This window comes from Nicotiana tomentosiformis, chromosome 2 (genome assembly GCF_000390325.3).
Source record: "Nicotiana tomentosiformis chromosome 2, ASM39032v3, whole genome shotgun sequence".
NCBI classification, from domain to species: domain Eukaryota; kingdom Viridiplantae; phylum Streptophyta; class Magnoliopsida; order Solanales; family Solanaceae; genus Nicotiana; species Nicotiana tomentosiformis.
The window spans coordinates 6,659,565-6,731,653 of record NC_090813.1 but is presented as its reverse complement, the minus strand read 5'-3'; the positions used below and the strand labels follow the sequence as shown (position 1 = coordinate 6,731,653).

The 72,089-nt window shown below is 38.5% G+C and overlaps 2 protein-coding genes across 2 annotated transcripts; both read right to left on the bottom strand.

The window, feature by feature from the left end:
- Positions 1 to 46,614: 46,614 nt before the first annotated feature.
- Positions 46,615 to 48,973, bottom strand: LOC104095135 (small ribosomal subunit protein eS28). Its single transcript, XM_009601186.3, has 2 exons — positions 48,835 to 48,973; positions 46,615 to 47,179 (listed from the first exon to the last, which is right to left on the bottom strand). Exon 2 carries the CDS (start codon positions 47,176 to 47,178, stop codon positions 46,981 to 46,983), a length of 198 nt encoding a protein of 65 aa, XP_009599481.1. The 5' UTR covers position 47,179; positions 48,835 to 48,973; the 3' UTR covers positions 46,615 to 46,980.
- Positions 48,974 to 50,156: 1,183 nt separating this feature from the next.
- On the bottom strand, positions 50,157 to 53,524 carry LOC104095134 (IQ domain-containing protein IQM6-like). The gene is made up of 9 exons (XM_070194928.1): positions 53,506 to 53,524; positions 52,867 to 53,413; positions 52,665 to 52,779; positions 52,504 to 52,569; positions 52,333 to 52,421; positions 52,155 to 52,242; positions 51,567 to 51,806; positions 51,365 to 51,466; positions 50,157 to 51,115 (listed from the first exon to the last, which is right to left on the bottom strand). Exons 2-9 carry the CDS (start codon positions 53,343 to 53,345, stop codon positions 50,357 to 50,359), a joined length of 1,938 nt encoding a protein of 645 aa, XP_070051029.1. The 5' UTR covers positions 53,346 to 53,413; positions 53,506 to 53,524; the 3' UTR covers positions 50,157 to 50,356.
- Positions 53,525 to 72,089: the final 18,565 nt, after the last annotated feature.

Below are 72,089 nucleotides of genomic sequence, written 5' to 3'. Positions count from 1 at the left end.
CCGTGATGGGAACTTCACGGACCGCGGTTGCTAAGGTTCAGAGAGTGCATAAGTCAAGCAAAAATGAGAAGGGCGGTCCGCGTCAAAGTTACGCGGCCGCGGAAGTCTCTCACGCGGATGCGGTGGAAAATACCCGGTCCGCGAAACAAGGTTCAACCTAGGTCCAGATATAAAAAAACGCGTACCGAGATCATAATTACGCGGCCACGAAAGCAAGTGTGCGACCGCGGTTAGAATTACGCGGCCACGAAACTTCCGAAGGGGTATTTTTGTCCGAAAATTTTAGCTTAGTATAAATAGATCTTTTTGTCAATTTTAGGAATGTGATGTTTTTGCTGAGTACGTGAGACGGCTAGGTTTTCCCTTTTGGGTAATGTTGTACAAGATTTACCTTATAACATTAGATTTTCATCTTTTAATTTAGTATTATGGATTATATCTTCTCTTTATCTTTGATTTCTGCTATTATTATGAGTAGCTAGACCCATAGCTAGGGATGTGACCCAACCCTAGTATGGGTATTCAATGGGTCTTGAATTTTAGGGCTTGATTGTTTATGGGTTAGTGATATTTAGCCTAGTTCAAGCTAGAATCGTAGAATTAGTGGTTGCAAACACTGATTCATGCCTTTGTGACTTAGGCTCTTCTTGAGAAAGAGGGACTAAGTCTAGGAAAAGTAGGCTAACAAGGAATTGGGGTGAACCCAAGAAATTAATAGCCCCAATAAAAGGGTTAAACCTAGAGATAGTAATGCCCGATTTGAGCTAATATCACTTGTATTGCATGAATACCTATTTGGACTTGAGAAAGCCAAATTGGGCAAAATCACTCAAATTACCGAGAGGTATAGAGTGAGTACTTGGATGTGATATATATTACGACCTCAATCAAATCAAACTCACCCTAAATTCTTGATACCCATTAGATATCCACCTAGGCGGAAGTCACTACCCTAGTTCTTTTAAACGCTTGAAAGCTATCATCAAAAATATTGTACTTAGCTTTAATCTTAGCGTACAATAGAAATAGAAATAGAAGTAGAATCAACACCATAATGTTTGGAAGTGCAATTAGGAACAACACACACATCTAGATTTAGATAAATACCTAATTCCAAATTAATTAACTCCCTGTGGAAATCGATCCCGACCTTGTTGGGTAAAACTGCATCGACCATCCTTGCTAATCAATAATGGTGTAGGTTTGGCACCGATCAATTTTTGGCGCCGTTGCCGGGAAGTTAGATGGTTTTAGCTATCTATCTTACTATTTGTATGTTTTGTTTTTCTGGCAAAGAAAATGGCTAATAACTCTTTTTCATTCACCGTATAGTTGACTTGGGCGTCGTTCATTGTTTTGCTTGCATAATAAACCGGATGAAATATCTTGTTGATCCTTTGCCCCAAAACCGCTCCTACCGCAACGTCGCTAGCATCACACATGAGCTCAAATGGTAAGCTCCAATTGGGTGCGGTAATGATGGGAGTGGTAGTCAATATATACTTGAGAAGCTCAAAATCTTTCATGAAATCATCATTGAACACAAACTTTGCATCTTTTTCCAACAACTTGCACAAGGGGTTCAAAACTTTTGAGAAATCCTTGATGAACCTTCGGTAAAACCCCGCGTGACCAAGAAAGCTCCTCACTCCCTTGACGGAAGTAGGAGGACGAAGTTTTGGAATCACTTCAATTTTTTCTTTGTCCGATTCCATACCGTTCTTTGAGATCTTATGACCAAGGATAATGCCCTCTTCGACCATAAAGTGGCACTTTTCCCAATTAAGCACTAAGTTGGTCTCTTCACATTGGGCCAACACTTTGTCAATATTATCCAAGCATTCTTCAAATGAATCCCCTACAACACTGAAATCATCCATGAAAACTTCGAGGAAGTCCTCCACCATATCCGTAAATATTGCCATCATACACCGCTGAAAGGTAGCCGGTGCATTACACAAACCAAACGGCATTCGTGAGATTGCAAATGTGCCATATGGATAGGTAAATGTGGTTTTCTCTTGGTCTGCAGGTGCAATGAGAATCTGGTTGTACCCGGAGTACCCATCCAAAAAGCAATAATAAGCACGCCTGGCAAGTCTATCCAACATTTGGTCAAGAAATGACAATGGAAAATGGTCTTTGCGGGTCACTTTGTTCCGCTTTCTATAATCCATGCACACCCTCCAACCGGTAACAGTTCTGGTGGGGATCAACTCATTTTTCTCATTTGTGATCACAGTCATATCCCCCTTCTTCGGGACATATTGTACCGTCGAAGTCCATGAACTATCCGAAATAGGGTACACAACCCCTGTATCTAGCTATTTGATTATCTCTTTCTTGATGACGTCTTGCATGGCCTCATTCAACCTCCATTGATGTTCCACAGATAGTTTGGCATCTTCCTCGAGTATGATTTTGTGCATGCAAAAGACGGGTCTTATACCCCGAATGTCAGCCAAAGTCCATCATATTGCCTTCTTCCTTCTTTGAAGCACCGCAAGGGTGGAATCTACCTGCACGTTAGTTAAGCACGAAGAACGAATAATAGGTAATGTGGAACAAGGGCCTAAGAACTCATACCTGAGGTGTGAAGGTAAGGGCTTCAACTCCAATGTTGGTGGCTCCTCGATTGAGGGCTTTGTTGGCGGAGTCTTCCGGTTCTCAAGGTCCAAGGAAGTTTACGGGGTCCATATGTGTAGGATCCCATTCCTTGCAAAGCATTTGCACATTCTATCAAGCTTGCCTTCTCATCATCCTCATGATTCAACAACACAGCTTCCAGAGGGTCTTCCATATTTATCAGAGCACTCGTGTCATCAATAATCACCTTCGTCACAAGATCCACAAAAGAGCATACTTCATTGCTATTAGGCTGCCCCATTGACTTGCACACGTGAAACACAACTTTTTCATCGCCCACCTGGAAGGTGAGCTCCCCAGCTTCCACATCAACCAATGCATTCCCTGTTGCTAGGAAAGGTCTCCGTACCTCACAGGTTCCAAAGTGATTGTGCACACCGATCACGCGGCACTTCGTTACTTGATGACCAAAAAGGACTCTAAGGATAGGTTGATGAGATGGGTTCTTCTTCTACAAGAGTTTGACCTTGAAATCATAGACCGAAAAGGGAGTGAGAATGAAGTGGCGGACCACTTGTCCCACTTGGAAGATGAGGGGAGGCCCCATGATGGCCTCGAGATTAATGATTCATTTTCGAATGAACAACTCCTCTCCGTGTCTTTGAATGGGATGCCTTGGTTCGCCAATGTGGCTAACTTTCTTATGACCGGAATTATCCCGAGTGAGCTCTCTTCTAACCAAAGGAGGAAGCTCAAACGGGACAACTTGGATTATTATTGGGATGAGCCATATCTTTTCAAGATTTGCAATGATAGTGTTATCCGGAGATGTGTTCCGAAAGAGGAGCAATTGAGTATTCTTGAAGCTTGCCATTCCTCGCCCTACGGTGGGCATCATGGTGGGGCGAGAACTGCTACAGAGGTCCTAAGTTGTGGATTCTATTGGCCTACCTTGTACAAAGACACTAGCGAGCTTGTTAGGCGTTGTGATGAGTGCCAAAAAGCTGGTGGAATTTCCAAGAAGAATGAAATGCCCCTCACCACTATTCTTGAGATTGATATTTTCGACGTGTGGGGCATCGACTTTATGGGGCCATTTGTGAGTTCATGTGGGAACACTTATATTCTGGTTGCTATTGATTATGTTTTCAAATGAGTTGAAGCTGTGGCTTTTCCCAACAATGAGGCACGGAGTGTGGTGGCTTTCTTAAAGAAAATTATCTTCATAAGGTTCGTCATCCCAAAGGCTATCATTAGTGATGGGGGATCTCATTTTTGCAACAAAGCCTTCGACACTTTACTTTCTAAGTATGGTGTCAATCATAAGGTGTCAACCCCTTATCACCCATAAGCTAGTGGACAAGTTGAGGTCTGCAACAGGGAGATCAAGAGCATATTATCCAAGACTGTCAATGCAAACCGGACTGATTGGTCAAGGAAACTTGACGATGCTTTATAAGCCTATCGTACAGCTTACAAAACTCCAATTGGTATGTCTCCGTACCAGTTGGTATATGGGAAAGCATGCCATCTTCCGGTTGAATTAGAGCACAAGGTCATGTGGGTGCTGAAGAAGTTGAACCTTGAATGGGATGTAGCTGCCAATCTCCGGGTAGAGCAACTAAATGAACTTGATGAGTTTCGATTCCATTCTTATTCCAGCTTGTCCTTATATAAGGACAAGATGAAGTACTTACATGACAAATATATCCGAAACAGAAAATTTAAGGAGGGTGACTTTGTTCTTCTATTCAACTCTCGATTACGGATGTTTTCGGGAAAGCTCAAGTCAAAGTGGAGTGGCCCTTTTGAAGTGGTGCATGTAACTCTGTTTGGTGCTCTCGATTTGAAAAACAAAAATGGTGAAATCTTTAGAGTCTATGAGCACCGAGTGAAGCATTACGTTGGCAAGATTGATGATAGCCACGTGGTGGCCTTGATCCATTTCAAATGATGATGGTAATATGCGTCGTGTCGCGACGTTAAATCAGGCGCATCTTGGGAGGCAACCCATGTGTTTTTCTTTCTTTTGATTTTCTTCTTAGATTAGGCATTGTTTTGGACTAACTGGTTGTGAAGTGTGAAGGAACTGGTTGTGCAGTACAGGATTTTGATGGGGAAAAATTTGTCTAAATGTTGGAAGTTTGCGGACCGCGCCCAAAATTTTGCGGTCCGCGTAAGCATTTCACGGCAGCATATTTTTGTCCGCGGATGCATACTTGAAAAGAGCAAAATGCCAACTCTCTGAAGTTGGACTGTCAAAAAAATATCCTTCAAAGATCGCGGCCGCGTTCCAAATTTTGCGGACCGCCATGTGCTTGAAGCTGGTCTACATAAGGTAACATAACGCGAACCGCGATAGAATTTCGCGGCCGCACTCAGGTAAGGCGGTGGGTTCCACAACTGATTAGTATAAATAAAGGTTCCTTAAACATTTTACACTTTTCGAACCCTAACGTTTCACCGCACAAAAAAGCATTGTTCATCTCATCCTGCTCTCAATTTTTATCTCATTCACATTAAAAGTTCATTTCCTACTACAATTTTAAAACTGGTATGTTCAATTCTATGATGTGATTTTATCTTTTTCTTTTCTCTTTGTTTTAATTTTTCTTTTTAGTTAGGGTTAGATGCATGCCATGATCTCAAATTAATGCTTAATTGATACTTAAATACATGTGGGTAGTGTTTATATGCCTAATGGGGGTTGGGTTTAGTAACTTTGCATGGTTAATTGAACTAATTTTTTTTCACACTTAGTGAAAACCCTAGTTATTAGTGTTCTTATTACCGATCTTATTTGAATTTCGCGGCCGCGGTCCATTTTACGCGGTCCTCGATAGGGTAGGCGGCCGCATTTATTTTTTCGCGGTCCACGCTACTCCAGCTTTTTGTTACTGAGTGATTGCTAAGAGTTCATGGCTGCGGTCACTTTTACGCGGTCTGCAGTTGGTCCTTCGCGGCTGCATTCAAGTTTTCGCAGTCCACGCTTGTGAACTTCAAAGAGTCTGTTAATTGCTTTTGCGGCCGCGTTCATTTCTTTCGCGGTCCGAGATTGGTCATTCGCGGCTGCTTCTAATTTTTTGTGGTCCACGTTTGTCCAATATCAGAGAGTCAGTAGTCTGAACCTGACCTCTTCGTGGCTGCGTTCACCTTTTTGCGGTCTGCGATGGGCATTCCGCGGCCGCGTCCATTTTATCGCGGTCCGCGATGCCTTATTTTGAGAAGCACCGTTGTTCATTTCATTTGTACTGCTTTAAGGCATGATTGAACCCCAATTCTAATTATCTTTTGTTAATTGTGTGTTGCAGAAAATGGTGCGATCTCGTGGAGGAGCAGACAAATCAAAAGGGAGGGCAGAATCCTCCCAAGGCCGGGGCAAAGGAAATCAAGCTTTACCCTTAGCACCTCAAATAATCATAAGCAAAAAGCAAATCCTCACTAGACCTCCTGCCGAATCATCAGACACAAATGAATATCTCCCATCCTGGGAGATTTCTGAGGGGGACTCTACACAACCTCAACAAGAAGCCCAATCACACCCTATCACCTAATCAATGAAGCTACCTCCTCTTCTGGGTCATCTGATGGCTCAAAGGGAGGTAGTGAGGCATCAGAGCTATCTCATCCACCTGCTGCAACTCCGGCCTCAACAACCGCTCCTATCAATATAGATGAGGATGACGATGTCCCGGATGACGGGAGAGGGGGTGATACCAATGTGGGTGGTCTTGATAGATCAAGGAAGCCTGAGGTGTGGGCGGATAGATTCGTGAGCGAGAAAGCATACCTCAAATTCCGGGAATGGTGGCCCCAAAGGTCGCTCACCCTTGAGCGACAGTTTATAGAAAGAGATCTCCTTCCTCACAATCCAAATGTCAAGAGACAGTTTGAGGAGAGAAAAGGGTGAAAGTACTTCACCAGCAAGGTTCCGAATGCAAATGAGTACTTTGTCAAGGAGTTCTATGCAAATGCTGCCCACATTAAAAAGGGCACCACTGTGACAAAGGTACGGAACTTGAAGATACGGTTTGATGGCTACACCTTGAACAAATATGCCGGTTTTGAGGATGTGGAAGCTGTACATTATTTGGAGAAGATGGCCCTAGATGAAGTAGCCCGGCCTTGGCTAGCAAAAGTAATAGCCATCCCAGGGACAACATCGGCCCGTCTCGCAGCTGGAGTCACAATCGCTAGAAACACCCTCAGCTTTGAATCCAAAGGGTGGTGAACATTTGTATGAAGCCGGCTTGATCCTAGCCATCATGATCCTAGCCATCATGATAGTGTCATCCCACTCTCTCAGGCGATCCTAATAGATTTTATTATGGCGGGGTATCCAATCAATGTGGGGAATCTCATGTCCTACCACATCTCCAAAGCAATCGGAAAAGAAGAAAGGTCCTACCCCTACCCCAACTTCATCACTATGTATCTCGAGGACCAACGGGTAGAGGGGAGGCATTATGACACGAAGGTGAAGCTGAAGAAACCTTTCTCCTGGTATAGCCTCTAAGGAGCGGATAACCCTAAAGCAAAGGGTAAAGCCACTATCTCCACTGGCCAGTCTGAAGAGCCAAGGGTAGTGGCCACCAGGTCAGAGCCTTCCACAGCAGAAGGACCTTCAGCTGCCATGCCTCCTCCTTCATCCAGGCCATCCATCATTGTGCCACTATCTGTTCCCTCATCTTCTACTTACCCCCAGACTGCACTGTGGGTTTCTCAGACCTTATCCAGCATCAACAACCGGATGCAAGCAGCTACATCAAAGCTGTCTGTCTTATCCAGTCCAGTAGGAGCACAGTCAGCCCCAACACAGCTTCAGGTACCTCCATCAGTGGAGGATTCATTGAAGGAGCTTCTCGACAACCAGAAGAAGCTCCTGGACAACCAAAAGAAGATCCTGGAGACTTTTGATACTCATGGCAAGGTGATCAAGGATCTGGGCAAGCAGGTAAAGAAGATGAGAAAGACTCAGGCCTCAAAGGAGTCAGTGGAAAAGCTTAAGAGGGAGGTAGAGAAGTTCACTTCTGCTGGAGATATCCCACTTGACTTGCTTATGGAGGAGACTGCCCCAGCAGCACAGGCAGTAGAGCATGAGGCAGACAAAGCTCCAGTTAGATGATTTGTGGTCCCCCAGTCAGAGGATTTGGAGATTCAGAGGACCCGGAGGGAGCTGATGATCCTATGCAGTCCGAGGACCCCACTCATCTGCCCGACCCCATGTAGACAGAGACCACATTTGGAGTTTTCTTTACTCTCAAACCCTTCCCTGATCTTATTTTGGTGTTAACATTGAGGACAATGCTATCTTTTATTTTGGAGGGGGGTGGTCCATTTTGATTTGGTTATGATTTGATGATATTAGTATGTAATAACTATGATACTATTTTTCTTTACATTTATTTATCGTTATTTTCACTTTCGTTATTTTTCACTTTTGGTATGTATATAACTTTACATTCGATGTATATATTCATTTCCATTTTGTATATATTTTTTTCACTCCATTATTGTACATATTCATTTTACTTTTCACAGTTTACTTCATAACTTCTTTCGTATTTTTCCTTAATAGCTTAGCTTCTTATTTCCTTTAGTAGCTTATTTTTGAGTTGCTAGCTTCTTTTTACATTCTGCGTGATCAATAAGCCTTTAGTTTTCTTAATTCCATGATTCTTTCCAAAGGTGGATGTTATGTGAACCTGGTAGCTCTTCCTAACGATGGATGGCGTGACGACTTTCTTAAGGGATTGAGTCCGTTCTCTTTTTGCTTAATATATAGTAGTAATGAATAAAAGTGTCTCAAGCAGGCTTCACTTGATACTAACACATTTACCTTCGACCTCATGGTTAGAGACAAGTTGATTGACAAAGAATAGCTCAAGTTGTGACCTTTAGACTCTTGAGTTGACTAAAACAATCATCGAGTGGTTTCTTTGAGCCGTTTGTGATCTTCAATATTAGCTAGGGTTGTTGTGGGCCCTCGACTCTGTTCTCTTTAACAATCCAGAAGCTTGAGAGGTGAGGTATTGAATTGCAAGTCCAAGTCCCGTGCCAATAAGTCTAGAACTTGCCCTGAATGTTTGTCTAGGCGAAATTCTAAGTGTAGCTCGACTTGAGAAGTGATTGTAGGCTCTCCTTGGTCTAATTTGAACTTTTGAAAGCTTCTGTAGCCTACCACTATAATATCCCTAGTCAACCCCTTTGAGCCTAAGCCATTTTCATTCAATAGCCATATTACAAGCCTTTATCCGTTTTATAATGACCCTCTCTTGGTACCCCAAATCTTTCCTTAGCATTCATGATGGACAATTAGCAAAAGCATAAGTTTGGGGGAGAGACGAGTAAATTAAAAGTGATAAAAGGTTCAAAGAAAAGGAAGAAAAGCCAAAAAGAAATATGTGAAAAAGAAAGAGAAGGTTGAAAGGATTCAAGGAATGATGAGAAAAGGAGAAAAATGATTGTCATGAGCAAGAAATAGTGACAATTTGTCTCTCTAATTCCCCTAAGGAAGAAGAAAAATTGACTCAAAGAGTCAAGAAAGTATGAACCGAAATGAGAAAATGCAGTGCTTAAGGAAAGATGAAACCATCATAGTTCGTTATGTCCTACCTTGATCCAAAAGCCTTCATTACATCCTTGCAAAAGCCCTATATGATTTCAAGTTGAGTGAGCTTACTTTAGTGGTGATTTACATAAGGGGCAAGCTTATGGTACTTAGAGCCGGACTTGTGAAATTTTTTTGAGAGTGATGAGCGCACTTCTTCACAATCCTTGTTTTGAGTGTTACATTCTAAAAAGTGAGATTTGCTCATGGAGAGTAGAGGAGGAGGAGTTTGGGATCCACAATGACCTACGTGAGAGAGCGAGCTCCTTGATGAATTGAGTCAACTCTTGATGCTCTAGTGTCACATTAGAACTATGGAACTCAAAAGGTCTTAACATGACGTTGTTGATAATTCATTTGTGTTGAGGGTAATTGTTAGTCCCAATTGATGCTTGATGAAGTCACCTTAGGCTAGCTGAAATATCCTTTTCTTTTTCTTGTGGAGGTGGGAATTACCTTATTTGCTTGAGGACAAGCAAAAGCTTAAGTTTGAGGGAGTTGATAAGTAGGGATTTTAGCCTATTAATTGCTCTCTTTTACTTGTGTTTTGGGCCAAAAATGCGTGAAGGTATTTCGAAAACTAACTTAATATGCTTGCTTGCAGGGATTGTTCAAAATGAGCCAAATGAGCCATAATCAACTCATAAAGGAGTCAAAACTTGAACAAAAACCAAGATTGGGCCAAGAGGTGTGGAACGCGGACCGCGACAAAAAAAGTGCGGCTGTGAAAGTATCAACGTGGACACGGCCATTATTTCGAGGATCGCGATATGAAGAATCAGAGAGATGTTTTTTTTTGGGCACAAACATGAACGCGGACCACGACAAGAAGATGCGGCCGCAAAAGTACTAGCACAGCCGCGATGGGAATTTCACGGACCGCGGTTGCTAAGGTTCAGAGAGTGCATAATTTAAGCAAAAATGAGAAGGGCGGTTTGCGTCAAAGTTATGCGACCACGAAAGTCTCTCACACATACGCGGTGGAAATTACACGGTCTGCGAAGCAAGGTTCAACCCAGGTCTAGATGTGAAGAAACGCAGACCGCGATCAGAATTACGCGGCCGCGAAAGCAAGTGTGCGGCCGCTGTCAGAATTACGCGACCGCGAAACTTCCGCATGGGTATTTTTGTCCGGAAATTTCAGCTTAGTATAAATAGATCTTTTTGTCAATTTTAGGAATGTGATGTTTTTGCTGAGTACGTAAGATGGCTAGGTTTTCCTTTTTGGGCAATTTTGTACAAGATTTAACTTATAACATTAGATTTTTATCTTTTAATTTAGTATTATGGATTATATCTTCTCTTTATCTTTAATTTCTGCTATTATTATGAGTAGCTAGACCCATAGCTAGGGTTGTGACCCAACCCTGGTATGGGTATTTAATGGGTCTTAAATTTTAGGGCTTAATTGTTTATGAGTTAGTGATATTTAGCCTAGTTCAAGCTAGAATTGTAGAATTAGTGATTGCAAATACTGATTCATGCCTTTGTGACTTAGACTCTTTTTGAGAAAGAGGGACTAAGTCTAGGAAAACTAGGCTAACAAGAAATTGGGGGGAACTCAAGAAATTGATAGCCTCAATAAAAAGGTTAAACCTAGAGATAGAAATACCCGACTTGATCGATATCACTTGTATTGCATGAATACCCATTTGAATTTGAGAAAGCCAAATTGGGCAAAATCACTCAAACTACCGAGAGGTATAGAGTGAATACTTGGATGTGCCACCTAGGCGGAAGTCACTACCCTAGTCCTTTTAAATGCTTGAAAGCTATCATCAAAAATATTGTACTTAGCTTTAATCTTAGCATACAATAGAAATAGAAATAAAAGTAGAATCAACACCATCATGTTTGGAAGTGCAATTAACAACACACACATCTAGATTTAGATAAATACCTAATTCCAAATCAATTAACTCCCCGTGGAAATCGATCCCGACCTTGTTGGGTAAAACTGCATCGACCATCCTTGTTACTCATAGTGGTGTAGGTTTGGCACCGATCACCCACGTGCCCAGATTCTAAAAATTTCCGAAGATAAACTTTACCCATAACACCACGAATTCAAATATATAATTTATTCCCAATTCCATGCTTAATTTCGTGGTCAAAATCCAAAAATACCAACTTATAGGTTTTCTACCAAAATCCCAAATTTTTACAAATTTCCATGTTTAAATCCATATAGAATCCATAAAATTAACTTACAACAAGTGGGAAATTACTTACCTTGACATAGATGATGAAAAGCTTCCCTCCAAGAGCTCCAAATATCGCCCAACCAAACCAAAAATGTAAGAGAAATGGGATAAGTCTCGGATTAAAACACTTCACTGCCTAACAACTTTTGCACATGCGGACGCATTTGCGCGCCTGCGAGCCCGCTTCTGCGAGAAAAATCTCGCTCCTGCGGAAGTCTACTGTCAGAAGCCAATCGCACCTGCGGAAATTCTTCCGCTCCTGCGCAATCGCAGCTGTAACACTGCCTCGCGCATCTGCGCATTTGCTAGCACCTGCAACACTGGCCTCGCTTCTGCGCACACGCAGGTGCGCTGCTCGCCTCTGCTTTTGTGCCTACACGCCCAGGCTTCCCAAGCCACTTCTGTGAGCTTTACCTCGCTTACACAAGGTCGCTTCTGCGACCAAACTTCAGCAGAAGTGATCGCACCAGCAACAAAAGTTCCAGCAACTCCAACAAGGCTCAAATCGAACTGAATCACGTCCAAAACTTATCCGAGGCCCCCAGGACCCCGTCCGATCATACCAACCATTCCCAAAACATGATGCAAACCTGCTCGAGGCCTCAAATTATACCAAACAACATCCGAACTATGAATCGACAATAAAGATCCTTCTTTAAACTTTCAAACTTCCAAACCTTCGACAAATGTGTTTGAATCATATCAAAACATTCCAGAATGACGCCAATCTTTACGTATAATTCACAAATCACGATACAAACAGATTCCAAGTCTTAGAACTTCAAACGGGCATCGATAACACCAAAGCCTACTTCAAACCAAACTTAGGAAATTCTTAAATTTTCAAAATGCCTACCTTCCATAATAAGCGCCGAAATGCTTCCGGACCACCCGATACTCAACCCGAACATACGCTCAAGTTCTAAATCATCATACGAATCTAGCAGAACCTTCAAATGCTGATTTTGAGGTCGTTTACTCAAAAGTCAAATCCTGGTCAACTCTTTCAACTTAAAGTTTCCGAATTTAGAATTTTCTTTTCAAATCAATTCCGAACTTCCCAAAATTAAATTCCGACTACGCGTACAAGTCATAATATATGAAGTGAAGCTACTCAAGGCCTCAAACTGCCGAACGATACGCTAGAGCTCAAAACGATAGGTCGGGTGGTTACAGGAGTTGTCTTTGAGTTATAACTGTTTTGCCTTTCCATTTAAGCCATTTGCTTGGTTGGTAACCAATGTCACCAGTCACATATGCTGAATTGATCACAGTAGAAAAATAAGTTTTAGTTATTTTGTTGCTAGGCATCCCTCTACTGAAACAAGCATAAACACTTACATTAGTACAAGTTGTTGTTATGCCTAACAAAAATAGTGAACTTAAAATTTAAGCCACTTACATGAACATTAGTATATCCACTTTGCGAAACAAATACACCATGTCCCACAACCCTTGGTTTCTTGTAACCACTTCTGGACCCTTTACCTTTACTGCTTGTATAAGAATTACCTCTATTTCTCTTCTTTGGATTAACAGTTGAGGATTGATGTGATTCAGCAAACTAGTACATAAAACAGAACTACAATTAGTGAGCTATATGAATTACCAAAGGCATAAATAACTTAAAAGTTAATACTTTACCTCTGGTGTGGCTTTAGCCTTGGTTTTAGGATTGGGATTCTTTGGACAACCCCTCTTGTTATGATTGGTTTCCTTGCAGATTGAGCAAGTCATAGTTATGCCTATTTTGGTAACTTTCAGCTCTTTTGATTTCTCCAACCTCTTTTTTCATGTTCTTTTTTGATCTTCCAGGCATTTTCACCACTATAAGAGGGTCAACCTTTGGATTATCATTTTCTGGCCACATTGCCATGCATGGCACAAATTGAATGAAGTGTGAATATGCCTTCAGATATGTCTCTTTCTTGTACTAGCTTGAGATTCCCTCTGATGCATCCTGCCTTAGATAGTACATTGTTGCTATAGCATGTGCACATGGGATCCCTTTTAAATCCCATGCTCTGCAACTGCACTTTTCAACTTCTAAGTGTACAATATGTTTCTAGTTTACCTCTTCTGATACTTCAAACCCTTCATCTCCATTCCAATCTATAGTGACTTGCATTGATTTTTCCACATTGGTATTGAACACCATCATTGCCATTGGAGATATCCCATCCACTCATGTCTCAGCAAATGCCCTGGACTTGCTCACCCTAATCATCACTTTAACTCCAATTTCTTCTAATATTATAACAATAGTCTTGTTCCTAGGGCCTAAGATCCAGGCATTAAAGCTTTCTGCCATATTATTGTCTACACTATCGCATTTAGAGAATGTTTGAAAGTATGTCTTGCACCATCTTTCCTTGTTGTATCCGATTAAGTCTTCAACAATCCCATTCCCTAGCCGAGCTAGACCATCAAGCTTTCTCTTAAAATCTGCCTCATAAGTAGCCCTAACACAACCCCAGAATCTTTTCCTTCTTTCTATCCCTCTGCATTTCTGTGCCCATTTTGCTAAAATGTGCCTAACATACATCTTATGCTCACATTCAGGTAGTATATATTAAACTACAGATATCAATCCCTGTCATTCAAGAACAACAAAAATGTACTTAGAAACATAATAATAGTAATAAAATGCACATTCAATAGAAAGATAAAGACTTACCTTTTGCATGTCATTAATGATAGTGATATGTGAACCATCTCCCAAGTGAATGTCTTCTTGCAAAATCTTAAGGAACCATCTCCATGTATCTTTTTTTCTTGGGTAACTACTTCCCATGCCACTGGAAATATTTGGTTGTTTCCATTTTTGGCAACAGTTACTAGGAGCTGACCCTTGCATATTCCCTTAAGAAAGCACCCATCCAGACCTATACATTTTCTACAACCCTGCAAGAATGCCTTTTTCGTAGCATCAAAGAAAATGTAGAAAGATTTGAATTGTTTCTTCTCATCCTCTGTATCTGTCAACTTAACAACACATGTGCTACAAGGATTACTTTGGAGCAAGACATCTCTGTAGTCAAGAATCCTATTAAATTCTGCCACATGCTCCCGTAGCTTACTGCAATACTAACTTCCTTGTCTCTAAGCACACAACCTTGCCTACATACACATCTAGATCTTTCCTTACAAAATCTTGAATTCCCTACCCTTTGATTGTTGGTTGTAATATAATTCTATCTTTGAGGTACACTGGTAGATATTTTGAGTTACAAAGGAAGTTGATTTTTGTCCTATGACATTTGTGTCTTGGATTGTAGGTCTTGACAGTAAAATTTTCACTTCTTCCTTCCTTGCTAGCAAAGATCAACCATGGGAAGCCACATTTACATTTAACCCTTACTCTAGTAGGCTCATTCATATGCTTGTCTAACTCAACTCCCTTCTTCGAAGCATACTTTGTTACTGTTGACCTAAACTCACAATCTTGGATGTTGGATCATAAATCACCCTATTACTTTTTATTCTACCACTTAATTGTCCTCCTTTACCTTCATCATCAGATACAGGTTCAAGTTCTTCATCAGAATCAAAGGAGTCACAGTCAGAACTATCATAGTATGTCTCGTCTGCTAATAGTTTACCCTTCAGACTTCTCCACTCTTTATCTATATCTTCAAAACCTTCATCCGGCCCTGATTCACCAAGATAACCACTACCTTTTCCCTTCTTACCTTTTCTGCCCTCCTATTTTGTTTATTGAATTGCTTCACATCTTGCTTCACAATCCTTAACTCCTCAGGCACATCACTTCCATAATCTATAGACTGGTCAGATTCAGTACCATCGCCATCATTTCCTGCAATCTCTTCAGAGTCTTCTTCACTACCTATAGATTGTTGTACAATAGCTAGGTCTTGTGCAGTGTGCTATACAATAGCTAGGTCTTGTGCAGCTTCTTCTTCTTCTGTATTTGTCCAGTCTATTGAAGAATATCCATCTTCATTCACATCTGTATCTTGTTCACCCACTGTAACATTTAAAGCAACAGTAGATGGTGACAAATGCATTAAAAGGCTCACCCACTATTGTAATGACCCGACCAGTCGTTTTGAATATTATTATCCTGTTCCCCCATTTACTGCTCAATTTATGTCTTGTAATTAATTTATGACTTATTGGGTTAGTTGGTTCGGGTCCAGAAGGAACTCATAATGAAATGAGATACTTAGTCTCATAATTGAAACTTTAAGTTAGAAAAGTGGACCGGATATGGACCTATGTGTAAACGACCTCGGATTTAAATTTTGATGATTCCAATAGCCCTTTTTGGTGATTTTGGGCTTAGGAGTGTGTTCGAAATATTATTTGGAGGTCCGTAGAGGAATTAGGCTTGAAATGCCGAAAGTTTATTTTTTGAGAAGTTTGATGGGGGGTTGACTTTTTGATATCGGGGTCGAAATCCGATTCTGAAAATTGAAATACTTCTGGTATGTCATTTATGAATTGTGTGCAAAATTTGAGGTCAATAGGACGTGATTTGATAGGTTCCGGAGTCGTTTGTAGAAATTAGAAATTTCAAAGTTCATTTGAATTGAGGTGTAATTCACGGCTTTAGCATTATTTTAGGTGATTTGAGGGTTCGACTAAGTTCGTATGATATTGTAGGACTTGTTGGTATATTTGGTTGAGGTCCTGAAGGGCTCGGGTGAGTTTCGGATGGTTAACGGGTTGGATTATGGACTTGAAACTCTGCTGGAATTTTTCTGATGAACCATCTAGTTTCCTTCATCGCATTCGCGAGTGGAGCCTCGCATTCGCGAAAAGGAACTAAGAGGCTGGCAATATTTGCTCTTCGCGTTCGCGAAGAGAAGAACGCGTTCGCGAAGGGTGGACTGGGTGTGCATCGCGAACGCGAGAGGTGTTACGTCTTCGCGAAGAAGAGAGGAAGCAGCGGAGGACCTCAGGCAATTGGTCTATGCGTTCACGTAGGGATGTCGCGTTCGCGTAGTGAGGGGGAACGAAGCATCGCATTCGTGATGGGTTGAATGCGTTCGCGTAGAAGGCATTGAGGCAGAGGCATTTTGTGCTTCGCGAACGCGAGGGTGATGTCGCTTTCGCGAAGGAGGAATTTGGAAAGGAACTATTTTGTGCTTCGCGAACGCGAGGCACTGACCGCGTTCGCGAAGAAGAAAAGCCTAGGCAGCGAGTTTAAGTTCTGAAAATGGGACTTCGTCCCATTTTCAGTTTTTGACGATTTGGAGCTCGGATTGAGGCGATATTTAGGTGATTTTCAGAGGAAATAACGGGGTAAGTGTTCTTAACTCAATATTGGTTGAATTCCCCGAATCCATAGTTGTTCTTATCATTTAATTGGTGAATTGAGTTGGGAAAGTTTGAAAACCCTCTTGGTTTAAATTGAAAATTTAAGGGTCGAGTTGGGGACGGATTTTGGTAAAATTGGTATGGTTAGACTCGTGGTTGAATGGGCTTCCGAATTTTGTAACTTTTGTCGAGTTCCGAGACGTGGGGCCCACAGGCAATTTTTTAGCTAATTTTCGGATTTTTATGGAAAATTATTATTTTCTTATGGAATTAATTCCAACGAATTTTATTGACTGAAATGAATTATTTATGGCCAGATTCGAGACATTCGGAGACCAATTCACGAGGAAAGGACATTGCAAAATAAGAATTTCACGGCTTGAAATAAGTAACAGTTTTAAATCTTGTCCTGAGGGTATGAAACCCGGATTTGGGTATCATGTGATTACTTTGGAGGTGACACACATGCTAGGTGATGGGCGTGTGGGCGTGCACTGAAGGGATTGTGACTTAGTCCGTCCCTGGAAAAACTGTAAAGTCGAATAATTTGTTGTTAGCTATATGCTCTCTATGTGTTGATAAAATTTGACTGTAAATCATGTTACAAATCATGCTTAGGCTATGTGATAGTACTGTTGGGACCCACAGAGGTTGCGTACTTGTTGAATTGCCTGCTAAATGCTATATGTACTCAGTCTCAGTTTTTACTTGTACATTTTATCTCAGTCTCTGTTATTATTATTGATACATGATATCATTGTTGTTTGGGCTGATTTCATGATTATTGAGAACCCGAGAGACTGTAGAGATTTATTACTAAGTGAGGTCGAGGGCCTGATTGTGAGATATTGATACTATAGCACGTAAGTTGGCCGTGCAGCACGTGAGTTGTCTGTGCAGCACGTGAGTTGGCCGTGCTAATCCTTATATTATACTAGAGCACGTGAGTTGGCCGTGCAGCACGTGAATTGGCCGTGCAGCATGCGAGTTGGCTGTGCAGATCCTTATATTATACTATAGCACGTGAGTTGGCCGTGCAACACGTGAGTTAGTCGTGCGGATCCAGATATTTATATTATGGCATGTGAGTTGTCCGTACAACACTTGAGTTGTCCGTGCAGATTATAGCGCTTGGGCTGTAGGAGCTCCTCCGGAGTCTGTACACTCTCAGTGAGCGCGGGTACCCATTGAAAGTGAGTGATGAGGGCTGGGAGCCCAGTGAGTGATTGTTGTCCTAAGAGGTTATACTTGATTTTTATTTGTTGTTGCACTTAGTTGCTATCTGTCATTATTGTGAAATCTCTGAAAGATTTTGATATATGGATTACATGAACAGGAACTGTATAAAAAAATTGATTTGACATTAAACTGCCAGATTTGATAGCATGTCTATTCTTTGCTGAAATTACTGGAAATAAATCATAACTGTGCAGCTCGTTTCTATCTTCAATTCCTTATTTATTATTGTTACTTGCTGAGTTGGTTGTACTCATACTATACCCTGCACTTCGTGTGCAGATCCAGGTATTCTCGGACGTAGCAGGTGTTGATCCTTTCGCGCGGTTGATTTTCAGGAGATTTTGAGGTAGCTGCCGTATTCCAGAGACCTTGTCTCTCCTTCTCTATCTCTTTGTTTACTGTATTTGGTCTCAGACTATTATAGACTATATTTTTCAGACTTGTATTCATATTAGATGCTCATGTACTCAGTGACACCAGGTTTTGGGGAGTGTTTGTATTGTATTTAAATATTATATTTTCAACATTAAAGAGAAGTTTTGGTTTATTGAGATTATCGGCTTGCCTAGTATCGAGATAGGTGCCATCACGACAGGTTAGGATTTTGGGTCATGACAACTATACTTAAATTGACATTTATACTTGTTATTTGACTACTAGACAAACCAGTAGGACCCCCTTCCTCTATAATTGAATCTTCACACACACAAATATCTATTGTGTCCCCAACAGACAACAATAGTGAAAGGCCATATATGTCCCTATCATTTTTCAGTTCAACCAAATTACCCCCTTAGATGGAACCACAAAAGTCTTTCCTAACTTAGTAATTCCAAAACTCCTAGCATAATCTGCCAGTTCAGGAATTGACAAATGATCCTCATCAACATTGAAAACATGTTTTGTCCTACCCCCAATATAAACAGGCCCCACCTCATTCACCATCATCCCTCTAATTTTTCACCTTAGGTTAAAATATTTTGAAGCTATAGATTACTCTACATCCACAAACAATAATACAAGAGGATTTCACAACCAAAAAAAACTTAAAAAAATACAACCCGACTATGTGAAACAAAGATAAAGTTGTGTGTAAGAAATAAACCAAGTTTTTAACAATAAAAAAGCACAAGCCGACAATTAGAAATATAAAAATAAAGTATTTATCAAAGAAGCCCCAAATTTTAATAGTAAAAAATCACAAGGAGACAATTTCAGATACATATAAAGTATTTAACAGAAAAAACCTATTTTTTAAAGTTATTACGAAAAAACCTAGTAGCCATGCATGCATGAGATGTAAAAATCCATTCTAAGTACCTTCAATTTAAAAAGCCCTAAGTCATTATTTCTACAATCGAAACCCTAATCGATACCCTAATTTGTACAAACAATATCAAAACCAGGTAAAATGTACTAGAAAATTAAACCATTTTCAGTTGACAACTACTTACCTAATTGGAATTTCAGACAATAATCTTTCTTGTGACAGAGATTGTGCTCTATCGATGTTCGTAGGTTGAAGCAGACACTAATGAAAACTAGTATTGAAGTAGATTATAACGGTGAGAAATCAGAAAAAATACTACTACGATAATATCTAAGTCTTGAGAGAACCCAACACTACCAAAACCCTCTCTACCAGAGAACCATTTGAGAGAGAAGTTTAAGAGAACACTCTAGAATTGTGATTTTTACCCGACTGATTTTGGGGTAAATGGGTTATATTAAACGGTGGAGTTCAAAACATGCCAACATCTACGTGGACAGCCACTTGGACATGTCTTTCTATCGTGTACAATGCGTGTATACACTGCATACTCACTACCTCAACAAAAGGGTATTAAAAAGGAAACAATCAAGTGAATAAGGGTACTTAGGACCCCGTATAGTAAAAGGGGGGACGAAATAAAAGTCGTCAAGTATAGGGGATCCCTAATATTTCTCCCGAATAATATTTATTTGTTCTTTCTATTTGATGCAATTGTTTCTTCTCTTGCTTGGTTTATGTCAAAGTTATAAGTTTTATAATAATTGATCAGAGACTATTGGCAAATCCTGGTAAGATCTTGTTTTCCAATCATATATAAATTTCTTAAATTTATATGGGTTTGCGACTTAAGATAGGTGGGTATTCAATTTATTTTATTTTATTATTATTTTTTGCTCATTTTTTCTCAAGAAATTTTTGGAAGATTTGTTGGATGCTTGAAATTCTTTGTCCCGTTCTAAACTCATAAAAATTTGATATTATTAGCAATACATATTAAACTAAAACAAAAGTACACAAACATATCTAGATTTGATAAAGCAATTCAAAGTTCCATTCAATATTCACTTTCTCTCAAAAGAAAATATACATCAATTTATATATTATTTTCTTGAAAAATATACTTATGTCATTAAAGTGTGGTCCATATTTTGAATACCTATAATTTTTAACCCATTTTGACCATCTAACAATTATGAATATTATGAAAAATTTAAAGGCCATTTTTGTAAGTTACTTTACTAACTCAACATTAGTCATTTTTAGAGTTTATATTGTTAATCATTAATTTATTTTTGTAGTAGTTATAGGCCAACTTCTTCATTCCTATATTTTTAAAAGACCAAAAGATTTTATATTTCTAATTTATTTTATTTAAAGACGTATCATGAAAAAGTATTTTTATTTGTCTTCGGTATTAGAGCACAAAAATAGCAATTATTTTAAAAATGTTTCCCTATAAAACTTTGAGAATTTTCATATGGTAGGATTTATCCTCTATTGAGCTAGCTAAATAGAATCTATAAATATATTTTCAAAAAGTTGCACCTTTTTTATAGTTTAAATACATCATTTAATATAAAATTTTAAAAACTATTTACTTATTAATATGAAAAACATGCGCAAAATGCGTACTCTAAAACTAGTGAAAGGAGAAGCACGTACTAGGATATTTTAGGCCCTTAGTCTTAGTTGTAGCGGAGAGAGTTGTTTACATATTTTTGTTTTTGTTGCTGTTATTGTGGGCTATATATAATATGTGACGGTATGAGATACCTATTAATTGAAAAGTTGTGATCCTGTTTTATATTATGTTACTTTTTTTCCCTCTCATCCGGTGTCTAGTACCTACAATATTTGTCATTGGACTCCAACTAATCGGGATTAGTACTGCATAAGGGATTAAAGAGGGAAGCGCTCTCTACTAACACTACAAAAAAAAAAAACCAATACCAACAAAAAAAGTTGTTGGTAAATTGATCAAATTGGTTGGCAATTTGAGTTACTAACTATGATGACCCAAAAGGTCATCTTATATTTTAGAACTCGAATCTGTGCTCTTAAACCTTAAAAATCTCATTTTTACTCTTCTCGATTTGCGTACACAGTCCGAGCATCTTTTCGAAAAGTTTTTATGTTGAAAGTTGATGAAAATGAGAATTTATACCTTAAAAGTTGATTTTAGTTAATTTCGGCCAATATTTTTGATAAACAGGCCCGGATCCATATTTTGACAGTCCCGGTAGGTCCGTATCGAATTATGGGACCTGGGCGTATGCCCGAAATCGAATTCGGAGGTCCCTAACTTGAGTTATGAATTTTTGAAAAAATAATTAAAAGCCTGAAAATTATTTATTTTTAAGAATTGATTAATTTTTGGTAAGTACCTAGTTCGTATTTTGATTCCGGAGTCCGGTACAGGTTCATTATGATATTTAAGACTTGTCTGTGAAATTTGGTGAGAAACGGAGTTGATTTGACGTGATTCGGACGTCCAGTTGAGAAAATAGAAATTTTAAAGTGTTCTTGAGAATTTCATTTGATTTCGTGCTAAATTCGGAGTTCTAGGTATTATTTTGGCAATTTCATCATGCGGGCAGGTCCGTATGATGTTTTTAGACTTGTGTGCATGTTTGGTTTGGAGTCCCGAGGGTTCGGGTGAGTTTCGGATAGATCACAGGATGTTTTGGACTTGGGAAAAATCTAGTTGTCTGCAGATTCTGGTGTCTGGCATATCCTTCTTCGCGTTCGTAAAGGTTCTCTCGCGAACGCGAAGAGTAAACTGGTGAGGCTGAGACTTCTTCTTCGCGAACGCGAAGGCCTGATCGCGAACGCGAAGTGATGGGGGATTTATCCTTCGCGAACGCAACCGGCTCATCGCGAACGTGAAGCACTTGGGGACCTGGGGGAGGGTTGGTCGTTCCTTCATCTCGAACGCGAGCAATGCCTTATGAACGCGAAGGCCGGGGGGAGTAACCATTGCGAACGCGAGCAGGGTCTCGCGAATGCGAAGGCTTGGCAGCCAGTACCCTTCGCGAACGCGACAGTGGCCTCGCGAACGCGATGCACACTGTCGCCCAATACATAAAACAGAATCAAACACGGGTTTAAGCCATTTCTTCAACATTTTTCAAGAACCAAACGGGTAGAGGCAATTTTCAAGAGTCCTTTTCTTTCCCAAAGTGTTGATAAGTGATTCTAAACCATTTACTTTCAATTATTCGTTATATTTCTTGAATTATCAACCTAAAATCTAGAGTTTTCATGGTAGAATTAGGGGTTAGGGTAGAAACTAGGAATTTCGAAAATTTGGGGATTTAGACCTCAATTTGAGGTCGGATTCCAAAATCAATTACATATTCGGGTTCGGGGGAGAATGGATAAATGAATTTTGGTCCGAACCTCGGGTTTTGACCAAGCGGGCCCGGGGTCGATTTTTCGACTTTTTTGGAGAAAAATTTGGAAAATTTAATTTATGCAATATAATTGATTTCTTTAGCAATATTTGATATTATTGAGTCATTTTTGAATAGATACGAGTGGTTTGGAGGTGAATTCCAAAGGAAAAGCTGTGATTGAGAATTAAGTGGCCTTCGGAGCGAGGTAAGTGTTGTGTCTAACCCTGACTTGAGGAAATTAGGAACCTTATGCGTCGTCAATTTACCTGTTTTTCCATATTTCTCTGTTTTTCTTATATTGTCTCATTTCTATGCCTAATTGCTACTTGTTATACTAGTGTTGTTCAATTTATCGTTCTTATCATATTTACGGATTTTCTGGTGATAATTGAATTTTTATTTCAAAGTTGAGACTGATATTATGAACCAAATGTTGAAGTAAGGTTTGTACTTGTTATTCTATCTCCCTGTTGTTATTTATGCATTGCATTATGGTAAGGGAGAGTGTTAATGCACGAAAGATGATGTCGTGCCATATTGTGAGTGTTAATGCACGAAGGATGATGTCGTGCCATATTGTGAGTGTTAATGCACGAAGGGTGATGTCGTGCCATATTGTGAGTGTTAATGCATGAAGGGTGATGTCGTGCCATGATATGAGAGTTAATGCATGAAGGGTGATGTCGTGTTGTTTATATTAATTTTATAGTGAGATTGAGAGTAAAAGCACGAAGGGTGATGCCGTGCATTTTTCCTTACTGTATTCACTATTCCTGTTGATTCATGGTATATTGACTGCTCCTGTGATCATTCTGTTGTAGTTTTTTATCTTGTACTCTCAGCATGTTCCCCTCCCGACATTTCCTGTTTAGTTCTTCAATTCTGTTATTTGTATATACACTATTAAATTATACAGGTTGATTTGTAGGTGCCTTGCCTTAGCCTCGTCACTACTTCGTCGAGGTTAGGCTCGACACTTACCAATACGTGGGGTCGGTTGTACTGATACAGCACTCTGCACTTTCTGTGCAGATTTTGATACCGGCTCGGGTTGATCGAGATTTTGCTATTGGTCCGCTGTCCGGAGACTCAAGATAGATCTGTCGGCGTTCATAGACCTTGAAGTTCCCGTCTATCTTTTCTGTTCTACTGTTTCTTTCATTCAGACAGTTGTATTTCTTTCAGACTATTACTTATAGTAATTCTAGAATGCTCGTGAATTATGATTCCAGATCCGGGTGGTAGTAATTAATACAGTTTTATGATATTCCGCACTTATTATATTTCATCTTAGTTAATTATTGTTAATTACTAAAGGGAATAAGAAATTGGTTTAATGATTCTCTAACGTTGGCTTGCCTAGCAAGTGAAATGTTAGGCGCCATCACGGTCCCGTCGGTGGGAAATTTCGGATCGTGACACTAATAAATCACCAATAGATATTGATCTGTTGCTAAAAGGCTCGATGGTAAATTTTACCAACCCAGTTTAAATTTGTTGGTAAAATTACCAACTAAAAATCAGTTAGTAAATATCAAATGAATTTGTTAGAAATTTTGGAATCTTGAGTCCAAGATTTTCGTTGGTAAATTTACTAAACAAAATTCGGTTTGAAGTCCGTTAGTAACTTTACTAATAGATAGAAAATGAATTAGTAAATTTGGTGTTTCATTATTTAAATTGTGTTTGTAATCTGTTGGTAACTATAGTAACAAGAAAAAAACCGTTAGTATTCTGTTAGCAACTATACTAACGGATAACAACTTGGTTGGTAAATCCGATAGAATATTATAAAAAATACATTGGCAATCGGTTGGTAATTTTAGTTATGGAAAAGTCCTGTTTAGTAAATCGTTGGTAATTTACCAACAAATTTCAAATTCGTTAGCAAATATGGTTATTTATTTTTAAAAATTACGTTAGTAATTCGTCATAAAATTTACTAACAAATTGTAAATGTGCTACCAAATATTACAAATTAAATGGGTATATTAAAAATTTTATTTTTAATAATTGTATTACTATTAATTTAAAGCTTTAAAAGATCTAAAAACACTTAAACAAAACAAAAAACATACTAGCACTTTATAAATAATAATAATAACATTTGTCATGAAGTTGAAAGAAGAATCCAAAACGTGTCTAACATAAAAGAAGCTAAATTAAATATAAATATGACTCGTGTCATTATTTGACGACGAGTCATGTCTAAGAGAAGGCGGTGTAGATAAGCCACCTATGACGACCGACGGACGGTTTTGGAGTAGTTGATCAACTTGTTCGCGCACCTCTTGCTGCATTTTGTGTCTCATTTCTTCACGCAGTTCTTGTCGCATTTCTTCTCTCATTTCTTGTCTAATCTCTTCTCTGATCTCTGATCTCATCTCATGCTTCATCTCTTCATTAATTTCTTGCAAACGATGTCCGATACATTCATTCACCCGAGCATTAAAGTCTGGATCTTGAAGTGGAGATATCGAACTGGAGGATGCACCAACATGCCCATATAAAAGAGCTTGAGAACCAAGACCATAAATACGCGCCTTCTTAACACCATCTTCGTCCAAATAAATTTGTGAGAAATCAACTTCAGGAGGCTCACTGGACCCATCTTCAGGCTGAGACGCAGACGCAATTTTAGACATTACGGCATCCTGAAAGCAAAAAAACATGATATAAACTCTATAATAATAGCTTTTAAAAGAGAAAACATCGACATAGTCAGAAAGGCAACAAAACTGAAAATTTAAATGTCATTAACAACACCTTAAATACTCGTTATAATACAATTAGAACATATTTTGAAATAAAATCACCATAATGATATCTAAACAGAGTGATGCCAAAAAAACTAAAATTAGAGACTAATTTGAAAAAAAAATATTAAAGAGACTATGAAACAATTGACGAAGATATGCATAAGAAGGAAACTACAAGCTATGGAGGACAAAGCTCTTGGCTCCAATTACTATTTTAGTGTGTATGTGTCACCAATCTGTTCTCATCATAGGTGTCACGACCCAATTTTCTATAGGTCGTGATGGCGCCCAACGTTGCTACTAGGCAAGCCAACAGAGAACTAACCGTGTATCTATTCTTTTAATATTTTTGAAATAGTTGATTTTTAATTATTACGTAAGTAAGAGATGAGAAAATTAATAAAATAAAACGTAACAAATTGTAAGATCAAGTATAGTGAAATAAATACTCAATAATCATTAAGTGTCTACTAGCAAAATTCCAATACTTGGTGTCACAAGTGTATGAGCTACTAATAGAATACACAAAATACTAAACTATTGTCTGAATTAAAGTAGACAGAAAGTAAATACAAAAGAAAGACTTCGGGTGCTGCAGAACGGGCTCGGAAGGCAGCTCACCGCTAAGTCTCGATGTATCAGGAGTGCATGCTGGGATGATGTACAGATGCACCTGTCTCAGATCCTGCACAGTTAGTGCAGAAGTGTAGCGTGAGAACATAAACAATATGTACCTAGTAAGTATCTAGTCTAACCTCGAAAAAATAGTGACAAGGGGTCGATTTCGACACTTACTATGGGCTAACAATAAAATACTGAAATTCTAAATAAGCATGAATTATGTAAACAACCATAAATCTCCATAACAAGCGATAAATAAATATTTCTTTCGCTAATAATAAATCCCAAGTCAATTTTCATCATTTAAATAATTGTAACCTCTCCGGCCAATAAAATCGTATCAAGAAGATTAGGCTCCAAGTATTATTATGCATGATTTATGCCGAAATCGTACGGTCCGATCTAAAATATATGTATATACTGTGTGCACTGCCGAGGGTCGAACGGCACGAACCATAGATGCATCTATTAACCTGCCGAGGCGAACGGCCCCCTTCCATGCGAGTAGAGGAAATTTACCTCGCTCGCGGAATTACCTGCGACGCGAGTGGACATGGATTTCTAAAAGTTATTATAAAATTCTTTCATTCTTCCCCACACATAAGAAATTTAAACGAGAGACTTTAAATCATAAAATCCTTAATCCCAGCTCTAGTTAAGACAATTAATATGCATGACCAACATAATAGAGAAAACAAAGCATGGTAAGACTACTCGTGCATCACATAGAATATAGCTACGCACGGACTCTCGCCACCTAGTGCATACGTAGCTTCCCACATATATAATTCACAACAAAAATACATATAAGGGGATGAGTTCCCTCTTACAAGGTTAATCAAGAGACTTACCTCGTCTCAAAGCTCGCTTTCCGGTCTCAAATTCGCTCTAAAGCCTCAACTCGGTGCCGGGGAATCCAAAACTAGTCAAATATTATATAATTTAATCATTACATGCTCAAAAGTTTATAATTTAACCATTAGAGTAATTACCCAACCCCAAATGAAGGATTCCTAATATTCGCCCCCAGGCCCACGTGCCCGGATTCCGGAAATTTTCAAAGAAAGTTGTTACTCATAACCTCACGAACTCAAATATATAGTTTTCACTCAATTCTATAACCATTTTCGTAGTTAAATCCCATTTTTATCAAAACCTAGCTTTCTCACCTAAACCCATAATTTTTACAATTATTAAATGTTAAAACCTACCCATAATCTATGTATTTAACTCACATTGTAAAAAAAAATTACTTATCTCAAAGTGCTAGGTGAAACCCCCTCTCCAAGAGCTCCAAAATCGCCCAAGAGATGAAAGAAAGTGAGCCAAAATAGCCTAAGTCCCGCATTAAATGGACCATTCTGCCTCCAGCGATTTCGCACATGCGGTCACTGAGCCGCATCTACGGTACCTCTTTTGTGTAACTAGGTCCGCTTCTGCGGAATTCCTCAAGCCCAGCGCTGGCCACTTCTGCAGACATGAGCCCGATTCTGCGTTCACGCTTCTGCGGTCAAGGAAGCGCATATGCGGCCTCCTCACACCTCCAAGGCCGCTTCTGTGGCCAAATGCACGCATCTGCAGGCTCGCACCTGCGGCCAAAAGCTCGCAGGTGCGGGCACACCAAAACGGGTGCACCAGCAGCCTTTTTTAAGTCCAAATTCAATTTGTGCATCGCCCGGATTGCACCCGAGGCCCCCGAGGCCTCACCCAAATATACCAATAAGTCCGTAAACATGAGACGGACTTTCTAGAACCCCCGGAATGCGAAAAACAATACGAAAACTAAAAATCACACCCCCAAACCAAATCAATTCAACTTTTGAACTTAAAGTTCTTCCAACTTGCTCCGAACGCGCCGAAACATACCTAAACTACTCGGAATGACATTAAATTTTGCGTGCAAGTCTTAAATCACTACACGGAACTATTCCCAAGCTCGAAATCCCAATTGGACCACGATAACACTGAATCCTACCTCAAACCAAATTTAAGGAACTTTAAAACCTTCAATATACCAACTTCCAATATTAAGCGTCAAAACGCTCCCGAGTCATCTAAAACCCGACCCGAACATATACCCAAGTCCAAAATTTTCATACGAACCTATTGGAACAGTCAAATCTCGGTTCCGAGGTCGTTTACTGAAAATATTGACCAAAGTCAAACTTAGCCTTTTTAAAGCCAAACTAAGGAACTAAGTGTTCTTATTTCAACCCGAACCCTTCCAAAACTCAAACTAACCACCCCCGCAGGTCATAAAATAGTAAAAGCACATACGGAGAGTCTTATTTAGGAAGACGGGGATCTAAAAAGCAAAACAATCAGTCGATTCGTTACATTCTCACCTCTTAAACAAATGTTCGTCATCGAACGGGTTAAGAATCATACCTGGAGTGCTGAATAAGTGTGGATATCTTCTCTGCATGCCCTCCTCGGCCTCCCAAGTCGCCTTCTTGACTGGTTGGCCCCTCCATTGAACTTTTACCACCAAAATCCTCTTGGACCTCAGCTGGGGAACCTGTCTGTCAACAATGACAACTGGCTCCTCCTCATAACCCAGGCTCTCCTCTAACTGAACCGTGCTGAAGTCTAACACATGCGACTTGTCTTCATGATACTTCAGGAGCATAGACACGTGGAAAATCGGATAAACTCCCTATAGACTGGGAGGCATAGCAAGCTTATAAGAAACCTCCCCAACTCATCTCAATATCTCAAATGGAACTATAAACCTTAGGCTCAACTTGCCCTTCTTCCCGAACCTCATGATTCCCTTCATCAGCGAGACTTTCAAGAGAACCTTCTCGCCCCACATTAATGATAAAGCACACGCCTTTTGATCTGCGTAACTCTTATTTCTGGACTGTGCTGTATGAAGTCTCTCCTGAATCAACTTTACCTTTTCCAAGGAATCCTTCATCAAATCAGTACTATATAACTTAGCCTCGCCGGGCTCAAACCATACGATGGGAGAACAACATCGCCGACCATATAAACACTCAAATGGAGCTATCTCAATGCTGGACTGATAACTGTTATTTTAAGAAAACTCGACTAAAGGCAAGAATCGATCTTACTGCCCTCCAAAGTCAATCATACATGCTCTAAGTATATCCTCTAAGATTTGAACTTCTCCACTCCGACTGACCGTAGGTCTGCGGATGAAAGGCTGTGCTGAGCTCTACCCAGGTCCCAAACTCACTCTGTACTGACCTCCGAAAATATGTGAAGTAAATTGAGGGCCTCTATCCGATATGATGGATACAGGCACACCATGCAACCGACCAATATCCTGAATATAAATCTGGGTCAACTTCTCTGAAGAATATGTGGTCACAACCAGAATGAAGTGCGCCGACTTTGTCAACCTGTCGACAATGTCCCAAACTGCATAAAACTTCTGCAAGGTCTGTGGCAACTCAACTACGAAGTCCATACTAATGCGCTCCTATTTCCACTCAGGTATAGTTATTTGCTGGAGTAGGTCACCTGGCCTCTGATTCTCATACTTAACTTGCTGGAAATTAAGGCACCTCACTACATACTCAACTATGTCATTCTTCATCCGCCGCCACCAATAATGTTGTCTCAGGTCGCGATACATCTTCATAGCACCTGGATGAATAGAATACCGAGAACTGTGTGCCTTCTCTAGGATCTTCTCCCTCAAGCCATCAACATTGGGAACACATAGGCGACCCTGGAGTCGCAGAACACCATCCTCACCGAGAGTAACCTCCTTGGCACCACCCTATATTATCGTCTCTCTGAGAACCAATAAGTGCGGATCATCAAACTGGCGAGCCTTGATCTGCTCGAATAGTGAATACTAGGCGACAACGCATGCAAGAACTCGGCTGGGCTCTGAAATATCCAGCCTCAAAAGTATGTTAGCCAAGGACTGAATGTCCAAAGCTAGTGGCCTCTCCTCTGCTGAAATTAATGCCAAACTACCCATACTCTCCGCTTTTCTGCTCAAGGGATCCGCAACTACGTTAGCCTTGCCCGAATGATAAAAGATGGTAATATCATAATCTTTTAGTAACTCAAGCCAATATCATAATCTTTTAGTAACTCAAGCCACCTACGCTGCCTAAAATTGAGATCCATCTACTTAAACAAATGCTGCAAGCTCCGATGATTGGTGTAAACCTCACAAGACACCCCATAAAGATAATGCCTCCAGCTCTTAAGAGCATGAACAATCATGGCCAACTCCAAATCGTGTACAGGATCATTCTTCTCATGGGGCTTCAGCTGACGTGAAGCATATGCAATAACTCGCCCCTCCTGCATCAATACACAACCCAAACCAACGCGTGAAGCATCACAATACACTGTATACATCCCCGAACCGGAAGGCAGCACTAACACTGGTGCTGAAATCAAGGTTGTCTTGAGCTATCTTAGGAATATCAAAATCTCGAATCTTCAACTGATGGTACCCCGATCTCAAGTCGATCTTGGAGAACACCCTAGCACCCTGCAACTGGTCAAATAAATCATCAATATGCATCAACGAGTACTTATTCTTAATAGTAACTTTGTTCAGCTGGTGGTAAGTAATGCACATCCGCATAGTCCCATCTTTCTTCTTCACAAATAACATCGGTGCATCCCAAGGCGACACACTCGGTCTGACGAAACCCTTTGCTAGCAACTCCTCAAACTGTTTCTTTAATTCATTCAACTCCTTCGGAGCCATGCGGTATGCTGGGATAGAGATAGGCTGGGTACCAGGTGCCAAATCAATACAGAAATGAATACCACGATCTGGTGGCATGCCTGGAAGATCAGAAGGAAAGACATCAGAGCACTCCCGGATCACAGGTACTGAATCAATCTCCGTAGTCTCAGCAGTAGTATCCCAAACATAATCTAGAATTCTAGATAAGCCAAATACCCCTTCTCGACCATGTGTCGATCCTTCATAAAGGAGATAACCTGACTAGATGTATTGATAGACGAACCCTTCTACTCCAATCTAGGCAACTCTGGCATCGCCGAAGTAATAGTCTTGGCATGGCAATCAACAATGGCGTGATATGGAGACAACCAATCCATGCCTAGGATGACCTCAAAGTCGGTCATATCAAGCAACAGAAGATCCGCTCGGGTCTCACAACCACAGAAAGTAACAATGCAGGACTGATAGATCCAATCCACAATAACATAATCGCCCATTGGAGTGGATACATAAACAAGAGTACCCAAGGACTCCCGAGTAATACCTAGGAAATGAGCAAACAGAGATGAAACATACAAATAGGTAGACCCTGGATCAAATAGTACCGAGGCATCCCTACCGCAGATAGAAATAATACCTGTGATCACGGCATCTAAGTCTACTGCATCTAGTCTGGCCGGGAAAGCATAGAATCTAGCTAGAGCACCACATGACTGGCCTCCACCTGTCTAATCTCCACCTCTAGGATGGCCCCTACCCACCTGCCCTAATCCTCATGGTGGCCGGACGGCTGGTGCGGCAGCTGGTGCGCCAGCTGGTGCTGTAATCATAGGCTGGTGACCCTGTTGTACTTCCTTTCCCCGAAGTCGGGGACAAAACCTCTTCATGTGGCCCGGATCCCCGCACTTGTAACAACCCCTCAAAACTGCGGACTATTGACCGGAAGTCTAACCCTGATGTCCTGAATACCCACTAGAGGAACCCTGAATAGCTGGTCGCTAGTAGGAACTCTCTTGAACGGCACTGAAATAGGTCTGCACTGGGGCAACCCGAGGAGGCAGCGGTGCTGGATATGTGGGTCTGCTAGACCGACCACTCACGAACTGACCCATGCCCCCAACCGGGGCACCACTGAACTCTCTAGAATACCGAAACCGCTTCTCCCTCATAGCTTGATCCCGACCATGCTGACGTGCACCCTCGATCCTCCGAGCTATCTCTACAACTAGCTTGTAAGAAGTCTTCATCTCAACCTCTCTGGCAATAGTGGCTTGGCTAGCAGAGTGCAAACCTGCAACAAACTTCCGCACTCTCTCTGCATCGGACGGAAGTATCATAAATGCATGGAGAGACAACTCAGAGAATCTCTCCTAATAGTCGGTCACCAACATCTGGCCCTGTTGGAGCTGCTCGAATTGAAATCGCAACTCTTCCCTCTGAGGGGTGTAATATATCTGTCCAAGAAGAGGCGTGTGAACTGGTCCCAAGTCATGGAAGGAGAACCTGCTGGTCTGCCGAGAAGATATGATTGCCACAACCTACGGGCCCTGCCCTCCAGCTGGAGAGTAGTAAAATCCACCCCATGGGACTCCAATATCCTCATGTTGTGCAGTCTGTCCCTGCACCGATCAATAAAGTCCTGGGGGTCCTCGCGTCTCTTACCTCTAAAGACAGGAGGTTGTAGCCTGGTACACCTGTCCAATAGCCTATGCAGATTGCCAACCGCAACTGGTATGGGATCATGTATAGTTTCTGCAACTGGTTGAGCTCCGCCCACGGGTAGTGCGCCCGGGGTCTGATATACGGTAGTTGCATTACCTAGAGCCTGAGCGGTAGGGTTCTGTGCTCCCCCTCCCACCTTAGATGTGGCTGGGTCTACTGAAAATAAACCAGCCTGAGTCATAGAGTCCATGAACTGTAGCATTCGGCCCATGACCTCCTAGAATCCCGGTGCGGACATGAAATCCACCGGGCTAGCTCTGCTGCAGGCACCTCGCCCTACTCCTCAATAATAGGATCCTCTACTGGATCCACTGGTGGCGTAACTGGAACAACTCTGGGATGTCCCCGTCCTCTACCACGAGCTGGAGCCCTCCTTCGGCCTCTGCCTCGGCCTCTAGCAATAGGGGAAGCAGCTCCTCCATGATCGGGTACACCTGTTGCGGGCGTTCTCACCATTTGTAAGAAAATATGAGAAAGATACTTAGCACAACATCAATTGAACGATAGGAGATGAAGAAAGAGTAGTTTCCTAATACCCTATAGTCTCTTGAAGATAAGTACGGACGTCTCCGCACCGATCCGCAAGACTCTATTAGGCCTGATCATAACTTGTGAGACCTCCGTGAACCTAGTGCTTTGATACCATGTTGTCACAATCCAATTTCCTATAGATCGTGATGGCGCCCAACGTCGGCGCTAGGCAAGCAAATAGAGAACTAACTGTGTATCTATTCTTTTAACATTTTTGAAATAGTTGATTTTTAATTATTACATAAGTAAGAGATGAGAAAATTAATAAAATAAAACGTAACAAATTATAAGATCAAGTGTAGTGAAATAAATACTCAAAAATCATTAAGTGTCTACTAGCAAAATTCTAACACCTGGTGTCACAAGTGTATGAGCTACTAGTAGAGTATACAAAATACTAAACTACTGTCTGAAGTAAAGTAGACAGAAAGTAAATACAAAAGAAAAATTTCGGGTGCTGCAGAACGGGCTCGGAAGGCAGCTCACCGCTAAGTCTCGATGTATCAAGAGTGCGTGCCAGGATGATGTCCAGATGCACCTGCCTCAGATTCTGCACGGTTAGTGTAGAAGTATAGCGTGAGTACATAAACAATATGTACCCAGTAAGAAATAGTGACGAGGGTCGACTTCGACACTTACTATGGGCTAACAATAAAATACAGAAATTCTAAATAATCATGAGTTATGTAAACAACCATAAATCTCCATAACAAGCGATAAATAAATATTTCTTTCACTAATAATAAATCCCAAGTCAATTTTCATTATTTAAATAATTGTAACCTCTCCAGTCAATAAAATCGTATCAAGAAGATTAGGCTCCAAGTTATTAAACATAGATTTCTCAAAGTTATTATAAAATTCTTTCATTATTTTCCACACATAAGAAATTTAAATGGGAGACTTTAAATCTTAAAATCCGTAATCTCAACTCTAGTTAAGACAATTAATATGCATGACCAACATAATAGAGCAAACAAAGTATGGTGTAAGCATAAGACTACCCGGGGATCACATAGAATATAGTTACACACGGACTCTCGTCACCTAGTGCGTACGTAGCTCCCCACACATATAATTCACAATAAAAATACATCTAAGAGGATGAGTTTCCTCTTACTAGGTTAGGCAAGAGACTTACCTCATCTCAGAACTCGCTTTACTATCTCAAATTCGCTCTAAAGCCTCAACTCGGTGCCGAGGAATCCAAAACTAGTCAAATATTTTATAATTTAATCATTACATGCTCAAAAGTTCATAATTTAACCATTAGAGTAATTACCCAACCCCAAATAAAGAATTCCTAATACCTCACGAACTATTCCGAAAATATTCGAAGAAAGTTATTACCCATAACCTCACGAACTAAAATATATAGTTCTTACTCAATTCCATAACCATTTTCGTGGTTAAATCCCATTTTTATCAAAACCTAGATTTTTCACCTAAATCCATGATTTTCACAATTATTACATGTTAAAACCTACTCATAATCTATGTATTTAACCCACATTGTATAGAAATTACGTACCTCAAAGTGCTAGGTGAAAACCCCTCTCCAAGAGCTCCAAAATCGCCCAATAGATGAAAGAAAGTGAGACAGAATAGCCTAAGTTCTGCATTAAATGGACCATTCTGCCTCCAGCGATTTTACACCTGCGGTCGCTGGGCCGCATCTGCGGTACCGCTTCTGCAGAACTAGGTTCGCTTCTGTTGAATTCCTCAAGCCCAGCATTGTCCGCTTCTGTGGATGGGAGCCGGCTTCTGCAGTCACGCTTCTGCGGTCAGGGAAGCGCATATGTGGCCTCCTCGCACTTGTGGTTCCTCATCGCAGAAGCGAATTCTCTTCTACACACTCCCCTTTGCTTCTGCGAACCACTGGCCAAATGTTCCCAAGGCCACTTCTGCAGCCAAATGCACGCATTTGCGGGCTCGCACCTGTACCCAAAAGCTCGCTGGTGCGGGCACACCAGAACTAGTGCACCAGTATCCCCTTTTAAGTCTAAATTCAATCTGTGCATCGCCCGGATTGCACCCGAGGCCCCCGAGGCCTCGCCTAAACATACCAACATGTCCGAAAACATGAGACGGACAAACCAAATCAATTCAACTTATGAACTTAAAGTTCTTCCAATTTGCTCCGAACGCACTCAAACATACCTAAACTACTCGGAATGGCACCAAATTTTGCGTGCAAGTCTTAAATCACCATACGGAACTATTCTTAGGCTCAAAATCCGAATTGGACCTCGATAACACCAAATCCTACCTCAAATCAAATTTAAGGAATTTTAAAACCTTCAATATACCAACTTCAAATATTAAGCGTCGAAACGCTTTCGAGTCATCTAAAATCCGACCCGAATATATGCCCAAGTCCAAAATCTTCATACGAACCTATTGGAACCGTCAAATCTCGGTTCCAAGGTCGTTTACTCAAAATATTGACCAAAGTCAAACTTAGCCTTTTTAAAGCCAAACTAAGGAACCAAGTGTTTCAATTTCAACCCGAACCCTTCCAAAACTCGAATTAACCGCCCCTGTAGGTCATAAAATAGTAAAAGTACATAGCGGGAATTTAGAAAGTAAAACAACCGATCGGGTCATTACAGTAGGCCGTGATGGCGCTTAATGCTGCCATTAGACAAGCCAACCATAAATTATTACCACAATTGATCGCCCATAACACTTTAAAAATCAAATAATAAAAATGATTAAACGAAAATAGCTTATGGGATCTTGATCGATAAAATACTATAACATCTTCATCAAGCTACGGAATATAAACAAAACATAAAACGAAATAATGTATAGCAAATACAACCATGAACATCTGCTAAAAATCCTCAAAATCCGGTTTTGCAAGTGCACGAGCATCTAATAGAATATACAAAACCACTACAACTACTATTTGGAATGAAAGTAGACAGAATACAATAAATATAGGGAAAGAAGACTTCGGGTGTTCGATGCGGGTCGAAGCATGGAAAGCAATTCACTACTAGGTCTCCAGCTGATACGACTACGCACCTAAGTGACCACCCGATGCACCTGTCTCAGTACCTGCATAATTAATGCAGAAGTGTAGTATGAGTACGTAAATAAATTAGCCTCGGTGGTTTAACGAACTAATCTTCTCAAAACAAATCATGATAGAGTTATTGATGAGATATTGTTTTTCCTAATCGTGACAGTTTTGGATAAGATAAAGATGAGGAACATAAACATAAATCTAAGTCGTTGAAATAAAAATTTTATTAAAAACTTACTCTAACTGCTTTTTCCTTTTAGGCATTCTCTCATGCACCAAATAATCAAGAGATTTGAGAGGAAGTTGAGATTTATAGGTGAGCAATAAACTCTTCGAATAAACTTTTTTATTATGGAGTCGATAATGTTGCTTGTTGGACTTTTGTATGTAGACTAATTGTGGGTGAAAGTATAAGATCCCTTTCACGTTATTTATTAGAGAAAATATTTAATTTGATTCACAGTTGGAAAAAAAGAGAAGGAACTAAGGGTTAAAACAATATAGGTATATTGGAGTAGCAAAGAAATGAGAAAAAAAATGTGTGAATGAGATAAGAAAAGATTAGAGATTGATATATAGGAAATTGAAGGAGCAGTTGAATGAGATCTATTAATCATTCAACTGATTAAAGATTTATCTCAAGCATTGAAGAAGATGCATATTTGAATATAACTAATTAGATGGTTAGGAAGAATCTTGAACTGGTTTTGATGGGTTCTTGTGTTTTATTCAAATAAATTAAAATATTAATCCTTACAAATTAGAATAAACTATATCATCTTTGAGTTATAGGTAAAATACTAAATGAAAAAAAGACAAGTAAGATGTCATAGCAAAATAATGTATAAAGAAAGAAAAATAGAGATAGAGTAAGACGAGTAATAAGACTAAGTATACTTTGAATTAACTTTTTTTTTAAAGTAAAACTAATACTCAATAATATTATTGATAATTTCAAATAATAAATAAATTCCGAGCAATCGAATAAAAGTCTAAAAGAGATAAATATTTTGGCACTTATATTGAGATAATATGACATTTAATTTATGATTTTGTTAAAATATATAATTTGAAGTACTCAAACAATTCAGATCGATCATACTTTCATATAATTAATATTCTTTAATAATATACGAGCATCGCGGCTACTAATACTACTATGTTAGTGAAAGTTGCCTAAGTGTCTATTAGTGGGAAGTCTATCACCAAATATTTGGATATTTATATCTGAAAATTTTAATTTTACGTGATTGTTTTATTAAAAATTGGAGTGTGACTCAATTATATATATATATATATATATATATATATATATATTTCATAAAAAGATGGTCCATATTCGTGCACAAATAATATTGGAGTGTGACTCATGATATATTTACTATAAATGCTAGATCCGTCAGAAAATATCAATTGATTTTGTATCTATCATTAAATTTATCAATCGTTTCATCGCTAGTTGGTAATTTACCAACTATTTCATCTCTACATTGTAAATTTTCCAACTATTTCAATATCAGTTGGTAATTTACCAACGAAACTAGGCTCGGTTGGTAGTAATTACTAACAAATTCTGCATCATAAGTAATATTAACAACTAATTTTAATCTGTTAATAAATTACAAATCACAATCTTGATCTGTTAGTAAAGATTTTCAACCGATTTAGTATTAGTTGGCAAGTTTATTAACAGATACCATTCAGTTCGTAATTTACCAACGCATTCTAAATTGGTTGGTAAAATTAGCAACGAAATCCTTCTGTTGGTAAATAGTTGGTTGGTAATTTGTTACTAATCTGTTAATAAACTATACTTCGTTTCTTTCTACCATATTTAACAACTAATATGTACTCAGTTGGTAATATTACCAACGAAAAGTGTTTGTTGGTAATCTGTTAGTAGGCAGTTGCTAGATTAGCCGCCAATTTTTCCCGCCATATTTACCAACTAAATTATTCAGTTAGTAAAATTTTGGTTGCCAATTCGTTAGGAATCCGTTACTAAATTTTGAAAAATAAATCAGTTACGATTTTGTTAGTAATTTGTTGCTAATACACTAACAAATTCGGATCGTTGGTAAAATCTGTTAGCAATTGGGATGAGATTTCTTTCATTCTCAGTGCTGGAATCAGAGCCGGAGCTAGGATATGAAACGTATGGGTTCAGAATTATAGTCTTTTTAAGTTAATAATTTTTTAATAATTTATACATATTTAATAAATTTATTAAAATAAATACATGTTTAGACCAAAGCTACTTAGGTTGCATCTGCAACCATAAGGTTACAAAATATTTTATTAAGGGCAGAAGAATTCTATATATTGCCTCGGCATTACAACCCTTGGTAGTATTGTTTTCTTGTGTTTGTTTGTTGTAGTAGGTAATATTCTTATTCTTTTTCTATTCAAATGGAAAAGATGCTTTTAATACTAAAAGATGGCTGCTAATACTTGTTCTAATTCATGCGCTCTGCTCTTGTTTCATGACTTCATCACCAGACAAGTCAACCTATTTCCTTTAGATAAACTCCAAGCTTCCATAAATCCTCTGGGCAAAGTAATAATGCTTATAAACTTAGATATAAAGATAAAGAAGGTAATTGGCTTTTTGTTAATGGAATATTTTATCCCCTTTTATGTACTAGTACTAAATTATTGTTCGTTAACTTAGAAAAGATAACGAAAAAAAATAAGTTGACCACTAAATACAGGATACTACATTGTGTTGAATTCAAAAAGAAAAATAAATAAAATAAAAAAAGAGAATTATTTTGGGTCTCGAACCCAAGTCTTGTAGTGAGGGAGGACATAATGTAACTTATTAAACCAACGGAGCAGTTCAGCTTTTCTGCTTAAGGGGGCACATCAAAATTATTTGAGGGGTCCTTGATGTGTGTGTGTGTATATATATATATATATATATATATATATTTCGGTGACCCCTCTTTTCTCCATGTAGGTCTGCCTATGTCCTTAGGAGAGGAAATTTTAATTACCTTGGGTCTATTATTCAGGGGAATAGGGAGATTGATGAAGATGTCACCCATCGTATTGGGGCGGGATAGATGAAATGGAGACTTGCTTCGGGTGTTTTGTGTAACAATAAAGTGTCACCGAAACTTAAAGGTAAATTCTACATAGTGGTGGTCAGACCAACGATGTTGTATGGGAATGAGTGTTGGCCAGTCAAGATCGCTCATGTCCAGAAGATGAAGGTAGCAAAGATGAGGATGTTGAGATGGATGTGCGGGCACACCAGATTAGATAGGATCAGAAATTAGGTTATTCGCGACAAGGTGGGTGTGGCCCCTATTGAGGACAAGATGCGGAAAGAGCGACTTAGGTGGTTTGGTCATGTGAGGAGAAGGAGCACAGACGTCTCGGTGAGCAGGTATGAGAGGTTGACATTAGAGGGTCTACGTAGAGGTAGAGGTAGGTCAAAGAAGAAGTGGGGAGAGGTAATTAGGCAAGAGATTGCGCAGCTTCAGCTAACCGAGGACCCTTGATAGGAAGGTATGGATATCGGGGATTAAGGTAGTAGAGTAGGTAGTCTAGAGTATTCATAACAGTAGTATTGGCACACAGTCTCGCTTTCTGTTGGTAGTAGCTTTTTATGACTAACTGTTTCATTGTTGATCACCTTACTGTCTTGTTTTTATTCTGCTTTTATATGGCTTTTTGGTATTGTCCCTTCTTGTCTATATTTTCATTAATGTAGTTGTCACGACCCGAAATTTTTACCTTCGGACCATGATGGCGCCTAACATTTCACTTGCTAGGCAAGCCAACGTTAGAATAATATTAGCCATTTTTAAATAAATTTTTAATTTATTAATAACAAAGAATAATTGCGGAAGTAAGGTCTGAAATATAGTGAATAATCCATAAAAATAACGGTATCTAAATACCATCCCAGAATTTGGTATCACAAGTGCATGAACTTCTACAATAATACAAATAAAGGTCTGAATAAAGTAAAGTTGTATGAAAGAAATTACACAGCTAAATTAAGATAGACGAGGACTTCAGAATTGCGGACGTTGTGCAGTTATACCTCAAGTCTCCTCTGAGTAGCTGAAATCCGAGCAAGTCTATGGTACGCCATTGGGACCAACTCCGAAATCTGCACAAGAAGTGCAGAGTGTAGTATCAGTACAACCGACCCCAAGTATTGGTAAGTGCTGAGCCTAACCTCGACGAAGTTGTGACGAGGCTAAGGTAGGTCGCTTACATTAACCTGTACGCAATATTAATAAAACAACAATAATAGAAATAAATCAGGCAACTCATTTTTAATAGTTGAAGCCAACTCAGCAGTCATACTCAATTATTATTTCAATCAATTTCCATTGTAGCGTGCAACCTGTTTTCACAATATATTCATTTTCAACTCTCCGATATATTTATTTAATCAAGTATATATATATACTTTTTAATAAGTTTGTTGCGACGTGGAACCCGATCCTCCAATATATTTATTTCAATCAATTCTGTTGCGGCGTGCAATCCGATCCTCCAATATATTCATTTCAATCAATTCTGTTGCAGCGTGCAACCCGATCCTCTAATATATTCATTTTAGTTGTAACTGAAGAAGGTCTAGGCCAATTCTAAACAGCCTCAATCTTCTTAGGATCCACCTTTATGCCTTCTGCCGATACAACATGCCCAAAAAGGCAACTGAGTCTAACCAAAACTCACATTTTGAAACTTGGCATATAACTGATTATTCTGCAAAGTGTGAAGCACGCTCCGAAGATGCTGCTCATGCTCCTCCCGACTGCTAGAGTAAATCCAGATATCATCAATGAATACAACAACAAAAGAATCTAAATAGGGCTTGAACACCCGATTCATCAAATCCATAAATGCTGCTGGGGCATTTGTCAACCCAAATGACATCACTAGAAATTCGTAATGCCCATACCGAGTCCGAAAAGCTATCTTAGGGACATCAGATGCCTTAATCTTCAACTGATGGTAACCAGACTTCAAATCAATCTTCGAAAATACCTTGGCACCCTGAAGCTGATCAAATAAGTCATCAATTCTTGGCAACCGATATTTGTTTTTGATAGTAGCCTTATTCAACTACCGATAATCTATACACATCCGCATATAGCCATCTTTCTTCTTTACAAATAGTACTGGTGCACCCCACGGCGAGACACTGGGTCTAATAAATCCCTGATCAAGCAAGTCTTGTAACTGCTCCTTCAATTCTTTCAACTCCGGCCATACGGTATAGTGTAATAGAAATAGGCTTAGTGCCCGGAGCCAAATCAATACAGAAGTCAATATCTCTATCGGGTGGCATCCCCGACAAATCTGCAGGAAATACTTCTGAAAATTCACGAACAACTGGTACTGAGTCCATAGAAGGAACATCTGCACTGGGATCGCGAATATAAGCCAAATAGGCTAGACACCCTTTCTCGACCATACGCCGAGCTTTCATATAAGAAATAATCTTGCTTGTAAAATGACCAGGAGTTCCTTTTCACTCTAACCGAGGTAACCCCGACATGGCTAGGGTTACTGTCTTGGCATGACAATCTAATATAGCATGATAAGGTGACAACCAATCCATATCCAAAATGACATCAAAATCTACCATATCAAGAAGTAGAATATCCACACTAGTCTCAAGACTACCAATAGTAACCACACACGAACGATAGACATGATCTACTACAACAGAGTCTCCCACCGGTGTAGATACACACACGGAAGCACTCGAAGAATCACAAGGCACAACTAAATATGAAGCAAAATATGAGGACACATAGGAATAAGTAGATCCTAGATCAAATAGAACTGAAGCATCTCTATGGCAAACTGGAATAATACATGTGATCACAACATCAGATGACTCGGCCTCAGGCCTAGCAGTAAAAGCATAAAATCGGGGATGAGCCCCACCACTCTGAACTGCGTCCCTGGGATGGCCTCTAACTGGCTGGCCTCCACCTCTAACAGTGTAACCTCTACCTCTAATGGCCTGACCTCCACCTCTAGCTGCCTGACCCCTACCTCTAGCTGGTTGAGCAGGCGGTGAAGCAACCGGTGCCAGTATGATGGCACGAGAATCCTGCCGAGATCTGTTACTGGCCAATCTAGGGCAATACCTCCTGATGTGACCAATGTTTCCACACTCATAACACCCATCCTGATGTCGTGGATGCTGAAGCTGAAACTGACCCAAATGGGCCGGATAACCGCTGTAGTAACTCTGGAGAGGTGGTGCACTGATAGGAGCTGAATGTGCACTAAATGTTGGTTGTTATAGTAAGGAATAATAGGACTGTGACTCCCTGAAGCACCGGGAGATGCATGAAGTGCTGAATGAAACGGTCTGGGAGGATGACCCCTACCAAAATTACCCCTGCCTCCGGACGAGGCACCACCGAACTGACGAGGCCTCTTATCAGACCTCTGCCCTCTCTCATGTGCAAGAACCATCTCTACCCTCCTCGCGACATTAGCAGCCGCCTAAAAAGAAATCTCACTTCCAGTCTCCTTGGCCATCTGAAGCCTGATAGGGTGAGTGAGTCCCTCAATAAACCTCCTCACTCTCTCTCCCTCAGTAGGTAGTAAAAGGAGAGCATGACGGGCCAAATCCACAAAACGAAAATCATACTGAGTAACAGTCATACTGCTCTGCTGTAGACGCTCAAATTGCTTTTGGTAATCTACCCTTAGTGTGATAGGAAGGAACTTCTTTAGAAATAGCTGAGAAAACTGCTCCTAGGTAAGTGCAGGCAATCCAACTGGTCTAGTCAATGTATAATCCCTCCAGCATCTTCTGGCAGAAACTGTCATCTGAAATACAGCAAAATCAACCCCATTGGTCTCAACTATACTCATGTTCTGCAGCACCTCATGGCAGCGTTCTAGATACTCATGTGGATCCTCAGAAGGTGTACCACTGAAGTGAACTAGAAAGAGCTTGATAAACTTATCCGGTCTCAATAAGGCCTCAAAAGACATGGCGGGCCTATCACCGGTCTTTGCCGCAACAACTGGCTGAACTACCCCAACTGGCGGGGCTGCTGGAGCCTGATTCTGGGGAGCTATTTTCTCCGGTGTGGGAGTAGTGGGAGTTTTTGCTCCTCCCCCAGCCTGTGAGATGGCTGGCACCACTTGAAATGTACCATTCTGGGCCACGCCCTCCATAAGACTCATCAACCGGACTAGAGCGTCCTAAAGCACTAGAGTGGCTATGAATCCTTCCGGGACCTGAACTGGTCCCACTAGTACATTCTGAACTGGAACCTCCTCCTGAAGGTCCACCTGAGGTTCTACAACAGGAGTTGTTGCTCGAGCTCTATACTGAGCTCTACCCCTGCCTCTGCCTCTAGCACGACCTCGGCCTTGACCTCTACCCCTGGCCATAGTCGCCATGGGAGGCTCTGGTCCCTGTCCATCAGTAGATATATTACGTGTTCTCACCATCTGCGAGAGAATAAGAGTAGAATGATTCAATTATCGATGATAGAATAAAACCACACGACAGAATAAGAAAGAAGTGATATTGTTCCTAAACTTCATAGCCTCTGAGAGATAAGTACAGACGTCTCTGTACCGATCCTTCAGACTCTACTAAGCTTGCTCGTGACTCGTGAGACCTATGTAACCTAGTGCTTTGATACCAACTGTCACGACCCGAAATTCCCACCTTCGGACCGTTATGGCACCTAACATTTCACTTGCTTGGCAAGCCAATATTAGAATAATATTAGCCATTTTTAAATAATTTTTAAATTTATTAATAACAAAGAAAAATTGCGGAAGTAAGGTCTGAAATGTAGTAAATTATCCATAAAAATAACGGTGTCTAAATGCCATCCCAGAATTTAGTATCACAAGTGCACGAGTTTCTAGAATAATACAAATAAAGGTCTGAATAGTGTAAAGCTGTCTGAAAGAAATTACACAGCTAAATTAAGATAGACGGAGACTTCAGAACTGCGGACGTTGTGCAGTTATACCTCAAGTCTCCTCTGAGTAGCTGAAATTCGAGCAAGTCTATGGTACGCCACTGGGACCAACTCTGAAATCTGCATAAGAAGTGCAGAGTGTAGTATTAGTACAACCGACCTCATGTACTGGTAAGTGCTGAGCCTAACCTCGACGAAGTAGTAATGAGGCTAAGGCGAGTCACTTACATTAACTTGTACGCAATATTAGTAAAACAACAATAATAGAAATAAATCAGGTAACTCATTTTTAATAGTTGAAGCCAACTCAACAGTCATACTCAATTATTATTTCAATCAATTTTCGTTGCAGTGTGCAACCCGTTTTCACAATATATTCATTTTTAAATGTCCGATATATTTATTTAATCAAGTATATATATAGACTTTTTAATAAGTCTGTTGCGGCGTGCAACCCAATCCTCCAATATATTCATTTCAATCAATTATGTTGCGGCGTGCAACCCGATCCTCCAATATATTTATTTTAATCAATTCTGTTGCGGCGTGCAACCTGATCCTCCAATATATTCATTTACCAATTCTCATAGTAGAAATTACCCCAATAAATATAATAATTAATATAAAATTATAAGACAACAAGCACACAATAATTATTATTTAATTATGAAACAAACAATGACAAATAACAATTTATTATGAAAATCAGGGAGAAAATAGGCAATTATATTTAATATGCTAAATGTCAAGTAGCAATTAATGCACATAATTCAAATAATCATGTAACAATTATTACAGAAATTTAAGAATTAATATTTGACAAGGAATTATGAGTGAAACAATTAATATAATAATTCATTCATGATTTAAAACGATTTATGATTTTTAAATAATTATGCAAACAATTAATTTGACGACGTATAGACACTCGTCACCTTGCTTATACATCGTTCACATGCAATTCACATAACAAATAATTTAAGGGTTCTATTCCCTCAAGTCAAGGTTAACCACGACACTTACCTCGCTTCGAAATCAAATTTCAAGTTCCCAATATACCCTTGCCTCGCGAATTAGTGTCCGAAATCCTCGAATCTAGTCATAAACAATTCAATATATTCAATACAAATTGTAGGAATTAATTCCATATGAATTTACTAATTTTCCGGATTAAAATCCGAAATTCATTTTAAAAATCGACAATGGGCCCCACGTCTTGAATCTCGGAAAAACTTACGAAATCCGAACATCCATTCCAAGACGAGTCCAGCCATACAAAAATTATCCAATTCCCATGTCAAATGGACCTTCAAACAATATCAAAATTACAATTCACAGTTCGATTCAAACTTTTCAATTTACAAAACTTGTGCCAAAACATATTAAATGAATCCGGAATGACTTCAAATTTGGCACACACATCATAAATGACATAATGGAGCTATTCAAATTTCCAGAATTGGATTCCGGCTCTGATATCAAAAGGTCAACCCCATGGTCAAACTTGAAAATTTTTAGCCTTTAAATTACTAGTTTCCGTTAAATGGTCATAACTTGAGCTAGGGACCTCCAAATTAAATTCGGGGCATGTCCCAAATCACGATACGGACCTACCAGAATTGTCAAAACACTGATCTGGGTCCGTTTGCTTAAAATGTTGACCAAAGTCAACTCAGTTGAGTTTTAAGGCTCTATTTCACATTTTAATATATTTTTCACATAAAAATTTTCTGAAAAATTTTACGGATTGTGCACGCAAGTTGAGGAATAATAAATAGTGTTTTTCGAGATCTTAGAACACAGAATTAATAATTAAATTTAAAGATGATATTTTGGGTCATCACCGTAGTGCTTATACTTTCCTGAGCCGAGAGTCTATTGAAAACAACTTCTCTATCCTCACAAGGTAGGGGTAAGGTCTGCGTACAAATTACCCTCCCCAAACCTTACGGTGTGGGATAATGCTGGGTATTTTATTGTTGTTGTAAAGTAATAGAAATTATTAGACAAGGCTGTTTGTTTAATTTATTGCTTTGAGGTATTTTACGTGAAGAGCTTTTCTGCAAATAGTCATAAATTTTCGAAAACACTGCAACTAAACTACGCTTCTGTTCACCGGGGGCGGTTCAACCCCAAGCAGCTAAAACCAAGGCTTTAGGTCCCAAAATATAGGGCCCCAAATATTACTCACATTACACATATAATAAGTATATTTTAAATAATTAATGGTAAGTAAATCCTTTAATCAACCATTTGCTATGTCAATAATCATTATAGCATAGTTTCAAATATGTGCTATTTTTCAGGGAGAAATTTGGCTGAGCTATAACTAATGAATTGGGATGCACTTAAATGACCTCCTACTTCATTCCTCTTATTGTCTTCAACTTGGATTAATTTTTTCTTTACAATACACACTTAGAGATAATTAGCTCCATATTGATTTTGGGACTTATTTTGTAACAAAAGCATTACAAAAAACTGTACCAGTATAATACTTTAATTGACATGCAACTTTTCTCATTTATTTCTTCAAGAATAAAAAAAAAATAAACTGGATCACTTCTCTGGTGTTGTATCATATTTTACTTTATTCTCAAACTGGACCAAACATTACATATCTTACAAAATGACTTTCTTCTTCTAGAATGCAACTGCGCATGTTGTTAAGTTTTCACAAGATAAGAACATAAGACATGCTCAAAGATCAATTAATAGAATGACGGAGGAAAGTTGCTGAAAATAGATTTTCAGACTAGCATACTGGGAAGTTAGAAACAGCCATGAAAAGAATCAATAAGGACATCACAGCATTTTCCAGCAATAACTTGCAAGAGAAAAAAAATTACTCAACCCTCATGGTCAAAAGCATCACCAAACAGTTCTAAATATATGCTACTACTACACACTTAGCACAAGTCCTGAAAACAATACCAAACATTTTTCTTGGAGGACTAAGACAATAGCTATCACAGTATCAAGGTAATCAAAACCATAAAAAGGGCAGCCTGGTGCACTAAGCTCCCGCTATGCGCGGGGTCCGGGGAAGAGCCGGACCACAAGGGTCTATCAAAACCATCTCGACAATAAATGAATTGCTCAGCGCAACCTCCTAGCTTCCCTCTCAGACTCCAGCAGTGTGAGAACATCTCCCTCTCTGACTGGTCCCTTGACATTTCTCATGATAAACCGGTTCTGGTCATCTAAGAACTTCACTCTCACCTGAGTCACCTGCCCTCTTGATCCTGTGCGGCCCATGACTTTCACCACAATAGCATGCTTGGTTGCAGATTCCATTCTGAAGAAATAATATATATTTAAGAAATAATGGTGGGAGGAAATGACAGAAAGATCGAATAAAGCAACAGCACAAAATGCCAAAAATTCATGCCAGAGCATAGCGATAGGAATACCTTAGCAAATAATAGTGCAAAATATGTAGTAGCTTTTAACGTTCAATAGAAAAAGTGTTCCTACATCTGTAACTGTTAAAGCATATGATGCTATAGCAAACAACCATTTTCCAGTTCAACTATGGAGACAATATGCATTAAAGAACACCTAGACATCCAAACAAAGTAGCGCCGCTTCTGTAACCACATGCCCTCAACATGCTCTCAAATCAAAAGCATTCAATAAAACCATGATATAGGGTTGAGATATTTATGAAAGTACAGAAGATATTTTAACCTTTTACCTTTTGTACACACAACTGTTTATTCACTATGTTCTAGCTTATGTAACGCTATTACCTTACTAGTCCATTCCAAAAAGAATGACACATTTCAATATTTCGATACAATTTGACTTTAAGCTTATCATTTTAGTCTTAATTAAAAAGCTTTTATAGCCACACAAATGTTATGGCATGTTTAAGACCACAAGTTTCAAAAGTATTTCTTTTTCTTTCTTAAACTCTGTTGAGCCAAACTATGCAACATAAATTGGAACATAGGGACTTCTTGATTTCTTATGATTAATTAGTTGGCATGTTATTTTCGCAAGCGAATCTTGCTTTCAATCGAACTGCCCCTTTCAGCTATGTTACAGCCTACATGGAGTTGGTATTTGTGTGGATTCTTCATAATACACTAAAATTGCTTATAAAAAAGTACAAAAAGTAACCAGTACAAGTTTATGTAACATGATCTTTTGTGATTCACTGAAAAAGAGCAATATAGCCAAGCCAGACAAATCCACTAAAACGCAACAAAGGCTTTCTTTTACATCAAGACTTTCTTTTATGTCAAATTAAAAATCAACTTAATTTTGATATTCTATTGCTTCATATCTTAGGAGGCATCAAGCAGAACCTCGACGCTAGCTCACAGTAAGTCCATTTAAATGCAGAATTTCATATTTCTCTCATACACCTATTGCAACAACAAGACAACAATTCATATTTTTTTGCATTAAGAACATATGCAACCCGATTACAAATAAAGATTTCTCATGAACAAGTCCGCACAAGAATATCACTGTCTCTAAATCTAATGCCCCATGAGCCCATCTGATCAAAACAAAAACACAGATAAAGACCAACAACAACAAACTTCTTAATCCACAAGTATAGAAGATATCAAGGTGGAAAATGAATATACAACAACTATGCCTCGATCCCAAACAGGTTGGTTCGGCGATATGAATTCTAATTTCTTTTTTTATGCTCAACTTGTATCATTATCATTACCAAAATAAAATAAAAGTGAAAGGTGCAAAATGAATATAGCCCATAAAAAATCTGCCATTGCATAACTGAATAAAGGGTTTTGTAATTAGTCCCTAGATTCTAAGAAAAGGTAAAAATTAGTTGAAAATCACAACTTAGAGCCATTATCACATCGAAACCAGACAAAAAAAAACTATATAAACTTTAAGCAAACACAACATTATAGTGCAATTCAACTAAAATTATCGTTTTACAATGAAAATTCATTACGAAGAGAGACGTACACTTTGATTCACTCGGAGAAATAATTCGCTGGAGAGGAGGAGAGTTAGCGGCGGCGTACTTGCAAGGCTTTTGGCTGAAACCAGGTTTCGTTTGGTTTTAATTTATACTTGCTTTTAGGGATTCAAAACAATCTTAAAAGGTTCGTTGTTCATCCGGCCCGCTAGAATAAATTGGGCTTGGGCCAAGACTTGCAATTTTTTTCCAAGAATTTGCACAGAGTGACCTTCCACGTGTCCAATATTTAGTTTTTGGCCCCATTAAAGTTTAGCCATAAATACTGGAAATCGGGATTCGGATCACCATAAGTATATTAGGGTGATCACCAAACTTTTTTACCAGAAATCATACGCTCTTGCTCACAAATCTGTTGTTCTAACTCACACCAGGCTATCTCCGAGAAAATAGGGGTCTCGAACGGAAGAAGAATAAGGCAGACTCTCCTTTGACTAGTTTTGGAGAGAGGGGGTGGGGTTAGGTGGGTGAGTGTGAGTGTGAGGGTGTGGGGTTAGGTGGGTGAGTGTGAGGGTGTGGGGTTGGTGGGTGAGGGTGGGAAGGTTGAGAAGCAGTTTTGAAAAATATTTTCCCTTCTATTGATAAGGAAAATATTTTCCTCCAATTGAGTTCATAAGAAAAATATTTTTCAAAATATTTAAGCCAACCAAACATGAAAAAATTGGAAAATATTTTCCGAAAAATATTTTCCTTCGTACCAAACACACCCTAAGAGTGTAGATTTTTTCCCCATTTTATCACTTAGTTTACATAAATTATATTTGCAATATGCAAGACAATGTGAAAACCCTCTAAAACTTATTAATAAGGAGAATGCCAAGTTATTAATAAATTGGACGCAAACCTTCATTTTGAGGAAATGAACTCGAGGGATGGAAATTGAACCTGAGATCTCTCTAATTTGGAATTATAATTATTGTCAATTTGAACTCTTTCATCAGTTGTGCTCTATACTTCTAATGCACAAAACATCAGTTGGAACAAAACTTAAAATTATCCAATATTTTTTAACTTTGCAATTTTTGAAGGAAGCAGTATCAGCATACTATAGTAGATTTAGTTAAAACATCCTAGAAAAATCATGAGTCATAATAATCAAAGGATGAAGGCAATTTATTTGTAATTAAATTAAGAATATTACATAGGTATGTAAAGATGATGTAAACCTCAAACCTCAGATTGATCTGTATTTTTCTCGGCTGTGACTTGTGATATTTTTCAAAGTCTCTACAATTCTTTAAGCTAAAAAAAGAGGAACAACTAATAAGATGAATACTAGAGAGTAAAGAGGAGGAGAAAGAACCCTGACTGATAAAGAATTTTGACTTCATGTGATCTTTTTTCTGTATATCTACAAAAAAATTGGGGTAAAGAATGAATATGTCTGGCCTTACAAAATCTATGTTTGTAAAGAATGATCATGAAGAAAACAAAATGATGAAATTTTCCTACGTTCATGAATAAACAACCAAAAAAGTATAGTAAGAATGATTTGATTTCTACTAACTACTAATCACAATATTTTTGTATCTCTGCTACTAGTGGGGTTGATTGAAAGAATACTGCCGATTCAGAAAAAGGACGTCTTTTGCTTTCAGTTGCTTCTCTAGAAAAGATGGTAGGAGTGTGTCGTCGAGCAGATTTTGGCGGAGTTGGAGACGTAGTTCTTGGAGACAAATACACCTCCTCCATAACGCGAAATTGGAGCTCTGTTGGATAGTCCCTCATACATCCAATCCGAGGTCCAGCTCCCGTTGTCCATCTACAAGATAATTGATGAGCCAACTGGAACGACTTTGTTCTTCTGTGTGTATTTATTCTCTTCATTATCTTTTCTGTTGGGATAGGTTCTTCATAATCTTCTTCATCTTCGTCATCAAATAAATTCTGCTTTGAAACTGAGAGCTCTGTATCAGATAAATATTCTTCTGCTGTTTCATATCCATCTACTGGAGTATCCAAAGGCTGTGTGTCGTCTTTTGATCCTCCCTGCTGGCCAGCCTTAGGGAACAACTCAAATATGTCTTGCCTTAGTGGTATTTGGACCGCAATTTGGGGTCTTAATCCTTGCGACCGCCTTGACAATGGAACTGAATTTTCTGCATCTTTACAATACTTGGTAGTAGAATCAGTCTTCTCCTTGTTTGAGTGTTTGGTGGTGCACTCTTCATTGGCTTGGCTAAAATCTGGTGCAGATAAGCTGTTACGAAGGCCAAAACCACCTTCCTTCCTAATATAGTGTGCTTCCTCCTTATCACTCGGGAATTTCTGTAAAATAAAGAGTAAAGCTTAACAAGCTAAGCCATGACTATTTTAGCCACCCCAAGAGGTAATAGGATAAGTGTTGCAACTGATTTGTTAATTACATGAAGACTTCTAATTAGCTTGACAGCTGCTTCTCTTACACAAATGCTCTAAGGTCAGTTCCCATGAGTTTATGGACAAGTTTATTGTGAATTATAAAGTGTCTTTGCTTATGCTTAAGTTTTAATCATTACGAAAAATGCTGCATCCTACCTGGAGAACACTGACGTCAATGTTATGTTGCTCGAGATATGATATAAATTCTTCAAAATTCTCTTTTGTGGGGAGATAATGTCCGCTATGTGGCCAGACAGCCTAGATCATGCAACAAAAAAATTAGATTCATAGGAAATCATGTTTAAGAAAAAACCTATTGCAGATTTGGCAAACTTATCGCAATTTGTTAGATTTGTACCTTTAAAATACCATCTTCCACCACTAATCTGCCTGCAGATAATGTGGCTCCTCCAGCTAAGAAACTTGAATGCTGAAAAGTGCCTTTTTGCTTCATTCCAATATACAAGTCCTTCGACACGCTTAGCACAAAGATCCACTTGGTATCTTCAGGACCTACCCTCGTATCAAGAAGATTCCCACTCTGCTTGTAGATGAATTTTCCACCCACAATCACAACTTCATATGCCTCTCTCTCTACCTATAAATAGTCATAACTTGCGAGTTGCATTAAACATGATTTCCTAACATTTCTTCTTACTTCATGCAACTAAATAAATTGTACTATCCTTAGAAGTGTGAATACTTGTTTTTAAATATTACAGAGGATGTCACAGATTAACCTTCCACATCATACGTAAAGTAGCATTACCTACTGTCTATTAGGCACAACACTCTATTTTGGTTATAATTTTCAAAAATGAATATAGAAAATCCCTTCGCAGATCCTTGCATAAATATCATATACCAGCCTAGATTTGAACCCCTTTTCTGTCGCATTATAAACTTATAGGAAAACTTGATCCCTACAAAAGAAGATAAAACTCACCGGACCAAGATATTTGATGCATTGTTGATGAAGTTTTGATCTAGGGCACTTCTCAAGATTTACTTCTTTACCTTCACCTATGTCCAACCTGCAATATTCGAGGGAAAAACGTCTCGTTCAGTGAAGTTTAAACTGAAGTTGTTTGTTTGAATTTCTTGCTTATCCAATATCATCTCACCAATAGAAGAAAGGTTGTTTACTGTCAGCTTGGAGCCACTTGGTGTAATAAAATTGAAGATTGTGACCGTAACGATGTCTAGGATCAATCTGTTTTCACAATCATTATATCAATGAAAATCCGACATTCTCAAATTTGTTATCTAAACTTTGTGGAGAATAGGGTACTTACTGCCTCAAGCCAATGCTGTAAAGCAAGCTTACATGCCTTTTCATCTTTGGACAAACCTTTACCAACCTACCAATGCAGACAAAGTCCTAAATATCACAACTTAACCAAAAGAAAGAAAGATTCTGAAATGGAATTTATTAAATGGTAAAATCAATCCATACCTTAGCAGCTCTAGTTAAAGCTCTTGACCAACGAGAAAACGCAGTTTCGGGTTTCTGAATGTCAAAGAATGATATAGAACTATGCTTGAGTTCAACAGAATCTAATACCTTCCACCTGTAAATTTCACTCAAAATTAGGAACAAAACGAATCTGCATTAAGGGAAAAAATGCCCCTAATCATAAATGTTTAAACTACTATACCATCTCTGCTCAACTAGAATAGCACAATCCGCTAGCCGTCTTCTAGTACGAAAACTTTTGTACGTTTTCTGCAACTTTACTGCAGCCTCATCTCTTTGTTTCTCATATACTAATGGTAGTATGTTAGTAGTCTGGTCAGGCATACTATGTAGTAAACTTTCAGAAACCTCTTCACTGCTCGTGAGGCTGTCTGATCTATTCGACGTCTTATCACCCGCAACAAACACAGGAGTCTTTACTCCAATCTCGGCCTCCAGTTCCCTCCTTTTATAGCTAAGAGTTCCTTCAAGGATCAACTTCCCAGAACTGAGAGACTTCTGCATTTTTGACTGCTGAGAATTTTGGTCATTGAAATTAATATGATGTAACGTGGTCCTCGTACCATCATTTCCAAAACTCATTGTTCTCACTAAATAAGATTCGAACCGAGTATCTGAATCATCAAAATTGGCAAAGGGACAGGAATATGTTATTCCCATCTCCCAGCCAAAATTTTTGTAGGACTTCCTAGCTTGATCGAAATTCCCAAGTAAAAAAAAATAACAATCTACAGAATTAAAGATAAAGTCATCAGACATTACTTTCCTCAATACTTCTCAGGTGATGATAATGAGCACAAAAAAAAGTTAGACGACTAACTCGACACACTTGTATACAGAATAATGTAGAAGTATCCAGAGCTGGATGATCAACTTAACTCCTATTAATAACCAAAAGAAAGCAACATTACCAAAGAAACATAGAGTTTTCAGAAGAGAAAAACTTAAATGGAGTAACATTACAATTTGCAATAGATGCAAAGGGATCTATCAATATTTGTATTGGTAAATAGCAACTAATCTCAGAACCCAACTTGTACATTGAAACAAACCATAAATCTAATACATTATGTCAACCACCTCATTTTAGGTGAAATTAGAGAGAGAGAGAGAGAGAGAGAGAGAGAGAGAGAGAGAGAGAGAGAGAGAGAGAGAGAGAGAGAGAGAGAGAGAAAGCTAATGACAATCGAACATGAAATAAGCTAGGTTGTTTATATGGGGCTCATTGCTTAATACAATGCATGATTAGAAAACTTCAAAATCAAAGCTACAGAATCCCAATATCAGAAAACTCATTGGCTCCTAATTTCTGCAAAATAGGCAAACAAGACATGCGGATGTACATCATGAGATGCAAAGACCAAATGATAAAAACAACAAAATGCACTGCTAAAAGGTGCATGTAAAACAAGAAAGACGCGAAAAAAGGGTGCAACTTTTTACCTTTTCCATACCTGTGAGAACGAAAAACTGGGTATAAATATAATACTTCACAATAAAACAAGAAAATACATTAAAAAAGGTACAACCTTATACCACGCCAATACCTATGAGACGAAAACTGAGTAAAATATATATCATGTAATTAAAAGAAAAAAAGAAAGGAAAAGGGTACAATATTTTTTTACCTTTTCTAATACCTATGAAAATGATAAAATGTCCAACTTGGAAGGAAAAGGTAGAATCTTGAGAAGCAATGGGAATGAATAAAACAAAGATAAGAAACTCAGAAAGAGCAAGAATTTTTTTGAGTGAGGGATGTAGACTAATTTGAGAGAGAACGCAAAATGTGGGGTTTTATAAAACAAAATTAAGGAAACACAATGGCCATTTGTTTCTCTGTGTAAAACATTCTTTTCTAACTCACAAATTCACTAATTTGTATTCAGAAAATAACAAAAAGGATAGTGATGTACGTTGACTGTCCAGTCCAACGATTAGAAGCATAGTTGACAATGGAAAATAGCCCTCACTTTGGATAATACAACAACATTAGGGGTGTGTTTGGTATGGTGGAAAATATTTTCACGAAAAATGAGTGGTTTATCACTTATTTTTTCTTATTTGGTTGGTGAGTGGAAAATCTTTTCAGAAAATATTTTTTATTATTTGGTTAGAGAGTTAAAAATATTTTTTTATGGTACTCTCCTCACCCCCTTCCCCCAAATTCACATGTTTCCTTGCTCCCCTAGATGAAAAGAAAATACTCATTTGTTGGGAAAAAAAAATCTATCTATAACATAAAAAAGAAAGTACTATTAATAATATTTTTATTTATAGTGGGGTCAATAGTGGGGTGAGGGAGTAGGTTGGTGGGGGTTGGTAGGGATGGGGAATAGGTGGGGAAGGTTGAAAAAGAATTTTGAAAAATATTTTTCCTTCTCTTGATAGGAAAACATTTTCCTTCAATTAAAGGAAAATAAGTTCATGAGAAAAATATTTTCTAAGATATTTAAACCAACCAAACATAGAAAAATTGGAAATAATAAAGTCGGTGTAGCCTCCTTTAATTTCAAATCTTATTTAAAGTTAGTAATTAATAAAACAGGAAAAACCAATAATTTCTTAAACGGAGTGTTGTTTTATGGATTAGACGATGAACCCTTTTTTATTTACCGTGATGACCTTGTAGACTAGTTGAAGGTTGCGATATGAGGATGCTTTTACAAAATATTGTGATATTAATTATGAATTGATGCATTGTATTTTTAATTGTATTTGTGAGGATGGCCAGCCTGTAGGTCCACTTTTAAGTAGTGATTGGGAAAGTGTAAGATGTATTGTGAAATTTCTTGAAATATTTTATGAACTCACCCTGAAGGTATCGGGCACACTTTATATTACATCTAATGTACATTTTCTTGAGATCTGTGTGGTAGGTTCTTCTTTGAAAGAATTGATAGAAAATGAAGATGTTGTCGTACGAGAATTAGCAAAGAACATGAAAGAGAAATTTAACAAGTGTTGGGGTGATCCTCACAAGATGAACAAGATGATATTTATTTCACGTGTGTTGGATCCACGCCACAAGTTTTACTCTCTTTCTTTCGTACTTGCTGCTATGTTTGGAGAAACAAAAGGTGTGAAAATATAAGAGGAAGTGAAGACATACATGAAACTTTGTTCAGTGAGTATGTCAAAATGAATGGTGATTCGTGTCCATCTTTTCCATCTTCAACTTCATCTTCATGTCCATCTTCTCCGTCTTCATTCTCAAAATTCATGCTAGATTTAAAGAGGCATAAGAGTGGTGGAGGTATTGACTCAAAAACAGAGTTGGATAAATATTTGAGTGAAGATATTGAGGAAGAAAAAGATAAATTTGATGTTCTGGGTTGGTGGAAGTTGAACTCACCTAGATTTCCCACTCTTGCTGATATGGCACGTGATGTGCTAACCATACCAATTTCTAGTGTTGCATCTGAATCGGCCTTTAGTACTGGAGGACGCATACTTGATCCATTTAGGAGTTCATTGACTCTTAGGTTGGTTCAAGCTCTTGTGTGTGTCCAAGATTGGCTTCGTAATGAATCAACAACTCCGGTTAAAATTGAGGAAGATTTAGATAATCTTGAACAACTTGAACTGGTAAGACTATCTTTCTTCTCTTATTCTTTGTTTTGATATATATATTTGATAACTTATTTGTATGTTTATTTGGATTCTTTTTATGTTAACATATGTGTGGTTTTAAACTTTCAATAGAAATGGTCAATATTGGAAAAGAGCCTTGCATCGTCGACATATAGTATTGATGAAGATTATTGAACTATATTTTGCTGGTATAATTCTTTCACTATTTATTTTTTTGTCCAGTGTGTTGGTCTTTGATTTTATGTTTTAATTTTTTCACTAAAGTCTAAACCTTTCATTTGTTATTGCAGAAACAAAGGGGAGTAGTACATATAGAATTGGGAGGGAGATGGAAGTTAGAACTCTTTAATATTTTTTTGCCTTCTTGAGTTCATCCTTTAAATAGTGGAATACCTATATCTATTTTGTTGATCTGTTGCCTTGTTGGTACTGCAGTTTATTCAGTTCTGTTGCTACAATTATCAGTTAGTATTATTTAGTTTAACCTTTTGGGTTTGTTTAGTTATGTTGCTACAATTATCAACTAATATTTTTCAGTTTAACCTTTTGAATCCATATTGAATTGTTGATGTTGTTTATCCTTATAGAGTATGTATTTCCTTCTCGTTCTAGCTGGGTAAATCTTTATGGATCAGTTGTTACATCCCCTCTTTATAGAGTATGTTGATGGTTATGCTACACCGATCACTAAGAGATGAACTCATGGAATAAGCATCTTAATATATAAGGCTTACAATCCGAACCGTAATCCGAAATATTTATCCGATCCAAATATCAAAATCCAATCAGAATCGAATTTAATTTAATTTGGATTCGGATTGCAATTTATCAAATCTGAAATCCGATCGGATAGTCCAAAATATGCCAAATCCGATCCATGAATATGCCTACTTGTAGTGGAATAAGAACCCCTAGCTTAATGTGTATACTAGAGGGGTGGTGGAATGGTAAATATTTTTTTATTTTTTTATTTCCAATTTGAGCCTCATAATAGATTATTGGATAGGGAGCACTCTGAATTACATTGTCGTTCGCTGTAATTTATAGTTTTGAAGGAGCAACCATACCACCCAGAAGTGGATCTAAGATTTGAAGGTGTCGGGTATGATAATTTCCTTTAATGTACACCTTGTAATATTAAATATCTAGAGTTTGTTAGAAGCGTTTGTTCGGTTTAATTTTGTTAGCTTATTCGGCAATTTAATTGGTATTTTTTATTTTCAAATATGAAAATTGAATCTCTTTCTCATACCTTACTTGTGAGTTTCACCGGGTATGTTATTGTTTTTGTATGAAAACTACATCTCAAACATCAAGAATCAAATGTAATTAGCATTTAAAAGAAGGAATCATGCTTTTATTATTAACAATACAAGTAAAATCAATATTTTCTCCGGGGAACTACATCTTTTTTTTATATGCTAAAAATAAACTTGCACAAGTAAAATAACATCTTCATAAGGGAATTCCGCCAGTCAGAATAAAAAAAATATTATCAATAAATAAATTATACCTCATAAGTAAATGCACAATTAGATGACTACAAGATCCCAAAAATTAAAATTATAAATCTCATAATTTTCTAGGCAATACCTCCAAAATATTCATAAAAATTTAATAGTAAAGAGATTTAAATTGTATTTAAGAATCATAGAATAGCATAACTTTTTATGTTATAATAAAAAACAATTATGAAAATTAATTTGATTTCAATCCAAAATTTCGACCAAGACCCACGTTTTTTTTTATTTTGAAAGAAAAAATTAAAAGATTTGAGATTAAGAGAAATGCTTATTTTATGAAAATTTTAAATTTTGGAGGCTCTTTTTTAAGTGTTCTTGCTAAAGATCGCAGATAAAATAATAGAATAGAGAAAAAACATATAAAAATAATAAACGACAAAAATTTGGGAGGTAGCCAAAAAAGAAAATGACCGGGACAAGGAAATAAAAAGTAGAATGAAAATGAAAAATGAGACAAGGTTCAAGATAAATTCGAACTTGAATTTTACACACGAGAAAAACTTTCAAAAAGGTCTACCAGACATGACACCTTTATCTAGTTTACGACTGGACAGAATCAAATATTTAACTTAATTTTAAAAAAATTCTACATAAATATATAATAATTTTACCAACTTAGCGGGTGTCATACCACCCGCCATAAAGGGTGAATCCGCCACGGATTCCACCGTATACACAACTGTCTTCTCATAGAGAAAAAAGATCCAACCTACTCCATACTTTTTCCGTACGAAAACTTTTGAGGATCTTAAGCATTGCTACTTTATATGTGAGATTTAGCAGATGCAATAAGGGCCAAAAATTGCCCCTCAACTATCTTTTTTGGTTTCCCATCCGATGTCCGGTATTCATATTTGGGCCCGATTAAATACGGATTCGCACCGAGAAGTCCCACATCGGAGGTAAAACGCTCCCTAACAAAGGCAACTTTATACTCAGGGACTCGAACCCGAGACCTCAAGATTAAGGACTAAGGAGTACTTATCACTCCATCACAACCCTCGTTAGTCCCTTCAACTATCGAAAATAGGATAACTTTAGCCTTCATTTATAGATGGTCCCAAATATATTTAAAATTATTTAACTAATGATATGGACTGCCATGTTGGAGTAAAACATATCGCATCCTTTTCTTATGCTTGTGTCTTCTTTTTCATATCAAAACAATTCTTGCTAGGCTTAATTACTGAAGGATTATATGTGAGATACTCACATTTCACCCCAACATTAAACTGCAGTCAATAACGAGTCTTATAATTTCCAACTCGATTTAGATTGTCCATTTAACTCCAATCTAAATTCTAAAAATTATGTGCATTAGCATATCCTTCTTAAATAATAGTATCTAATAAGAAGCACAGACACAAAAATGAAAATCTTGAGAAATGCCACAGTAAATCGGATGTGAATTATGAAACATTCTGTCTTTAGACATCTAGTCTTTCATTTTAAGGAAGAAAAAAAACGGCTATTACAATCAATTTCTTCTCCACCATATTTTCTAATAAAATTATAAAAACTTAACCAATGCCTTATTCCCAAATCCAACACCCAAATAAAGCATTCAATTTAAATATCTCCATCAGTTATAGCCACAACTTTCTCGAAATCAAGCGATCAGGTATGCACCATTTTTGGAATCAAAATAAGTGATGGTTGTTTTGAGATAAAGAAGTAGATAGAAGATATAAAAAAAGGTGGGGCAAGTTTTATTTCGATGTGGCAATCCTTGTCATCAGTTAAATAATTTTAAAATAGATTAAAGTAATGAAGGTCTATTAATTTTTAAGGGCGGAGATGGCTCAATTTATTAATAGTAGGGATACATTTGGGACCATTTGTAAATTGAGGATAAATTTGTCCCATTTTCAATAGTTGAGGGGCAATTTTGACTTTTTTTCTTTTATATTGGAGATATATGAGCAGCTGAAATAAGTTGTTAATGAGTTAGTAAGATTGCACGCGAAGTGCACGCGAGAGTTGAGAGTACTGAAGCTTATATATTCATCTGTATAATGAGAATATCTTTCTTCTCTTCTTCCCAATTTCTTCTCTCTAGAATGCATGTATACGATTCTATTTTTTTCTCAATTTTGGTCATAATTGAGCTCAATTCAACTTGGTATCAGAGCAGCGATCTTAAGATTCGTTGTTCCAGTGTGAATCTCCGGTGGAATTAGCGAAATTAGGTTCTCAATTGACTGTTCCGACGTGAAATTCCGGCAAAGTTGGCAAAATTAGGGCTTTAATATGAACAAGTCATGGCGGAAAATGAAGTTACATCACTTGATCACAATCATCCCCTTTATCTTCAGGTCGGAGATGCTCCTGGATTAGTTCTGATTCCACTCAAGGCTTAGTGGGCCAGAGAATTATGTCATATGGAGTTAGAGCAATGAAATTGACACTTCGGGGTAAAGGCAAGCTCGGATTTGTGGAGGGAACTTGTGTCAAGGCGACATACAAAGTAGAATTAGCAGAGCAATGGGAGAAATGTAATGCGATAGTCTATCATGGATCAGAAGCATTGTTTCGAGTGAATTGATGCCTAGTATTGTGTATGCTTCAAATGCGAAGAAGGTCATGAGTGAATTTAAGGAGAGATTTGATATATCGAACTTGACGAGAATTTATCATCTCTGGACAGAAATTTCAACTTGCGACAAGGTACAGATTCTGTAACTAGCTATTACTCGAAGATACAAGATCTATGGGGTGAACTAGATGTATTGGCTCATCTACCTTCCTGTGATTGTGAAGAGTCTAGACCATATGTTGAACATCTGAGGTCACAACGTTTCCTGCAATTTCTTATGGGATTAAATGAAAGTTATAGCAGTGTGAGAAGTAACCTCTTGGCTAGGAGACCAGTAGTATCAGTGATCGAGGCTTATGTCACTGTCACTCGGGAGGAAATCCAACAATCCTTAGGAGTGGTTGACATGAACAATGATCCTCTGACTATGTTAGCAAGGAAGACTCGATGATTCAAACCTAAGAAACCAGGGCTTATCTGTGAGCACTGTGGATACAAGAGTCACTTAAAGGAAAACTGTTACAAAATCATTGGGTATCCTCAGGATTTTAAGAGCAAGAAGAAGAATGTGACGCCTACTGGTTTTAAGCCTTTTGCTAACACCACTACAGAGCAGACAATGGATCATCCTCTAAAGGACAATCTGCAGGACATTTTTTCATAGAGCTACAGTACCAACAACTAGTAAGTATGCTTGATAAGTCTTCTATGATATCACGACCCAAAATTCAACTAGTCGTGATGACACCTAACCCAACCCGCTAGGTAAGCCAACTTTCAATTATCCAATTTCAATAACAATTATTAAAGAAATTTAAGTAAATAATTATCTTAACCTTATATATTTTCCAATAACTGGTAGTACAAATCATGAGCTTCTAAAAATAGAGTATACAAAGCGAAAATAAAATAATAACATAGTTTGTTTGAATAATACATAAACAGAGCTTTTATAAATCTAAGGCTACCATGAACAAGAGGCACCTACAACAGGAATGCTAGTACATATTCAAATCATGCAACCATCGAGCACATCAACAACAATAGCCAACATCTGCACGCAATGTACAGAAGTGTAGTATCAGTACAACCGACCTCATGTACTGAGTAAGTAACAAACCTAGCCTTAGGTTGAAAGTAGTGACGAGCTTCTACCAAGGTCGGGTCCAAAACCACTAGTCCACAACAGTCCATAACAACATAAAGTAAATAATACCAGAAGTAACTCAGAGATAAAATGCTCAGCCAAATCATGATTTCAAAAATAATAGTTCTTCCTTTCAAGTACATCAGTGAAAAACCCAAATCGTTTACCGAAATTTTCAAAAATATGAATAAGTTTGAAATCAATAATTTTCTCAAAATTCTTTCAATAATAAATGATATGTTTCATTTTCTTTCCATATAACCCGTGTAAAACAAATGCATACTATGCCCATCTGTCAACATGTGTGAGAAATCATGAATAATGTGATATCGTACAGCATGAGGAAAACACATCTCTATGCATATATGTCGTGTGTGCATGTCAATGCAATGTATCTCAGAGATTGTTCTCATGTACTCACATTCTCAGAATACTCAATCTCATTGTCTCGCATTCTCTCTTACTATGCTCAGCATACTCAATCACTCAATGCTATACAATACCTATTGCGGCATGTAGCCCGATCCCTGTTTATAGTCGACTGCACTCACTAGGGGTATACAGACTCATGAGGGGCTCTTACAGCCCAAGCGCTATAAGCACGGACAACTCACGTGCCATAATATAAATATCTGGATTCGCACGGCCAACTCATGTGCTGCATGACCAACTCACATGCAATAATAATATAAGGACCCGCACGGTCAACTCACCTACAATAATAATATAAGGATCCGCACGGCCAACTCACGTGTTGCACGGCCAACTCACGTGCAATAAGAATAATATATATAAAGCCAACATGGCCTGCTGCGGCGTGCAACCTGATCCCAAAAATATCCTCACAATCAGGCCCTCGGCCTCCCTCAGTCATCAATCTCTCCAGTCTCTCTTTCATGGCTCACAATGTCATGAGAATAACCCAAAATGATGATATGATGTATCAATAAATAACAACAGAGACTGAGATATGATAAGTAATGAAATGAATAAGACTGAGTATAAATTTTTAATTTAAAATAAATATTTCACAATAATACTGGCACATAGCCTCAGCATGATTTTTAATATGCTTTTCAGCTCAATTTCTTTAACTCATAAAATCGCATGGAAAATGCCAAGATCATTTAACTACAAAACTCCACATAAACAATTATTTCACAATTTCTATAGTGCACGCCCACACGCTCGTCACCTAGCATGTGCGTCACCTCCTAACAATTTACGAAATATATATATTCAGGGTTCATACCCTCAACTCCAAGATTAGAAGAGTTACTTACCTCGAACAAGCCAAATCCAATGCCAAGCAAGCTAAACAATGCTCCAGAAATCCCATTATGTGTGTAACACCTTCCAAACGGCTCGATTCTAGTCACAATAATTTGACTCAGTCCACAGTCCACCTAATTTATAAGAATTAATTCCATATCAAAACGCTAATATTTTCCGTAAAATCCGAAATTACGCCCCAAAAATCACCCGTGGGGCTTGTGAACAACTAATTTTTGACCACACCCGAATTTTATACTATTTTAGTGTAAATATTTCTTTTAGATCTAATATTAATATTTTAAACTTTTATCTCACTTTTAGTAGAATTTATCTGAGAAAATTGATATATATATATATATATATATATATATATATATATATATATATATATATATATATATATATATATATATATATATATATATTTAACTATAGTGTAAATATTTAGTTTTCTTATGTATATGATATTTACGTCTCAAAGTAGTTGGCTAATATTTTTAGTTACGTTTACTCTCTTTTCTTTATTTCTTATATATATATATATAAGTCAATAACAAAAAGAACAAAATATTCTATAAAATAAAATAAAAAAGTAAAAGATTTCTCCAAAAACTACCTAAACACTCACGTCCCCAATCCCCTAACTTCTCATTTTTTTTGCTAAACTCCCCTCTCCCTCACGTCCCTTTCCCCACTCCCCCCACTCAGCACTACTTCCTCACATCAATTACTACAACCCACATACATTTATATATAATTGACATCTTGGAACCGAAGGGGGAGGACCGAAAAAATAAAGAGAATTGAGTAAAGAGAAGAAGAAAGATCATTGTTCTTTGAGAGTAACTATTCATTTGGAAAACTATTTAGTTAAGTCAATTAGTGTGAAGTCGGAGTTCGAGATTTCGTTCGCGGTTTCGAGTTCGTGGTTCTAGAAAAGTTAGCATTGCTAGCTTTGGAAATCAGTAGATTGTAGCTGTGATTTTGTTGAAATCTTCACAAAAAGGGTCATCTCCGTCTCTTTAATATTTGGCCTCATTAAATCTTAAGTATGATGAATAATTTGTGTTTTGCTTGAAAATTGATAAATGATCGTTCGAATTTAGAGTCTAACTCAAAAGTGTCATGGAGCCCATTTCATCCATTTTTTGTGCTTAATCTGGCTTTGTTTCTCGTGTGTAAATGTTTGAGTATTTGCTCTAGTCAAAAAAGTTTAAAGCTTTTAAAGATGAGTGCCCAGCATGACATTTTATTCTTTAGTTGTTCTTTTAAAAGTTCTTTCGGAGTATTTGATTAAAGAAATTCTCTAGTCCTTTAAAATATGTGTTGGTTTTGGTCTTTTTTATTGCTTCTAAGTGCCTGCTGTCATTTAATTATTTTCATGTGCTTGAATGTTACTAGCTGTCCGGGGCACTAAATTGCCATGCCATCTTGTTATTTTGATAGATTTGTTTAGATACCTATTGTGATGAATTTGGTTGAGTCACCTATTTAGTTTTGGCCTTTAGGATATAAAAGGAGGCAGTTTTAAACTCACTCAATGAAAGGTTCACATGATACATTTGAGAAGTTAAAATTGGGTGGGGTGCAGTAGTCTTTAGATGGTTTTTTTTATTGCTTTTAATTCACATTTCCCTATTCTACTAGTATTTTAATTTACTTTTCATCTTCTTTAAATGGTTTGGGTGTTATGTGCTGGATGCCTTATTCTGTTGATTTAAAAAATGAATATTCATAGAAAATGCTTCAGGCGCGACTTAATCTATCATCGTGATTGTGTACATGTTCGCGTGACATAATTACGATTTTCAAAATAAATCAAGGTACGCGTTCGCGCGACTTTGGCCAAGCTTTCTTAAATAATTAAGTGTTGTGAATTGTGTACATGTACGCGTGACATGATTCTTGACGCACCAAACAAAAAGAGTACATGTACGCTTGACTCGTTTCGAGATAATTTCATAATTACGAATAATCAAGCAATTAAAAGCGGTAAAAAGGTAAATGTACATAGGTTCTAAAATAAGTAATTAAATAATTTAATTAAGTCATGTATGATTAAAGCGACCGTGCTAAAATCACGAAATCCGAGAGTGCCTCACACCTTCTCTCGGGTTAACAGAATTCCTTACCCGGTCTTTTGTGTTCGCGGACCGTAAAACAGAGTCAAATTTTCTCGATTTGGGATTTAAAATAAACCGGTGACTTGGGACACCAGAAATTATCCCAAGTGGCGACTCTGAATCTAATAAATAATCTCATTTCGATTAATATCACTTAAATTGGAAAAATCCCTTTGGCTGCCTATCCCTAGGGAAAAAGGGGGTGTGACAGCTCTGACGACTCTGCTGGGGAACAGAACCCAGAATCTCTGGTTCAGGGTTCAGAATTCGAGCTTGTAATGTGATATATACTTGGCTTTATTGATTTGATGTTATTACTGTGTCTTTGGGCATAATGTGCTAATTACCGCTTTGATATTATTTGAACTGTATTAAATTGTCTTCTTACGCCTCCCTTCTGAGTCTTCTGAATTTATGGTGCACACGTGCGCGTGGCCCACTTTTCTGTTAGAAGTCATATCAATTAGAACGAGGCTGGGTCAGTAACTAGGCCGGGTAGACTTTCGTGCTCCCGGTACATTGCTCCCACCTCGGCTCGAGTTGTCCGCTTGGGTAAACCATGTCTAGAACACACCCCCAAGTTTAAACCTAGAATAACATGGCCTCATGCCGGATCCCTAGTAGGTACGTTTGTTTGTATCACGTGTATTTGACTTTGGGGACTCAACACAGGGGTTGTGTCCGTCTAGGACAGGTGTACCCGAAATTACAAGACCATCCCGATGCATCTTATGTGCTACTTATGCATTATGTTTGATTTGAATTGTGCATGTTGACTGATTTCTAAAATAAAATAAAAATATAAAAATATTGAGGGAAAACCAGAAACTAGAAAATATGAGGGAGAAAATTTACCCGATTTTCGAAAATCTCAGTATTTACCCAAAAAAAAGCCTGAATTTTTCAAAAAAAGTGTCATCTTATTTCTGAAATATTTACGAACTACGCGGGTCTGATTCTCACCGGATGTGAGATACGTAGGCAACCTTCATAGGGTTCGGCCCCATTTTATAAAATAACAAAAAAAAAATATGTCTAGTGTTTTTTTTTTTAAATAAAAAATAAATAAGCAGACCCAGCTTCAGTTAATCCCAAATCGTTCCTGTCGGAATAGCCTTAGAACATCTTCAAAATTGTTGAAGGGCTGTTCTCGCAAGAACGGACGTGTCTGTCAATTGGGAATCACTTTTACCATAGTGCCCTTCCCCCGGCCCTAAAGTTATCCTTGAAAGTAAGAAGGGGCCATAGTTGCGAAAATAACCACCATTTCTTCGGTCACAATTGGACAAATAGCTCCCCTTCTCGTTGATTTTTCTTAAAATTGAGTTATTTACAAAAGATTGTTTGCAAAATGAGTGCATTGGTTCTGTCTCTTGAGACTAGTGTCAACCCTAACCTTAACCACCCACAGGTACAAAATGAACATTGTCCAGAACACACCGTTCACAGTTGTAGACGAGGCTCCACTTCAGCTTCAGATGTAGTGGTATGATTTAGGAGAAGATGGTTAGAAATGGGTCACCAAGCACCTGGGAGCCCTCACTGATATTATGAAAATTAAACCACGGGACGATTTGATTGAGGCACTAGTGACTTTTTGGGACCCTGTTTACAATGTCTTTCGCTTCTCCGATTTTGAGCTAACTCCCACTTTAGAAGAGATAGCTGGATATTCCGGGTTTGGCAGGGATTTGAGGAAACAGGAGCTCATATTCCCGAGGGCTCTTTCTGTACACCGATTCTTCGATCTTCTGAACATTAGTAAGCAAATTAGAAAGACCAACGTAGTCAAAGGGTGTTGTTCTTTCTACTTCCTGTACTCTAGGTTCGGGCAGCCAAATGGGTTTGAAATGCATGAAAAGGGCCTTAACAACAAACAGAACAAAGACACATGGCAGATTCATCGTCGCTTCGCCTTCATAGTGGCATTTCTGGGAATTATGGTCTTCCCAAACGAGGAGCGGACAATTGATAACCGCATAGCCAGGGTTGTACAGGTCCTCACTACCAAAGAACATCACACTCTTGCCCCGATCATTCTATCAAACATTTATCAGGCATTGACTTTGTGCAAGTCCGGGGCAAAATTCTTCGAAGGGTGCAATATTTTGTTACAAATGTGGTTGATTGAGCATCTCCGACATCACCCCAAGTTCATGAGCTATGGTCCGAGCAAGGACAATTTCATTGAGAGTTACGAAGAAAGAGTAAAAGATTACAACTCTCCAGAAGGGGTGGAAGCCTGGATATCCCACCTAAGATCTTTAAATGCAAGTCAAATTGAGTGGACTTTGGGATGGCTCCCGGTAAGAGAGGTGATACACATGTCGGCCCTACAAAATTATTTGCTACTATTGGGTTTGAGAAGTGTCCAACCGTATGCGCCACACAGAGTTCTAAGATAGCTAGGGAGGTACCAAGTAGTACCCGAGGATGAAGATTTGAGTGTGCAAGTGATTGAGCTACACCCCGAAGCCCCACTCCCCGAAGCTTTAATCCAGCAGATTTGGAATGGTTGTCGCTACTTGAAAGATGATACTCAAGTGCCAGATCCTGCGAGAGGTAAGGTAGATCCGGGTTATGCTATATGGTTTGGGAAGAGGTCTCGAGTGGATGATGAGCCAGAGCCCAAAAGGCCCACAAAAAGGTCGTATGTTCAAGCCTTTGATGATAAAATCCAAGAACGGTTGGCCTGTGGTGAACGGGAAAAGGGATACAAAACAACTATTCATGCCTTAGAAGAAAGGTTGAGAAACCTCAATTTTGAGAAAGACTTGCAAGAACAAGAAGCCGAAGGGGAAACGAAGAGTCTGATCCGCAAAAATGAATCCCTTCGTGCCCAACTTCAACAGATGAAGAAAGCCTCTAAAGTGCCAGTGAAAAGTTAGAAAGACCAGAGAACCATTGCCAATCTGATGGAAAAGGTGCAAGATTATGATTCCCTCTTGGCAAAGACTGAAAAGGCGTTGGACAAAGCCAAGGAAAAGATCGTACAGTTAAATGAGAAGACCGAATCAAGTAAGGATCGCCAAGTAACAAAATTTGAAGAAGAGAGGGCTCAATTCGAGAGAGAGAGAGAGAAGGCCCATTGGGTAAGTTCAGAAGCTCAGCTCCATGCACAGTTGGAAGAAATGAGAAGGTACAATAGAGAATACCAGCATGCAGATTTTGATAGGGAGATGGCTCAGGCGAGACTCGAGCAGGCTAGACTTCGGGCTCAGTTGGAGTCAGCCTTAGATCGCGAGGGCCACATAAGGGAGATAGCCACCGCTCGCCAGTAGCAGTTACAAGATCGAGACCAGAATTTCCAGTACTTCAAAGAGCAAGTCCATAATTTGGCTATTTATACCGCTCAAAGTTGTGTGAACTGCCAAGGGATGGATTATGAGAAGTTTTTGGAGCATGCACCTACTTTTGCCCGTCATCTTGCAGCAGAGTTAGAAAGGATGTACTGTACATTAGGGGGTCAACCAGGGCAAGCCCCACCATGAGCAGATGTTCCAGTGTTTGAAAGCAGGAAGATTGTGGAGTTGAAATATAGTCATAGTTGTTAGAATTTTTCATGTAGTAGTTATGTTTTAGTTTGAGTCATTGTTGAATCTTTAAAATCACTGTCTTTTAGTCTTGTCAGAGTCTGGTAAGTCATTTTCAATGTAATGTCCTTTCTGTTATTGTATTATTTCGTTTTGTTAAAAAAAAAAACTATTATTGTTTTCCCCTGAACTACGTAATGGTCTGATTCATGCGGTGTCATGATACGTAGGCAATCCTCGTCGGATGCGATCATAATGATAATTAATCTAAAAAAAATGAAAAAAAAGAGCATTAAATTCAAGATGAAAATAAACCAATAAATCAATAAGTCGGGATGAAGCATAAAGCCTTCCAAGATCATTTTAGAAATGAAAATGGCATTAGGTGCATGACATATAATGTGATTAATATCTGCAAAATGCCTAACTCTAACACGTTTGTTGTTTGTCATTTTAAAAGATAAAGTAAAACAGAGGTGGTTGGTTTGTGGTTTAAACTGGCGACTCACCCTTACAACACGATATCAAAAGGAAAAAATAGAATAGCAAACAACAGTGAGAATGAGTCAGATAATGATGATGTCCATGGACAATTGGTTGAACAAGGTTCAGGACTGGTTGAAGAAGTAAGAGTGTTGAAGCAACAATTGGCAGAGATGTACCAAGCCTGGGTAAATGGATAAGCATCGCCCTCACTACCCATAGGGCCTTCGGATAATCTTCATAATGTGTCAGTTGACACTCAAGTGCCTATCTCCATAACAAGTAACCCATTATACCAACCTGGATTCAGTCCGAGCATTAACCTTCCCACTATCCCCAGTACCTCCATTCCACGTCCTCTAATCGCACCCCTCAGAAATGACCCACCTACTATATCCATTGTCCATACTTTCACTGTCCCTCAACCGGCTCTTGCTCAAAAGTCCAATAATGATCCACAACTAGATGCTCATGATGCCCAATATTACTCTCCAGAACTAACTTTAAAGGTTCCAGATTCATACAAGCATACTCCTCATAACGTGTTCCCAATTGAGATCGAAAAGCCCAAAAAGAATATGGAACAAGAGGAAATAACTAGAAAAATGAAGAGCTTGGAACAAACCATGAGAAACATACAGGGTTTGGGGGGCCATAAGAGTGTTTCATTTAACGATCTATGCATGTTTCCTCATGTTCATTTGCCACCCGGCTTCAAGACCCCCAAGTTTGACAAGTATGATGGGCATGGTGATCCCGTTGCCCATTTGAAGAGGTATTGTAACCAATTAAGGGGAGCGGGAGGCAAAGAAGAATTGCTCATGGCTTATTTTGGGGAAAGTTTGACAGGAATTGCTTCAAAGTGGTTCATAGATCAAGACATCTCTCACTGGCACGTTTGGAATGACATGGCTCAAGATTTTGTCCAACAGTTTCAGTATAATATTGATATAGTGCCAGACCGCTCCTCTCTCGTCAATATAAAGAAGAAACAACAGAAAGCTTTAGAGAATATGCAATTAAGTGGAGAGAGCAGGCTGCTAGGGTCAAACCACCAATGAAAGAGGCAGAAATGATTGACTATTTTCTCCAAGCTCAGGATCCTGATTACCTCCATTACATGTTGGCCGCCATTGGTAAACCTTTCGCTGAGGCAATTAAGATTGGTGAAATAGTTGAGAATGGCATGAAGTCAGGCAAAATTGTGAGTCAGGCAGCCCTTAAGGCGACCACACAAGCAATTCAAAGCTGGTCAGGCAGTTTCGAAAATCAGAAAAAGAAGGAGGAAGGATCCATGATGGCATCTGGGTTCGGGGGAGTTCAAAGAGGAATAGCTCCTTCTTACGTGCAATTCCAACAAGGACAATCCAATTCTCCTCAACATTATTATCTGCCTCAAGGTCCCCGATATTCAGTTCCCCTGCAACAATACACAGTGTTTAATGCTCAGGCTTATGCTAGGCCTCCCAATCACCAACAATGGCGGGCACCGATTCCACAAGGCTCCCGTCAACTCCGGCCGAATTTTCAGGCACCATATAATCCTCATCCCCGACAAGAATATATGAGAGAACAGGAGCCAAAGAAAGAGTTCACCCCAATTGGAGAATCGTATACAAGCCTATTTCGAAAGTTAATGCAGTTGAAGTTGATTGAACCTATTATGCCACGTTATGTGAATCAAAATTCAAAAGGTTTTGACTCAAATGCAAGATGTGAGTATCACTCTAGCACCCAAGGGCATAGTACCAAAAATTGTTGGACATTAAAGAAAGCCATTGAAAATTTGATTGAATCAAAGGCAATTATGGTAACAAACAATGAGGATACTCCTAATATCACAAACAATCCGCTCCCAACTCATGATAATACACATTTTATTGGGATGATTTGTGATGATCGGGATTATAAGCAGTCTGGCAAGACAGAGATGGTTGTTCGAACCATAGGTCCAGAACCAAAAGTGATAGTGAGCCCACCGCAATTGGCATCGTTGATGGTGAAAGGTGCGAGTTCTAGTTTAAACTTGGCATGTTCTGAAAAAATGATTCTCTATGTTCCTGGAAGCACAAAAAAGGTTGAGGTTCAATTGGGTGGGCCAAAACTTTACATCTCCGGGGGCATTCAAAAGATCATTCCGAATAATGGTTTGAGGAATATAACAGAGCCAGTCATGATCTGACCTGTTGCCCAACTCCTAGTGACAAACATAAAAGCTATTCCCTGGAATTATAACAAGACTGTCATAACATACAAAGGAAAAGAGATAATTGAAGAAACATGTGAAATGGGGGGCTTGACCCGCTCTGGAAGGTGTTATTCACCAAAGGAATTGAGAAAAGCTAAGCAAGCCAGGGAAAGTCACTTGCCAGATAAAGAACCCGTCGCAGAAAAAGAAGCGGAGGAATTCCTTAAGAAGATGAAAATGCAAGACTACTCAATCATTGACCAACTAAGGAAAACTCCTGCTCAGATATCTTTGTTATATCTGCTTTTGCATTCAGAAGAGCATCGTCGTGTGTTGATCAAAACTCTGAATGAGGCATATGTCTCAGAAAAGACAACGGTGAATCAGCTAGAAAAAATAGCTGAAAGATTCTTTGAAGTAAATAGAATTACTTTCAGCGATGATGATTTGCCTGAGGAAGGGGATGGCCACAATAGAGCTTTGCATCTTATGGTCAAATGTGAAGGGCACTACGTAAAAGGAGTCATGATTGACGGAGGCTCAAGTGTAGATGTGTGTCCTCTTTCTACTCTACAACAGCTGAACATCGACACTAACAGAATTCGAACCAGTAATGTCAGCATCAGAGCTTTTGATGGTTCAAAAAGAGACACTATTGGGGAAATCGAACTCACCATGACAATCGGCCCGGTTGATTTTAACATTGTCTTTCAAGTGTTAGATATGGAAACTTCCTATAATTTTCTTTTGGGAAGGCCGTGGATCCATATGGCCAGAGCTGTACCATCCACCCTACATCAAATGGTCAAATTCGAGTGTGACGGGCAAGAAATTATTGTTCATGGGGAGGACGACTCATCCGTCTATAAAGACCCGTCCATTCCATATATCGAGGCCGAGGAAAGATGTGAATCCATCATATATCAAGCATTTGAAGTGATTGAGGTGGACCAAGTGGAAGAAGGAAAACCAATTCTGCATCCCCGTCTTTCAGCCACATCT

Excerpts from the sequence above, each read along its gene's own strand:
- LOC104095135 (XM_009601186.3), bottom strand. The coding sequence starts at position 47,178 with ATGGAATCTGCAACCAAGCATGCTATTGTGGTGAAAGTCATGGGCCGC.
- LOC104095134 (XM_070194928.1), bottom strand. The coding sequence starts at position 53,345 with ATGGGAATAACATATTCCTGTCCCTTTGCCAATTTTGATGATTCAGAT. Across the intron at positions 52,243-52,332 it reads AAACAACCTTTCTTCTATTG|GTTGGACATAGGTGAAGGTA; the intron begins GTGAGATGATAT and ends CGAATATTGCAG. Across the intron at positions 51,467-51,566 it reads TGGAAGATGGTATTTTAAAG|GCTGTCTGGCCACATAGCGG; the intron begins GTACAAATCTAA and ends TGCATGATCTAG.